This window comes from Schistocerca piceifrons, chromosome 6 (genome assembly GCF_021461385.2).
Source record: "Schistocerca piceifrons isolate TAMUIC-IGC-003096 chromosome 6, iqSchPice1.1, whole genome shotgun sequence".
Taxonomy (NCBI): domain Eukaryota; kingdom Metazoa; phylum Arthropoda; class Insecta; order Orthoptera; family Acrididae; genus Schistocerca; species Schistocerca piceifrons.
The window spans coordinates 156489641-156558218 of NC_060143.1; the positions used below are offsets into that span (position 1 = coordinate 156489641).

The 68578-nt window shown below is 49.9% G+C and overlaps 1 protein-coding gene and 13 non-coding genes across 14 annotated transcripts; 11 read left to right on the forward strand and 3 right to left on the reverse strand.

Annotated features, from left to right (window-relative positions):
* Positions 1–14441: 14441 nt before the first annotated feature.
* Trnas-cga lies at positions 14442–14516 on the reverse strand. Its single transcript has one exon. It is a non-coding gene; the product is annotated as a tRNA-Ser (tRNA).
* A 1133-nt stretch (positions 14517–15649) lies between these two features.
* Positions 15650–15724, reverse strand: Trnal-caa. Its single transcript has one exon. It is a non-coding gene; the product is annotated as a tRNA-Leu (tRNA).
* Positions 15725–17459: 1735 nt separating this feature from the next.
* Trnal-caa lies at positions 17460–17534 on the reverse strand. The gene has a single exon. It is a non-coding gene; the product is annotated as a tRNA-Leu (tRNA).
* Positions 17535–18659: 1125 nt separating this feature from the next.
* LOC124802879 (protein lines-like) lies at positions 18660–20874 on the forward strand. The gene is given in 1 exon segment (XM_047263923.1): positions 18660–20874. A coding segment is annotated over 1 exon segment (2001 nt). The 5' UTR covers positions 18660–18765; the 3' UTR covers positions 20767–20874.
* A 2437-nt stretch (positions 20875–23311) lies between these two features.
* Positions 23312–23386, forward strand: Trnas-uga. Its single transcript has one exon. It is a non-coding gene; the product is annotated as a tRNA-Ser (tRNA).
* Positions 23387–24217: 831 nt separating this feature from the next.
* Positions 24218–24292, forward strand: Trnaw-cca. The gene has a single exon. It is a non-coding gene; the product is annotated as a tRNA-Trp (tRNA).
* A 3245-nt stretch (positions 24293–27537) lies between these two features.
* Positions 27538–27613, forward strand: Trnas-cga. The gene has a single exon. It is a non-coding gene; the product is annotated as a tRNA-Ser (tRNA).
* Positions 27614–29346: 1733 nt separating this feature from the next.
* Positions 29347–29422, forward strand: Trnas-cga. The gene has a single exon. It is a non-coding gene; the product is annotated as a tRNA-Ser (tRNA).
* A 4754-nt stretch (positions 29423–34176) lies between these two features.
* Positions 34177–34252, forward strand: Trnas-cga. Its single transcript has one exon. It is a non-coding gene; the product is annotated as a tRNA-Ser (tRNA).
* A 1431-nt stretch (positions 34253–35683) lies between these two features.
* Positions 35684–35759, forward strand: Trnas-cga. Its single transcript has one exon. It is a non-coding gene; the product is annotated as a tRNA-Ser (tRNA).
* Positions 35760–39609: 3850 nt separating this feature from the next.
* Trnas-cga lies at positions 39610–39684 on the forward strand. Its single transcript has one exon. It is a non-coding gene; the product is annotated as a tRNA-Ser (tRNA).
* Positions 39685–40212: 528 nt separating this feature from the next.
* Positions 40213–40288, forward strand: Trnas-cga. The gene has a single exon. It is a non-coding gene; the product is annotated as a tRNA-Ser (tRNA).
* A 5058-nt stretch (positions 40289–45346) lies between these two features.
* On the forward strand, positions 45347–45421 carry Trnal-caa. Its single transcript has one exon. It is a non-coding gene; the product is annotated as a tRNA-Leu (tRNA).
* A 2340-nt stretch (positions 45422–47761) lies between these two features.
* Trnal-caa lies at positions 47762–47836 on the forward strand. Its single transcript has one exon. It is a non-coding gene; the product is annotated as a tRNA-Leu (tRNA).
* The last annotated feature ends 20742 nt before the right edge of the window (positions 47837–68578 follow it).

A 68578-nucleotide genomic window follows, 5' to 3' on the forward strand; every position in this document is an offset into this window, starting at 1 on the left:
TATGAACCACCTTCAACAAATTTGTTTAAGTGGGGTTTAATAGTAAAATAAACAGTTTGACCTTCTCGGTTGTTTGACCTTTCTGTCCACATCACGTTCCCAATAGTCAGCAGTCCGTGGTTTAGTGGCAGTCTGCCGCCGGCAGTGCTGCGAGGCGGTCACGCGTCAAAGCGCTGCGGGCGAGGCGCGCACCGTGTGTTTTTGTTTCCTTCGGCCACTGTAAGTACCGTTTTCCTTGTAGACCACCATGGTGCACAACTATCGGAAGAAGACATTACGTTTCAACTTTTGTTCCGACTTCGCCCGACCGAAGGCTTTGGAGTTAGAACGATTTATTCGCAATGAAGTTAAAATACCACCAACGGATCTAATTGGTATAACTTGTCCATAGTTAGCATTACCGTCTACGTCAAAATGATCTACGATGCGGCGTGCGACAAGGTGCTTCAAGAGGCAAAACGTGGACTGCGTTTCTGTCATTCCGACGGCAACGTCAGATCCGTTACCGTCGATCACGCAGGTCTCGGTACACGGACGATAAGGATCTTCGAACTGTCGTTCGAACTACCTGCGGACGTCGTCATCGAGGCGCTCCGTCCCTATGGCAACGTTCTGGAACATGTTGCCGAACGATGGGTACAATTTCAAACCCATCCCGTTTTAAACGGTGTTGGACAGGTCCGCATCGAGTTACGGAAACACGTGCCTTCCTACCTACGTATCGGAGGCTGCCGTGCCATTATAATGTACGATGGCCAACCTCGGACCTATTCCGGTTGCGGGAAAGAAGGTCATCTACGGTCTGAATGCATTCAGACGTGTCGCGCAGCCCCCGTTGTCGGAAGAGTCTGTCACTTACGCAGCGCTCTTGCCACATCTACAGTTTCGTCCAGTCCGTCGCCCGGTCCTTCCGATCGGCACCTCCCACCGTCCCAGTCACCTACGGACGGTGCAGACGTCCCACCTGACAGCTTTGCCGCCGAACAGGTTCCCGCAACGGACGCTGAGGAGACCAGTACTTCTTCACAACACCTGTTGGACAATTTCATTGTACCCACCGACGCCTTCGAACCAGGTCGACGCTCCTCCTTGTCGTCGTCCGACACTGAGGAACACATGCGCAAACAACGCTCGCCACGTAGGCGCAAACGCCGCCAGCCTTCACCCACGGGCTCTCAAAGCGTCGCCACCCGCGACGACGAAGACGACACCCAACCAGCCGAATTTCCACGAAGAGATCGGCGGACAACTTTCACAATGAACTAGACGTTTCGCAGGTCGGGACCACCGTGGAGGTCGCCACGCAGAATGTAACGATCGGTGCGCAGGTTGAGACGCGTTTCTCTCCGCCGACAACTCCAGATCTCTCTCACCACAACGCAATTCCCATGGACATTGGAGAGACCCACGGCACTGGAGCATGGGCCGACGACATTGAGGAAGATACTCCCCCTCCTCAGGATGAATTGCCTCCGCCGGACGAGGCTGCCTGTTAACATCAAAAGCGAGGCACTGCAGCTGATGGGACGGGACTTCCTGTCGGTGCCCTCCTCATACTTCCCTTGGTGATGGTAGATGCGCGTCCACCACCACTGAAACAAACGTACCGGTTCGTCACACTGAACATCAACATGATCGGCACTGCACCCAAGCAGCAACTCCTATGTGACATGCTTCGGGCCTCTGACGTCGACGTCGCCCTTCTTCAGGAAGTACGCGTTGCCACACTACCGCGGGTCTATGGCTACGATTCATACACGTCCACATGTGATCAATCAGGACGTGAAGTGGCTTTCTACATACGCGAAGGAATCCCACTCAAGGACACGACAATCCTTCCCTGTGGAAGGGGCATGGCTGTTACCGTCTTCGACACGTGCGTCATCAATGTCTACGCTCCGTCTGGCTCCACGAACCGTCGGCAGCGATCTACTTTCTTCGGACATGACGTGGCGTCCCTCTTTTCTGGACGCTATGATCGCCTTATCATGGGAGGCGATTTCAACTGCGTCCTCCGTCCGCAGGACTATATGCCTGGTAATTCGCCATGCCCGGCGCTGCTCACCTTAACCGAAGATTTTCATCTAGTGGACGTTTGGGAGAAAATTCATAGCAATACCCCTGGTTTTACCCATTATACAGCACATTCTGCGAGCACACTGGACCGGTTTTATGTCTCTGCCCACCTTGGCAATGAAGTCGCCCAAGCTGAAAGATGGCCCCTTGCATTTTCGGACCACTGCGCCGTCATTTGCTCCCTGGCTCTGCCACCTCAGTCAGTGTGGCGCAGCAGAGGTTACTGGAAGCTTAATACCTCCCTCCTTAATGATCCACACTGTCGACTACAGGGGCGTCTTGCGAAAGACACCTCCCGCAGTAAACATCAACGTTCCATTGATGGCTCAAATGTGCCAAACCTGCGATCAGAAAGGTCTTCATGCAATCTGTCCAGGAAGCAGCAGCATGGCATCGAGACACCACAAACATTCACTACGCACTCCTCCGTGAGCGCGATCCGCTCCCTCCATCACCTGACACCCATAGGGAATGACAGCGTACTAAAGCTCGTCTCCTCTCTCTCCAGCGTGCACGATTGCATGGTGTCGTGGTTCGTTCCCGATCACAAGACCGCCTCCGACGAAACCCCATCCACGATCCATGCCGCATCCGACCATAGTCGTCGACATCGACTTTTCGTCCCCAACATCACGACCTCCGACTGTGTTCACCACACAACAAAGGCGGCAGTGGTGTCTGCCTTTGCTGAACATTATCGCCAATTTTATGATGATGAACCGATGGCAACGCCAGTTCCTGATGATCTCCGTCCTTCCCCTGATCGTACCCTCACCGTAGCGGAGTCAACGTCCATGATGTCTGTAATCACCGCAGAAGAGGTGGTAGATGCAATCAACAAAGGGGCCAAGAACAAATCACCGGGACCGGATGGTCTCCCAGTGAAGTTTTATCGGGCGTACACCACGTTAATGCTTCCTCGCTGGACGGAAATGATTCAGGAACTCTTTACTCCGTCCTTCCCAATTTCACCTGAATTCGTCACTGGCACTCTTCTACCTGTGCCTAAGCCGAAGGGAGGGTCTCATGTCTCTGCATATCGCCCCCTTACATTACTGACTGCAGACTATAAAATATATGCACACCTCTTAGCAGCGCGCATACGCATCGTCGTACCTACGGTCCTTTCACCGGAGCAGACTGCACGTGGTTGTGGAGCCACCTTACAAACAGCCCTAGGAGAATGCCGTGACCTCATCGCACTGGCGTCGGTTTGTCGCCTTCGTGCAGCACTGGTATCCATCGATTTCACGAGTGGCTTTGATCGCGTTCGCCACCCATTGTTCCTCATGGTGACGACAAGTACGGGGGTTCCCATTACTTTTTGTTGATGCCATCCGCCGGTTACTACTTCCCGCGGTCTCGATGGTACAAGTCAATGGGAGGCTTGTAGGACCGATTCCTATACGCCGTTCTGTGCGTCAAGGATGCCCTATGTCTACTTTACTATATGCCATTGCACTTGAGCCCCTCATCACTGGTCTTACCTCTAGACTGCAGGGTCTCACTTTGCGTGACTACACCTTTCACTGCAGGGCTTATGCGGACGACCTTCTCTTTCTCACCTGCTCCTCCACGGAACTCAATGACGCCATTCAATGGATCCACCAGTACGGACGTTTTTCTGGTAGCATTCTTAATTTCCGCAAATCGACTATGATGCACATTGGGCGCGGGCTCCCGGCTATAGTACCGACCCCACTCCCAGTCAGTACCACCCTTCGTTACTTGGGTATCGAATTTACGAGCTCTACACACCGCACTGTGGCCCTCGCATACTGGCGGCGTTTGCAGTCGATTCGGCTTCATGTCCGCGGTCAAGTGCACCGTAACTTAAACCAACTCCAACGTGTGTCCTATGTCAACATGTATGTCGCCCCTAAACTGGTACACGTCGCCCAGATCCTCCCAATGCCGCTACTCCTTGGCCGCCGCATCCAATCAGCCTTTGTATATTTCGTGTCAGCAGGGGCACTTTTCAAAGACCGCTACAACACTCTAATAGTGCCTCCTGCAAAAGGTGGCCTTGGACTCGTCAACGTGCTGGCACGATCTTCCTCACTCTTTTGTCCACACTATGTTGCGGCACTGGCAGGGGCCGGTCCTGTCCTTAACACGCAGTCTCTTAGATATCCTCCGACCAGCTTCTCTCGATCCACCGATCGATGTGGCACCTATTTCTCCAGTATTGTACCACGTCGCCAATTGTTTCATAGCAATCAGCTACGTTCGGGCCGATCTTCCAGTCACCCGCCCTACCCGTACAAAAGATTAAAGATTATTATCGTTCGTTTATGCTGTCCAACCCTTGCGACTCCATGGTGCTACAGCATCCTGCCATTAACTGGCGAACGGTTTGGGGGTGTGCGAATTCACTTTTTCTACCGTCGTCTATGTCTGCACTCTGGTATGTTTTAGTCCACGGCAAATTCCGATTAATAGTCGACTTTATCGTATACGACTGGCCACCTCCCCACTCTCCCCTGACTGTCAGTTGGAAGACACCGACGAGCACCGTCTTACGTGTCCCCTGAAACGCAACGTATAGCTCCTCATCCAACGAATCGTGGGCTTCTACCTCCGTGCCCCGCCAACGACGGTAACCCCGGATTTCCTGTTGTTGCCCCAAACATTTCGCTACCCTCTTGCTAAGCACCATACCCCAATCTGGTTTCGAGGACAGGCTGCAGAATACCTCTTTCAGAGTGGTCCGCATATACTCCTTGACTTCTGGTACAAGGTTGTGACCGCTCATAGCACCCTCACCCGAAAACCGTCTAACCGACAAACTTTTGCTGGTTATCTCCGCAGCGTCTTCCTTGACCCCTCTCAAAGTTGGGATGTGCCATGCCTACCTGTCACGTGATGCAACACCCTTATCCACGTCCTCATGCATCGACCAAAAAAAAAAAAAAAAAAAAAAAAAAAAAGGAAGAAAACAGAATATGTTATATTTTGTTGTATATAATGTTTTTCTAATATTTTTTGTTTAACTGTCATTGTTATATGTTTAAATGGTACCTTGAAGAACTCTTGCATAGTGTATATATATGTACTTTTAGTTTGTTCAATAAAGCTTATTTTAAAAAAATCCTGGTGTCATCGAACGTCCGCCGTGAACGAATTCAAGGAACAATAGATGGAAAAAAAAGTGGCTAGCGTTGCTACCTGTAGATCACGGGGTCCCGGGTTCGAGTCCCGCCCGGGTTGGGGATTTTCTCAGCCCGGGGATTGGGTGTTTGTTTTCTCCTAATCATTCCATCATCATTGATGGAAGTGGCTAGATTGTACTGTGTACAGATTGGAAATGTGTACGGGCGCTGATGACCCCGCAGTTGAGCTCCCCGCACACCAAACATCATCATGATGTGTTTCTTCGCCCCGCGGAGTGGCCGCGCTTTTTGAGGCGCCATGTCACAGATTGTGCGGCCCCTCCCGCTGAATTTTATAATCCTCCCTCGGACATGGTAGTGAATGTTGTTGTTAGCATAAGTTACTTTAAGTAGTGCGTTGGTCTAGCGACCAATGACTCTAAAAGTTTGCTAACTTAGGAATTCACACACATTTGTACATTTTTCCCCACCACTACGTATGGAAACATTCCATTACGTCTTTCTTGCAGTCACATTGCCAGATTTGCACACGACGGCCCACATTGGAACTAACAATAAAAGTCAAACCATTGACAAGGGCATAATGTTGATTTTATTATTAACATCCTCTTACGCAGTTTGTTCAGAAAGAGGCTGGAGACGTCGACGAGATGTTGTACAGCGCAAGATTTGGACCTGGTGGCTAAAATTGGAACGAATTTTTTCCCAGCGTAAATAGGTTCCACATTAACGCATTAGCATTTCTATCAAGTTTCTCTGCCGTACGATCAGTACAGTCCACAATGGACATCTGTTAGTCGCTGCACATTAACTATAACCAACCTGTACTTAGTAGCTGTGTAGCACTACGTACATAAAATGTATGTAGTTAAACAACGCTGTGCGGCAAAGTGAGGACTGAAGTGAGCTTCTGTTGGCCGACTGCTCGTTTCTCATGGAGTGTGATGCCTCGTACAGGCCCACCGCGGGCTGAGGCAGCGGTCTGTGGGGCAAGCCGTCTGCGGTGGCAGGTCGATACGTGCCGGCAGCCATCACCACTGGCCTCTGCCGCTGTCTGCTGTTTTTACGAATGGCGTGCTGGTACGCCGGGCGTGCAGCGTCAACAGCCGGAGCGGAGCAGACCTCCGACCTGTGGAATGGCCATTAGCGGACTCCGCTGCGGTCTTTAACTCGCTGCACTTCGTCCGCTCCTCTACCGGTCTCCTGTTGATGACTACCAATTACAGAGGAAACGAGAACGATGCATAATGAGGTATCTCCTACAAAATGACCTTCAACTGACAACTCAAATACACCAGTCGTGTGAATTTCTACTTGCTATTTTCTCACCTTACATCTCGAAAGACATGGGTCAAAGCCGGACGCACATTCAATATTTCTACACTTACGGAAAGCTTCCGACTCACAAGGAACCCCTTCAGTTCGAGGTCACATATGTCAATCACGTTTAGAGCATTCGACGCCCCATAATTTGTCAGCCATGAAACCACAGTATTGGCTGATAATGGCAACAGGGAACAGCACTAGAGGCATTCAGTGGTGAGCACAGCTTGAGGCAACGGAGTTTAGCGCAACTGCTTGACGGCGAGTAACTCGCAACATTGCTACAGTACTAGTGGTGTTGATACAAAGCAGTACAACGGCAACAATAAACAAAGCAAATATTGCATTATACCTACAACAAAAGTATCCGATATAGACATTTCGTTCAGAAACGACATCAAGGAAGTTCGCAGAATTGCAATGAAGAGGCGGATGAAATATTAGCATTTCTGCAATGTGAGTCAGTGGAATGTGTGTTATCGTATATGTTCGACTCTGCGCACAATATCCATGAGTTGTACAATGATGACGATAAATGCTTAACAACTGAAACTGATACTGAAGCAGCTATCATCCTTGTTGGGCAGGGTGTCACAAATACCGTATACAGTGATACGTAGTAAGTGACAATCGTTGTCCAAGAAGTGGGTACTAATATAATTATATACATGGAACATCATCCGCAGCATAGTAAAAGGAACAGTTATGAACCTTTTTCGAAAAAATGACACAATAATATGAGAGTGTAATGCATAAGACAAACTAATGATATTCAGGGGAGGACAAGGCGCGCTTGTTACAAAAACTGTTGTTCGCGCGTTTGAAGACTGCTCGACACAATTTACAGGATGTGCACGAATGTGACCTACTAGGTTATGCAAATCAAGTTGCGCGCGACATAGATTACAGTCATTTCAATAGAGGCAATGGATGGTTGCTTAACTTAAAGCAGTCATACAGAACTGGAAGGAACTGTGGTTGTCGTGTACAGATGCGAGCTGAGCTGGCGACCCTTCGCTCACAGCTTCACGCTATGCTGGATTCCGTCACACAGTTTGAGGCTGCTGCCGGGGGGGGGGGGGGGGGCGCTCTGTGGGGGATCGGACGCGGGGATGCGAGGGACGTCGAGCACGTCCCACGTGTCCTCCGATCCGTCCACTGCTGTGACCTCCCCGAGTACTGCCTGCACTGAGGTTGACCCCTCACCCGTGGTCGAGTGGGACATCATTCCAAAGTCTTGCTGGCAGCGAAAAACTTTCCGTGGGGCCGATCGTAGGGCCTCCCCGGTTCGTTTGACGAACAGGTTTCGGGCGTTATCTGAGGCTGACGATGTCTCTAGGGCCGGATGCAGTCGTCCACCCTGTTCCTGAGGAAGCTTCTCGGTCCGCAAGGTCTGGGCATTCACAGAGGGTGGGTTTGCTGTTAGTTGGGAGCTCCAACGTTAGGCGCGTAATGGGGCCCCTTAGGAACATGGCTGCGAAGGAGGGGAAGGAAGCCAGTGTGAACTCTGTGTGCATTCCGGGGGGAGTCATTCCGGATGAGGAAAGGGTACTTCCGGATGCTATGAAGAGTACAGGGTGCAGCCAACTGCAGGTGGTGGCTCATGTCAGTACCAATGACGTGTGTCACTTTCAATCGGAGCAGATTCTGCCTGATTTCGGGCGGCTCGCGGAAATGGTAAAGACTGCCAGTCTTGCTTCCGAGATTAAGGCGGTGCTCACCATCTGCAGCATCGTCGATAGAACCGACGGTGTTCCATTGGTGCAGAGCCGAGTGGAGGGTCTGAATCAGAGGCTCAGGCGATTCTGTGACCTTGTAGGCTGCAGATTCCTTGACTGCGCCATCGGGTGGTGGGTTACCGGGTTCCGCTTAATAGGTCAGGAGTCCACTACACACAGGAGGCGGCTACACGGGTAGCGGGGGCTGTGTGGAAGGGACTGGACAGTTTTTTAGGTTAGAGGGCCTCAGGGAACCACAGAAGGGGCGTCCGTCGGAAAGTGGGCAGGTGAAACACAGTAAGGTAGTTGTAGAAACAATTGGTATTGTAGTTGTAAATTTTCGTAGCTGTGTTGGTAGAGAACCAGAGCTCCAAGCCCTAATAGAAAGCACTGAAGCTCAAATAGTTGTAGGTACAAAGAGCTGGCTAAAGCCGGAAATAAGTTCAGCCGAAATTTTTTCAAACGATCTAACAGTGTAAGTAGGCTGTTTTGTTTTACTTATTGGTAACGCCATGTAGCGCTCTGTATAAAAATCACTGGCTGTGCTGTGTGCAGTCTGTGGCTAGTTTGCATTGTTGTCTGCCATTGTAGTGTTGGGCAGCTGGATGTTAACAGCGCGTAGCGTTGCGCAGTTGGAGGTGAGCCGCCAGCAGTGGTGGATGTGGGGAGAGAAATGGCGGAGTTTTGAAATTTGTAAGACTGGATGTCATGAACTGCTATGTATATTATGATTTTTCAACACTATTGAGGTAAATACATTGTTTGTTCTCTATCAAAATATTTCATTAGCTAACTATGCCTATTGGTAGTTAGTGCCTTCAGCAGTTTGAGTCCTTTATTTAGCTGGCAGTAGTGGCGCTCGCTGTATTGCAGTAGTTCGAGTAACGAAGATTTTTGGTGAGGTAAGTGATTTGTGGAAGGTATAGGTTAATATTAGTCAGGGCCATTCTTTTGTAGGGATTTTAGAAAGTCAGATTGCGTTGCGCTAAAAATATTGTGTGTCGGTTTAAGGACAGTCATGTATAATTGTTCTAAGGGGATGTTTCAACAGTGTTCAGAGACGATAGATTAAATACAGTTGTTGGTGGAGTATTTATTGCTGTCAGAGGTAGTTTGCCTTGTAGCGAAATTTAAGTAGATAGTTCCTGTAAAATAGAATGGGTGGAGGTTATACGTGACAATCGGGCTAAACTATTAATTGGGTCGTTTTACCGATCCCCCGACTTAGAAGACATAGTTGCTGAACAGTTCACAGAAAACTTGAGTCTCATTTCAAATAAGTACCCCGCTCATAGAATTATAGTCGGTGGTGACTTCAATCTATCCTCGATATGCTGGAAAAATTATATGTTTAAAGCTGGCCGCAGGCATAAAACCTCATCCGAAATTGTACTGAATGCTTTCTCAGAAAATTATTTTGAACAATTAGTTCATGAGCCCACTCGAAGCGTAAATGGTTGCGAAAGCAGAGTTGACCTTTTAGCAACAAATAATCCTGGACAAATAGTGAGTGTTGTGACGAATACAGGGATTGGCGACCAAAAGGCAGCTGCTGCTAGGCTGAATACCGTAACACCTACAACCATCAAAAAGAAACGCAAAGTATATCTATTTAAAAAAGCTGATAAAAATGCTTTTAACATCTTTTTAAGAGCCAGTCTTCACTCCTTCCGATCTGATCATGTAAGTGTAGAAAAGTTGTGGAATGTTTTCAAAGAGATAGTATCAAAAGCAATTGAGAGATATATACCACATAAACTAATAAGTGGTGGTGTTGATCCCCTATGGTACACAAAACGCGTCAGATCGTTGTTGCAGAAGCAACGAAATAAGCGTGCCAAATTTAAAAGAACGCAAAATCCCCAAGACTGGCAAGTTTTTACAGAAGTTCGAAATATGGCGCGTACTTCAATGCGAGATGCTTTTAATAATTTCCACAACGAAATTCTGTCTCGAAATCTGGCAGAAAACCCAAAGAGATTCTGGTCATACATAAAGCACACCAATGGCAACACACAATCAATACATTCACAGCGTGATAACAACGGTGAAGTCACTGATGACAGTGCCAGTAAAGCAGAGTTATTAAATACGATTTTCCGAAACTCCTTCACCAGAGAAGAAAAAGTAAATATTACTGAATTCCAATCAAGAACAACTGCCAAGATGAGTAACATAGAAGTGGATATCCTTGGTGTAACAAAGCAGCTTAAATCACTTAACAAAGGCAAGACCTCCGGTCCAGATTGTATACCAGTCAGATTCCTCTCAGAGTATGTTGATAAAATAGCTCCATATTTAGCAATTATATACAACCACTCGCTCACAGAAAGATACGTACCTAAAGACTGGAAAATTTCTCAAGTCACACCAATACCCAAATAGGGAAGTAGGAGTAATCTGCTGAATTACAGGCCTATATCACTAACGTCGATTTGCATTAGGGTTTTAGAACCTATACTGTATTTGAACATTATGAAGTACCTCGAAAAACGATTTATTGACCTGTAGTCAGCACGGATTCAGAAAATATCGTTCTTGTGAAACAAAACTCTACTCATGAAGTAATAAGTGCTATCGACAAGGGATGTCAAATTGATTCCATATTTTTAGATTTCCAGAAGGCTTTCGACACCTTTCTTCACAAGCGTCTTCTAATCAAACTGCGTGCCTCAGTTGTGCGACTGGATTCGTGATTTCCTGTCAGAAAGGTCTTAGTTTGTAGTAATAGACGGAAAGTCATCGAGTAACACAGAAGTAATATCCAGCGTTCCAGTGTTATAGGCCCTCTATTGTTCTTGATCTATATTAACGACATAGGAGACAATCTGAGTAGCCGCCTTAGATTGTTTGCAGATGATGCTGTCATCTACCGTCTTGTAAAGGCATCAGATAATCAAAACGACTTGCAAAATGATTTAGATGAGATATCTGTAAGGTGCGAAGAGTGGCAATTGACCCTGAATAAAGACAAGTGAGAAGTTATTCACATGAGTACTAAAAGAAATCAGCTAAACTTCGATTACGCGATAAGTCACAAAAATGAGGGCTGTAAATTCATCTAAATACTTAGGGATTACAATTACATATTACCTAAAATGGAACGATCACATAGATAATATTGTGGGTACAGCAAACCAAGGACTGCGATTCATTGGCAGAACACTTAGAATGTACAACAGGTCTACCAAAGAGACGGCTGACACTACGCTTGTCCGCCCAATTCTGGAGCACTGCTGTGCGGTGTGGGATACGCATCAGATGGGACTGACGGATAACATCGAAAAAGTACAAAGAAGGGCAGCTCGTTTTGTATTATTGCGAAATAGGGGAGATAGTGTCACAGACATGATACGTGAATTGGAGTGGCAATAATTAAAACAAAGGTGTATTTCGTTGCGACGGGATCTTCTCATGAAATTTCAATCACCAGTTTTCTCCTCCGATTTCGAAGACATTTTGTTGGCACCCACCTACATAGGGAGAAATGATCATCACGATAAAATAGGAGAAATCAGGGCTCGCAAGGAAAAATTTAAGCGCTCGTTTTTCCCGCGTGCCGTTCGAGAGTTGAGCGGTAGAGAGACAGCATGAAGGTGCTTCATTGACCCCTCTGCCAGGCACTTTATTGTGAATAGCAGAGTAATCACGTAGATCACGTAAATGTAGATGTTGACGTAGATGTAGACTTAAGGTAACGAAATTTCAACAAAGCGCCAACTTGACGATACACAGCAAACTTCGGAACCGGCCAGAAAATTTGTAAACGATATAAACAAACTTACTCCTTTAGAGCAAATTACCCCTCGCGAATAGTGTGTGACAATGCAATTCTTACCACTTGCAACAACGGGACAAATTCAACCTCTTCCGAGCCAGTAAAACATATTATCCCGCTATCTGCAGCTACGTTTCATTTTAAACTCCACAACAGACTGTTTCGCATTCGATTGCATATCATCTCATTACATCAGTTCTCATCACCCCTTTACGCCAATATGATTCTATACGTATTTTTTAGAAGTGGGTACCTAGCTGAATATCCCGCACGGTTTGCAACTTCCAGGGAGTTCGCCTCAGACCTTGATGGTCTGAACCTTTCTAATCACCTTAGGGCGCCATTATTCATTCGATTTTCCTGGTGCAAGTTAATGGTTAGTTTACAACATTCCTTACATGTCGACAAACACCTCATAGAAGGTGATTTCTGCACCCCCCGGTTACTCACACTCTAACATCTTCCTGTCATAATTGTTAATACAACGCTTTCAAACGAGCTTCGCTAAAGACTAAACTTGCGACCTCGTTCACAAGGGCTTCTTCTCAGTACCATATTAACGCTCAGTAACGACTACCACCGAATGGGGTTTCAACAGAGAAAGGGATCGTGTATTTTTTGGCAAGAAGGATGAAGCAGGTTATTCTCGATGGATAGTTATTGAGATATGTAGAATAATTTATGACCTGCCAAAGAGAAGTGTGTTGAAACACTTGTTGATAGTGTTGTACGTTAGTAACTAGACATAAGTTCTGATGGTAACATCACGCTATTTACGAATTATGCGGGTGTCTTTATCTCCTACTGAAAAAAAGATGCACAGATGTTCAGACAGATCTTCATAAAAGTAGTTCAAGAATGTAAACTTTCTTTAATTGCTTAGAAAAGTGTAACAGTGATTTTAAAAAAGAAAGCGAAAGCGTGGTATCGTTAGGCTACAATATTAGTTGGTCACAGTTGGAATTACTCAACTCGTATATACATCTTCGTGAAACGATTACTGAGGATATGGTCAAAATTTGGTAAACCAATTTATAGACTTCTGTCATTGGTATAATGGGAAAATGCAGTCTCCAAAGAAGACTTCTTACCGGAACTTCTATGGCCCATTCCAGAATATTAACGAAGTGAGAAGGAGCCATTCCCAATAGGCCTATCTGTGGATATTGAAGGTAGACAAAAAAGCGCAGCACGACTGGTGACTGATTTCTTTCGCCCCCAGGAGAGCGGCATAGACACGTTGAAAAACATGAATTGGGAGACGCTTAAAGATAGATTAAAGTAGAGATATTTTTACTAACATACACCGATGGTCCAGAATGTTCCGAGACTGATTTTTATCGTGGCATATAAGAAACGTCAGCGCAGTTACAATGATAGCATTTTGAACTAGCAACTCTAAACAGTAGATTTGCGTTCGACCAGTTAGTTTCGAGCAATCAGTGTTAAGTATTGGACGTGCCACAGTTGTGTAACAAATCGGAATGGAGCAACAATCAAATGGAACTTCCTGGCAGGTTAAAACTGTGTGCCCGACCGAGACTCGAACTCGGGACCTTTGCCTTTCGCGGGCAAGTGCTCTACCAACTGAGCTACCGAAGCACGACTCACGCCCGGTACTCACAGCTTTACTTCTGCCAGTACCTCGTCTCCTACCTTCCAAACTTTACAGAAGCTCTCCTGCGAACCTTGCAGAACTACCACTCCTGAAAGAAAGGATACTGCGGAGACATGGCTTAGCCACAGCCTGGGGGATGTTTCCAGAATGAGATTTTTCACTCTGCAGCGAAGTGTGCGCTGATATGAAACATCCTGGCAGATTAAAACTGTGTGCCCGACCGAGACTCGAACTCGGGACCTTTGCCTTTCGCGGGCAAGTGCTCTACCAACTGAGCTACCGAAGCAAGACCCACGCCCGGTACTCACAGCTTTACTTCTGCCAGTACCTCGTCTCCTACCTTCCAAACTTTACAGAAGCTCTCCTCCGAACCTTGCAGAACTAGCACTCCTGAAAGAAAGGATATTGCGGAGACATGGCTTAGCCACAGCCTGGGGGATGTTTCCAGAATGAGATTTTTCACTCTGCAGCGGAGTGTGCGCTGATATGAAACTTCCTGGCAGATTAAAACTGTGTGCCCGACCGAGACTCGAACTCGGGACCTTTGCCTTTCGCGGGCAAGTGCTCTACCAACTGAGCTACCGAAGCACGACTCACGCCCGGTACTCACAGCTTTACTTCTGCCAGTACCTCGTCTCCTACCTTCCATACTTTACAGAAGCTCTCCTGCGAACCCTGCAGAACTAGCACTCCTGAAAGAAAGGATATTGCGGAGACATGGTTTAGCCACAGCCTGGGGATGTTTCCAGAATGAGATTTTTCACTCTGCAGCGGAGTGTGCGCTGATATGAAACTTCCTGGCAGATTAAAACTGTGTGCTCGACCGAGACTCGAACTCGGGACCTTTGCCTTTCGCGGGCAAGTGCTCTACCAACTGAGCTACCGAAGCACGACTCACGCCCGGTACTCACAGCTTTACTTCTGCCAGTACCTCGTCTCCTACCTTCCAAACTTTACAGAAGCTCTCCTGCGAACCTTCCAGAACTAGCACTCCTGAAAGAAAAGATATTGCGGAGACATGGCTTAGCCACAGCCTGGGGGATGTTTCCAGAATGAGATTTTTCACTCTGCAGCGGAGTGTGCGCTGATATGAAACTTCCTGGCAGATTAAAACTGTGTGCCCGCCCCAGACTCGAACTCGGGACCTTTGCCTTTCGCGGGCAAGTGCTCTACCAACTGAGCTACCGAAGCACGACTCACGCCCGGTACTCATAGCTTTACTTCTGCCAGTACCTCGTCTCCTACCTTCCAAACTTTACAGAAGCTCTCCTGCGAACCTTGCAGAACGAGCACTCCTGAAAGAAAGGATACTGCGGAGACATGGCTTAGCCACAGCCTGGGGGATGTTTCCAGAATGAGATTTTTCACTCTGCAGCGGAGTGTGCGCTGTAATGAAACACTCTGGCAGATTAAAACTGTGTGCCCGACCGAGACTCGAACTCGGGACCATTGCCTTTCGCGGGCAAGTGCTCTACCAACTGAGCTACCGAAGCACGACTCACGCCCGGTACTCACAGCTTTACTTCTGCCAGTACCTCGTCTCCTACCTTCCATACTTTACAGAAGCTCTCCTGCGAACCTTGCAGAACTAGCACTCCTGAAAGAAAGGATATTGCGGAGACATGGCTTAGCCACAGCCTGGGGGATGTTTCCAGAATGAAATATTTCACCCTACAGCGGAGTGTGCGCTGATATGAAACTTCCTGGCAGATTACAACTGTGAGCCCGACCGAGACTCGAACTCGGGACCTTTGCCTTTCGCGGGCAAGTGCTCTACCAACTGAGATACCAAAGCACGACTCACGCCCGGTAGTCACAGCTTTACTTCTGCCAGTACCTCGTCTCCTACCTTCCAAACTTTACAGAAGCTCTCCTGTGAACCTTGCAGAACTAGCACTCCTGAAAGAAAGGATATTGCGGAGACATGGCTTAGCCACTGCCTGGGGGATGTTTCCAGAATGAGATTTTTCACTCTGCAGCGGAGTGTGCGCTGATATGAAACTTCCTGGCAGATTAAAACTGTGTGCCCGACCGAGACTCGAACTCGGGACCTTTGCCTTTTGCGGGCAAGTGCTCTACCAACTGAGCTACCGAAGCACGACTCACGCCCGGTACTCACAGCTTTACTTCTGCCAGTACCTCGTCTCCAACCTTCCAAACTTTACAGAAGCTCTCCTGCGAACCTTGCAGAACTACCACTCCTGAAAGAAAGGATATTGCGGAGACATGGTTTAGCCACAGCCTGGGGATGTTTCCAGAATGAGATTTTTCACTCTGCAGCGGAGTGTGCGCTGATATGAAACTTCCTGGCAGATTAAAACTGTGTGCCCGACCGAGACTCGAACTCGGGACCTTTGCCTTTCGCGGGCAAGTGCTCTACCAACTGAGCTACCGAAGCACGACTCACGCCCGGTACTCACAGCTTTACTTCTGCCAGTACCTCGTCTCCTACCTTCCAAACTTTACAGAAGCTCTCCTGCGAACCTTCCAGAACTAGCACTCCTGAAAGAAAAGATATTGCGGAGACATGGCTTAGCCACAGCCTGGGGGATGTTTCCAGAATGAGATTTTTCACTCTGCAGCGGAGTGTGCGCTGATATGAAACTTCCTGGCAGATTAAAACTGTGTGCCCGACCCAGACTCGAACTCGGGACCTTTGCCTTTCGCGGGCAAGTGCTCTACCAACTGAGCTACTGAAGCACGACTCACGCCCGGTACTCACAGCTTTACTTCTGCCAGTACCTGGTCTCCTACCTTCCAAACTTTACAGAAGCTCTCCTGCGAACCTTGCAGAACGAGCACTCCTGAAAGAAAGGATACTGCGGAGACATGGCTTAGCCACAGCCTGGGGGATGTTTCCAGAATGAGATTTTTCACTCTGCAGCGGAGTGTGCGCTGTAATGAAACACTCTGGCAGATTAAAACTGTGTGCCCGACCGAGACTCGAACTCGGGACCTTTGCCTTTCGCGGGCAAGTGCTCTACCAACTGAGCTACCGAAGCACGACCCACGCCCGGTACTCACAGCTTTACTTCTGCCAGTACCTCGTCTCCTACCTTCAAACTTTACAGAAGCTCTCCTCCGAACCTTGCAGAACTACCACTCCTGAAAGAAAGGATATTGCGGAGACATGGCTTAGCCACAGCCTGGGGGATGTTTCCAGAATGAGATTTTTCACTCTGCAGCGGAGTGTGCGCTGATATGAAACTTCCTGGCAGATTAAAACTGTGTGCCCGACCGAGACTCGAACTCGGGACCTTTGCCTTTCGCGGGCAAGTGCTCTACTAACTGAGCTACCGAAGCACGACTCACGCCCGGTACTCACAGCTTTACTTCTGCCAGTACCTCGTCTCCTACCTTCCAAACTTTACAGAAGCTCTCCTGCGAACCTTGCAGAACTAGCACTCCTGAAAGAAAGGATATTGCGGAGACATGGCTTAGCCACAGCCTGGGGGATGTTTCCAGAATGAAATTTTTCACTCTGCAGCGGAGTGTGCGCTGATATGAAACTTCCTGGCAGATTAAAACTGTGTGCCCGACCGAGACTCGAACTCGGGACCTTTGCCTTTCGCGGGCATGTGCTCTACCAACTGAGATACCAAAGCACGACTCACGCCCGGTAGTCACAGCTTTACTTCTGCCAGTACCTCGTCTCCTACCTTCCAAACTTTACAGAAGCTCTCCTGCGAACCTTGCAGAACTAGCACTCCTGAAAGAAAGGATATTGCGGAGACATGGCTTAGCCACTGCCTGGGGGATGTTTCCAGAATGAGATTTTTCACTCTGCAGCGGAGTGTGCGCTGATATGAAACTTCCTGGCAGATTAAAACTGTGTGCCCGACCGAGACTCGAACTCGGGACCTTTGCCTTTTGCGGGCAAGTGCTCTACCAACTGAGCTACCGAAGCACGACTCACGCCCGGTACTCACAGCTTTACTGCTGCCAGTACCTCGTCTCCTACCTTCCAAACTTTACAGAAGCTCTCCCGCAAACCTTGCAGAACTAGCACTCCTGAAAGGAAGGATATTGCTGAGACATGGCTTAGCCACAGCCTGGGGATGTTTCCAGAATGAGATTTTTCACTCTGCAGCGGAGTGTGCGCTGATATGAAACTTCCTGGCAGATTAAAACTGTGGGCCTGACCGAGACTCGAACTCGGGACCTTTGCCTTTCGCGGGCAAGTGCTCTACCAACTGAGCTACCGAAGCACGACTCACGCCCGGTACTCACAGCTTTACTTCTGCCAGTACCTCGTCTCCTACCTTCCAAACTTTACAGAAGCTCTCCTCTCGGTCGGGCACACAGTTTTAATCTGCCAGGAAGTTTCATATCAGCGCACACTCCGCTGCAGAGTGAAAAATCTCTTTCTGGAAACATCCCCCAGGCTGTGGCTAAGCCATGTCTCCGCAATATCCTTTCTTTCAGGAGTGCTAGTTCTGCAAGGTTCGCAGGAGAGCTTCTGTAAAGTTTGGAAGGTAGGAGACGAGGTACTGCCAGAAGTAAAGCTGTGAGTACCGGTCGTGAGTCGTGCTTCGGTAGCTCAGTTGGTAGAGTATTTGCCCGCGAAAGGCAAAGGTCCCGAGTTCGAGTCTCGGTCGGGCACACAGTTTTAATCTGCCAGGAAGTTTCATATCAGCGCACACTCTGCTGCAGAGTGAAAAATCTCATTCTGGAAACATCCCCCAGGCTGTGGCTAAGCCATGTCTCCGCAATATCCTTTCTTTCAGGAGTGCTAGTTCTGCAAGGTTCGCAGGAGAGCTTCTGTAAAGTTTTGAAGGTAGGAGACGAGGTACTGGCAGAAGTAAAGCTGTGAGTAGCGGGCGTGAGTCGTGCTTCGGTAGCTCAGTTGGTATGTGCTGGTCGTTGATATTCGTGTGAGAAATACCAGTGTCGGTGCCTGACCCATTTTTTTTTTTTAATGTTGATGTTTTTATTTACATAGTGAACTTTCGCTAACGTTGTATGCGTAGGCGTGAATAAATATGAACATTAAATGTAGGTAGATGACAGCGTCATATTGTTCATGATGATACGTGTCTGCCGTACGACAATTTGACAGCATCTATGTCATTAAATTGACTTACATGGAAAAGATTTCAAAATCTTTTTACGCGCCTGACGAGTTTGCTTCAATTCGCTATGCCTGGGATGAGATTGGCAGATTCGATTTCTGAGGTTCCTGCGCTAGGACAGAACCCCCACAGTTGGTTGAACTTTGGTTACAGAAATGACACCAGAAACCCAGAGGACTACTTCATGCAACAATATATTTGTCGTGAGGATATACATCACCATAGATTTGCCACACTACAGGAATTTAAAGTGAATTTCATGGTCCTTAAAAGGACATCCTTAGTACCTTCGGTACCAACAATGGGTGAGCCTGTGAAGAAAAAGCAAAGAGTTGATGAAATAACTGACATAAATTTGCAGAGTGACGGTGATACGACTGTGGAGGAGGAATTGGCTGCGATACAGCAGCACATTCTGAATCAGTGTTTGTGCCCTGTGTCAGAAACATGTCTGTGGAAACCTTTTCAAGGCGTGAAACTTGTGTCTGAAGAACAAGGAGGTTACCGCATACCAGTGCTGTCGGAATGGAGCCGTGACAGAATCCTGTTATTTGTTAGCATATTGCAGCTTTTATGTGAAGTTGCTATTAAACAAAATTCGAAAGGCACTCTGTGTAGTCGAATTGGTGAAATATGTGACGTTCTAGTTAGGAATGAATACGGTTTGATTGAGCAACTCATAGAGTTTTCTTCGCACCCAGATCCCTTTGTATGCTTCGCTGCTAGCAGAGCTTTGTCAGCCTTTTTAATAGTGTCTAAATCTCACGTTAATCCTACCTGGTTAGAAAGCCTTACAGAAAATATTCTCATTACAACATTGCCACAAAAAATTTCTTTTTCTTTAGAAGTAATTAAACATGTTGTAGAATGGAAAGATATTGATAATCATCCATTAGAGGACAACAGTGAGGACAGGCCACCAACTGGTTGTGCTGTGGCGAGTTTATCTGATCCAGAAAGCTTGGACACTAGCCAAGTAAAATGCTTGTGCATATAAGCACTAGAATCTAAGTGGCCAGCAGTAGTCAGAAAATTTGATGGATTGATAGCATCATACTCTAATGAACATGAATCATCTATCATAACATTCCTTGGTTTGTGGGAAGCAATCATTTCAGTTAAAGCAAATCTATCTGTAGTTGACACAAAACCTTTTTATGCCCACTTGGACAGCTTTGTAGGACTGCTCAATTCAGCTGTTCCTGATGGCATTTGGAAACATTTGTTAGCGTTGTTCAATGAAGTTCTTTGTTATGGCAGTACACTTGCATTGCAGGATATATTGGCTGAAGAACCTTGTGCACTGGCTCATTTGGTGGTGCGAAGTGTGAAAGACTGGCATTTGTTGGATACTCTTCCATATCGCGGTGGTAGTGGAAGGTTTGGTGGTGGTGCAGGTGATGGTGATCGTCCATTACTGCAAAAAATGGTTTTGCTGGTGCTGAAGAGTGTTGCTGTGACTGTGAAAGAAACAAGATGTGATAGCTCGAGTGACAGTTCCCTTGGTTCAGAGGCAGATGATGTGGATGCTGACATGGCTGTCATTGAACGAAGTATTAGAGAAGTGCTCTGTCAATTGGACAACTGTGTGAAGACACTGCTTCCCTTTCACCCTGAAACACCTCTTGCCCAGTGGGTTGTTCAGTTGTTTACAGACCAGGATGATGCCTTAATTGAAGGAATGGTATGTTGTTTGGATGTAGCTGTAGGTTTATTTTACCGAAGCAGTACTCAGGTTGACTTAGGACGTACATTGAGTCCAGGAACAACTTTAGTACAGTTTCTTAGAGCTGTTTCTCATGATCCAGATGTGCTACTGGATCTCCTTGTCTCAAATGAGACTTGCTTTTTGCTGTACCTGTTACGCTTGTTGAAGTTCATACGTCGAAATTGGGAGGACTTTGTCGCTTGTTGTGGTAGAGAACTGGATGACACGATGTCTGTTTTAATAAGATTACGCCTTGCGATTGACAGGCTTGTGTCCAAAGCCCTGTTCCCGTATGATATTAATCCTGTGCTGAGGCTGTTAGAGAAGTGTGAACAGATGTACGAAGTTAATGACAGCTAGTATTGGATTTAACAGGAGCTCTATCCTCAGTGAGTTGTGTATGCCTGTGTTCCTTATTTTGTGTAGTTGTGAAATAATTAGTCTTGTTTATTCATATTTCCATCATGTACTAAAAAAATCAGAAGGCAAGTTAAGCAACATATAACATATTTTTTTACCAAAATAGTGTAAATATATGTATTTTATACAGTGGTGTTAATATTTATATAGTTTTAATATTTTTTTTTTCTTTTATTCAACATGGTCACATATCAGCAAGCCATTCCAACATAAGTTACCCCTGTAAACTGTACAAAGTTGCATGCAGAAAATAGTATGCTTAATGCAACACCTTACCAAAGTTTTGGTAAAAAACTGCCATGTGCTGCAAGTTCTTGATTATGATGTATTTTCCTCATTTCCTTTGTAATAATGAGCTGATCATTTAAATGCTCATACATGTAACTGTACCTCAGACCACTGAATAGAAATTTTCCATTGAAAGCAGCTGTTTTCAGTAATGTTAAAATACTTTTTAAGTTGGTGTTACTACCTGCACCAAAACTTTTGTTTAATACTAACATGCTCATTTTTGAATATAAGAATGTGGAAAAGACATTGTGAATTTTCATGAAAATCATTTGGATGATAAACAAATTTTAAATACATAATTTGGGCATAATTAATACTTAATATATCTCTTTCTGATCATTTGAATAAATGTTGAATGGTGTTCACCATGCAAAAAAAGAAAAAAAAAAAAAAAAAAGTTGGCAGAGCACTTGCCCGCGTAAGGCAAAGGTCCCGAGTTCGAGTCTCGGTCGGGCACACAGTTTTAATCTGCCAGGAAGTTTCATATCAGCGCACACTCCGCTGCAGAGTGAAAAATCTCATTCTGGAAACATCCCCCAGGCTGTGGCTAAGCCATGTCTCCGCAATATCCTTTCTTTCAGGAGTGCTAGTTCTGCAAGGTTCGCAGGAGAGCTTCTGTAAAGTTTGGAAGGTAGGAGACGAGGTACTGGCAGAAGTGAAGCTGTGAGTACTGGGCGTGAGTCGTTCTTCGGTAGCTCAGTTGGTAGAGCACTTGCCCGTGAAAGGCAAAGGTCCCGAGTTCGAGTCTCGGTCGGGCACACAGTTTTAATCTGCCAAGAAGTTTCATATCAGCGCACACTCCGCTGCAGAGTGAAAAATCTCATTCTGAAAACATCCCCCAGGCTGTGGCTAAGCCATGTCTCCGCAATATCCTTTCTTTCAGGAGTGCTAGTTCTGCAAGGTTCGCAGGAGAGCTTCTGTAAAGCTTGGAAGGTAGGAGACGAGGTACTGGCAGAAGTAAAGCTGTGAGTACCGGGCGTGAGTCGAGCTTCGGTAGCTCAGTTGGTAGAGCACTTGCCCGCAAAAGGCAAAGGTCCCGAGTTCGAGTCTGGGTCGGGCACACAGTTTTAATCTGCCAGGAAGTTTCATATCAGCGCACACTCCGCTGCAGAGTGAAAAATCTCATTCTGGAAACATCCCCCAGGCTGTGGCTAAGCCATGTCTCCGCAATATCCTTTCTTTCAGGAGTGCTAGTTCTGCAAGGCTCGCAGGAGAGCTTCTGTAAAGTTTTGAAGGTAGGAGACGAGGTACTGGCTGAAGTAAAGCTGTGAGTACCGGGCGTGAGTCGTGCTTCGGTAGCTCAGTTGGTAGAGCACTTGCCCGCGAAAGGCAAAGGCCCCGAGTTCGAGTCTCGGTCGGGCACACAGTTTTAATCTGCCAGGAAGTTTCATATCAGCGCACACTCCGCTGCAGAGTGAATAATCTCATTCTGGACACATCCCCCAGGCTGTGGCTAAGCCATGTCTCCGCAATATCCTTTCTTTCAGGAGTGCTAGTTCTGCAAGGTTCGCAGGAGAGCTTCTGTAAAGTTTGGAAGGTAGGAGACGAGGTACTGACAGAAGTAAAGCTGTGAGTACCGGGCGTGTGTCGTGCTTCGGTAGCTCAGTTGGTAGAGCACTTGCCCACGAAAGGCAAAGGTCCCGAGTTCGAGTCTCGGTCGGGCACACAGTTTTAATCTGCCAGGAAGTTTCATATCAGCGCACACTCCGCTGCAGAGTGAAAAATCTCATTCTGGAAACATCCCCCAGGCTGTGGTTAAGCAATGTCTCCGCAATATCCTTTCTTTCAGGAGTGCTAGTTCTGCAAGGTTCGCAGGAGAACTTCTCTAAAGTTTGGAAGGTAGGAGACGAGGTACTGGCAGAAGTAAAGCTGTAAGTACCGGACGTGAGTCGCGCTTCGGTGGCTCAGTTGGTAGAGCACTTGCCCGCGAAAGGCAAAGGTCCCGAGTTCGAGTCTCGGTCGGGCACACAGTTTTAATCTGCCAGGAAGTTTCATATCAGCGCACACTCCGCTGCAGAGTGAAAAATCTCATTCTGGAAACATCCCCCAGGCTGTGGCTAAGCCATGTCTCCGCAATATCCTTTCTTTCAGGAGTGCTAGTTCTGCAAGGTTCGCAGGAGAGCTTCTGTAAAGTTTGGAAGGTAGGTGACGAGGTACTGGCAGAAGTAAAGCTGTGAGTACCGGGCGTGAGTCGTGCTTCGGTAGCTCAGTTGGTAGAGCACTTGCCCGTGAAAGGCAAAGGTCCCGAGTTCGAGTCTCGGTCGGGCACACAGTTCTAATCTGCCAGGAAGTTTCATATCAGCGCACACTCCGCTGCAGAGTGAAAAATCTCATTCTGGAAACATCCCCCAGGCTGTGGCTAAGCCATGTCTCTGCAATATCCTTTCTTTCAGGAGTGCTAGTTCTGCAAGGTTCGCAGGAGAGCTTCTGTAAAGTTTGGAAGGTAGGAGACGAGGTACTGGCAGAAGTAAAGCTGTGAGTACCGGGAGTGAGTCGTGCTTCGGTTGCTCAATTGGTAGAGCACTTGCCTGCGAAAGGCAATGGTCTCGGGTTCGAGTCTCGGTCGGGCACACAGTTTTAATCTGCCAGGAAGTTTCATATCAGCGCACACTCCGCTGCAGAGTGAAAAATCTCATTCTGGAAACATCCCCCAGCCTGTGGCTAAGTCATGTCTCCGCAATATCCTTTCCTTCAGGAGTGCTAGTTCTGCAAGGTTCGCAGGAGAGCTTCTGTAAAGTTTGGAAGGTAGGAGACGAGGTACTGGCAGATGTAAAGCTGTGAGTACCGGGCGTGAGTCGAGCTTTGGTAGCTCAGTTGGTAGAGCACTTGCCCGCAAAAGCCAGAGGTCCCGAATTCCAGTCTCGGTCGGGCACACAGTTTTAATCTGCCAGGAAGTTTCATATCAGCGCACACTCCGCTGCAGAGTGAAAAATCTCATTCTGGAAACATCCCCCAGGCTGTGGCTAAGCCATGTCTCCGCAATATCCTTTCTTTCAGGAGTGCTAGTTCTGCAAGGTTCGCAGGAGAGCTTCTGTAAAGTTTGGAAGGTAGGAGACGAGGTACTGGCAGTAGTAAAGCTGTGAGTACCGGGCGTTAGTCGTGCTTCGGTAGCTCAGTTGGTAGAGCACTTGCCCGCCAAAGGCAAAGGTCCCGAGTTCGAGTCTCGGTCGGGCACACAGTTTTAATCTGCAAGGAAGTTTCATATCAGCGCACACTCCGCTGCAGAGTGAAAAAATCACATTCTGGAAACATCCCCCAGGCTGTGGCTAAGCCATGTCTCCGCAATATCCTTCTTTCAGGAGTGCTAGTTCTGCAAGGTTTACAGGAGAGCTTCTGTAAAGTTTGGAAGGTAGGAGACGAGGTACTGGCAGATGTAAAGCTGTGAGTACCGGGCGTGAGTCATGGTTCGGTAGCTCAGTTAGTAGAGCACTAGCCTGCAAAAGGGAAAGGTCCCGAGTTCGAGTCTCGGTCGGGCACACAGTTTTAATCTGCCAGGAAGTTTTATATCAGCGCACACTCCGCTGCAGAGTGAAAAATCTCATTCTGGAAACATCCCCCAGGCTGTGGCTAAGCCATGTATCCGCAATATCCTTTCTTTCAGGAGTGCTAGTTCTGCAAGGTTCGCAGGAGAGCTTCTGTAAAGTTTGGAAGGTAGGAGACGAGGTACTGGCAGAAGTAAAGCTGTGAGTACCGGGAGTGAGTCGTGCTTCGGTTGCTCAATTGGTAGAGCACTTGCCTGCGAAAGGCAATGGTCTCGGGTTCGAGTCTCGGTCGGGCACACAGTTTTAATCTGCCAGGAAGTTTCATATCAGCGCACACTCCGCTGCAGAGTGAAAAATCTCATTCTGGAAACATCCCCCAGCCTGTGGCTAAGTCATGTCTCCGCAATATCCTTTCCTTCAGGAGTGCTAGTTCTGCAAGGTTCGCAGGAGAGCTTCTGTAAAGTTTGGAAGGTAGGAGACGAGGTACTGGCAGATGTAAAGCTGTGAGTACCGGGCGTGAGTCGAGCTTTGGTAGCTCAGTTGGTAGAGCACTTGCCCGCAAAAGCCAGAGGTCCCGAATTCCAGTCTCGGTCGGGCACACAGTTTTAATCTGCCAGGAAGTTTCATATCAGCGCACACTCCGCTGCAGAGTGAAAAATCTCATTCTGGAAACATCCCCCAGGCTGTGGCTAAGCCATGTCTCCGCAATATCCTTTCTTTCAGGAGTGCTAGTTCTGCAAGGTTCGCAGGAGAGCTTCTGTAAAGTTTGGAAGGTAGGAGACGAGGTACTGGCAGAAGTAAAGCTGTGAGTACCGGGCGTGAGTCGTGCTTCGGTAGCTCAGTTGGTAGAGCACTTGCCCGCGAAAGGCAAAGGTCCCGAGTTCGAGTCTCGGTCGGGCACACAGTTTTAATCTGCCAGGAAGTTTCATATCAGCGCACACTCCGCTGCAGAGTGAAAAAATCACATTCTGGAAACATCCCCCAGGCTGTGGCTAAGCCATGTCTCCGCAATATCCTTCTTTCAGGAGTGCTAGTTCTGCAAGGTTTACAGGAGAGCTTCTGTAAAGTTTGGAAGGTAGGAGACGAGGTACTGGCAGATGTAAAGCTGTGAGTACCGGGCGTGAGTCATGGTTCGGTAGCTCAGTTAGTAGAGCACTAGCCTGCAAAAGGGAAAGGTCCCGAGTTCGAGTCTCGGTCGGGCACACAGTTTTAATCTGCCAGGAAGTTTCATATCAGCGAACACCCCTCTGCAGAGTGAAAAATTTCATTCTGGAAACATCCCCCAGGCTGTGGCTAAGCCATGTCTCCGCAATATCCTTTCTTTCAGGAGTGCTAGTTCTGCAAGGTTCGCAGGAGAGCTTCTGTAAAATTTGGAAGGTAGGAGACGAGGTACAGGCAGAAGTAAGGCTGTGAGTACCGGGCGTGAGTCGTGCTTCAGTAGCTCAGTTGGTAGAGCACTTGCCCGCGAATGGCAAAGGTCCCGAGTTCGAGTCTTGGTCGGGCACACAGTTTTAATCTGCCAGGAAGTTTCATATCAGCGCACACTCCGCTGCAGAGTGAAAAAATCACATTCTGGAAACATCCCCCAGGCTGTGGCTAAGCCATTTCTCCGCAATATCCTTCTTTCAGGAGTGCTAGTCCTGCAAGGTTTACAGGAGAGCTTCTGTAAAGTTTGGAAGGTAGGAGACGAGGTACTGGCAGATGTAAAGCTGTGAGTACCGGGCGTGAGTCATGGTTCGGTAGCTCAGTTAGTAGAGCACTAGCCTGTGAAAGGGAAAGGTCCCGAGTTCGAGTCTCGGTCGGGCACACAGTTTTAATCTGCCAGGAAGTTTCATATCAGCGCACACTCCGCTGCAGAGTGAAAAATCTCATTCTGGAAACATCCCCCAGGCTGTGGCTAAGCCATGTCTCCGCAATATCCTTTCTTTCAGGAGTGCTAGTTCTGCAAGGTTCGCAGGAGAGCTTCTGTAAAGTTTGGAAGGTATGAGACGAGGTACTGGCAGAAGTAAAGCTGTGAGTACCGGGCGTGAGTCGTGCTTCGGTAGCTCAGTTAGTAGAGCACTTGCCCGCGAAAGGCAAAGGTCCCGAGTTCGAGTCTCGGTCGAGCACACAGTTTTAATCTGCCAGGAAGTTTCATATCAGCGCACACTCCGCTGCAGAGTGAAAAATCTCATTCTGGAAACATCCCCCAGGCTGTGGCTAAGCCATGTCTCCGCATTATCCTTTCTTTCAGGAGTGCTAGTTCTGCAAGGTTCGCAGGAGAGCTACTGTAAAGTTTGGAAGGTAGGACACGAGGTACTGGCAGAAGTAAAGCTGTGAGTACCGGGCGTGATTCGTGCTTCGGTAGCTCAGTTGGTAGAGCACTTGCCCGCGAAAGGCAAAGGTCCCGAGTTCCAGTCTCGGTCGGGCACACAGTTTTAATCTGCCAGGAAGTTTCATGTCAGCGCACGCTCCGCTGCAGAGTGAAAAATCTCATTCTGGAAACATCCCCCAGGCTGTGGCTAAGCCATTTCTCCGCAATATCCTTTCTTTCAGGAGTGCTAGTTCTGCAAGGCTCGCAGGAGAGCTTCTGTTAAGTTTGGAAGGTAGGAGACGAGGTACTGGCAGAAGTAAAGCTGTGAGTACTGGGCGTGAGTCGTGCTTTGGTAGCTCAGTTGGTAGAGCACTTGCCCGCGAAAGCCAAGGTCCCGAGTTCGAGTCTCGGTCGGGCACACAGTTTTAATCTGCCAGGAAGTTTCATATCAGCGAACACCCCGCTGCAGAGTGAAAAATTTCATTCTGGAAACATCCCCCAGGCTGTGGCTAAGCCATGTCTCCGCAATATCCTTTCTTTCAGGAGTGCTAGTTCTGCAAGGTTCGCAGGAGAGCTTCTGTAAAGTTTGGAAGGTAGGAGACGAGGTACTGGCAGAAGTAAAGCTGTGAGTACTGGGCGTGAGTCGTGCTTCGGTAGCTCAGTTGGTAGAGCAATTGCCCGCGAAAGGCAAAGGTCCCGAGTTCGAGTCTCGGTCGGCACACAGTTTTAATCTGCCAGGAAGTTTCATATCAGCGCACACCCCGCTGCAGAGTGAAAAATTTCATTCTGGAAACATCCCCCAGGCTGTGGCTAAGCCATGTCTCCGCAATATCCTTTCTTTCAGGAGTGCTAGTTCTGCAAGGTTCGCAGGAGAGCTTCTGTAAAGTTTGGAAGGTAGGAGACGAGGTACAGGCAGAAGTAAAGCTGTGAGTACTGGGCGTGAGTCGTGGTTCGGTAGCTCAGTTGGTAGACCACTTGCCCGCGAAAGGCAAAGGTCCCGAGTTCGAGTCCCGGTCGGGCACACAGTTTTAATCTGCCAGGAAGTTTCATATCAGCGCACAATCCGCTGCAGAGTGAAAAATCTCATTCTGGAAACATCCCCCAGGCTGTGGCTAAGCCATGTATCCGCAATATCCTTCTTTCAGGAGTGCTAGTTCTGCAAGGTTTACAGGAGAGCTTCTGTAAAGTTTGGAAGGTAGGAGACGAGGTACTGGCAGATGTAAAGCTGTGAGTACCGGGCGTGAGTCATGGTTCGGTAGCTCAGTTAGTAGAGCACTAGCCTGTGAAAGGGAAAGGTCCCGAGTTCGAGTCTCGGTCGGGCACACAGTTTTAATCTGCCAGGAAGTTTCATATCAGCGCACACTCCGCTGCAGAGTGAAAAATCTCATTCTGGAAACATCCCCCAGGCTGTGGCTAAGCCATGTCTCCGCAATATCCTTTCTTTCAGGAGTGCTAGTTCTGCAAGGTTCGCAGGAGAGCTTCTGTAAAGTTTGGAAGGTATGAGACGAGGTACTGGCAGAAGTAAAGCTGTGAGTACCGGGCGTGAGTCGTGCTTCGGTAGCTCAGTTAGTAGAGCACTTGCCCGCGAAAGGCAAAGGTCCCGAGTTCGAGTCTCGGTCGAGCACACAGTTTTAATCTGCCAGGAAGTTTCATATCAGCGCACACTCCGCTGCAGAGTGAAAAATCTCATTCTGGAAACATCCCCCAGGCTGTGGCTAAGCCATGTCTCCGCATTATCCTTTCTTTCAGGAGTGCTAGTTCTGCAAGGTTCGCAGGAGAGCTACTGTAAAGTTTGGAAGGTAGGACACGAGGTACTGGCAGAAGTAAAGCTGTGAGTACCGGGCGTGATTCGTGCTTCGGTAGCTCAGTTGGTAGAGCACTTGCCCGCGAAAGGCAAAGGTCCCGAGTTCCAGTCTCGGTCGGGCACACAGTTTTAATCTGCCAGGAAGTTTCATGTCAGCGCACGCTCCGCTGCAGAGTGAAAAATCTCATTCTGGAAACATCCCCCAGGCTGTGGCTAAGCCATTTCTCCGCAATATCCTTTCTTTCAGGAGTGCTAGTTCTGCAAGGCTCGCAGGAGAGCTTCTGTTAAGTTTGGAAGGTAGGAGACGAGGTACTGGCAGAAGTAAAGCTGTGAGTACTGGGCGTGAGTCGTGCTTTGGTAGCTCAGTTGGTAGAGCACTTGCCCGCGAAAGCCAAGGTCCCGAGTTCGAGTCTCGGTCGGGCACACAGTTTTAATCTGCCAGGAAGTTTCATATCAGCGAACACCCCGCTGCAGAGTGAAAAATTTCATTCTGGAAACATCCCCCAGGCTGTGGCTAAGCCATGTCTCCGCAATATCCTTTCTTTCAGGAGTGCTAGTTCTGCAAGGTTCGCAGGAGAGCTTCTGTAAAGTTTGGAAGGTAGGAGACGAGGTACTGGCAGAAGTAAAGCTGTGAGTACTGGGCGTGAGTCGTGCTTTGGTAGCTCAGTTGGTAGAGCAATTGCCCGCGAAAGGCAAAGGTCCCGAGTTCGAGTCTCGGTCGGCACACAGTTTTAATCTGCCAGGAAGTTTCATATCAGCGCACACCCCGCTGCAGAGTGAAAAATTTCATTCTGGAAACATCCCCCAGGCTGTGGCTAAGCCATGTCTCCGCAATATCCTTTCTTTCAGGAGTGCTAGTTCTGCAAGGTCCGCAGGAGAGCTTCTGTAAAGTTTGGAAGGTAGGAGACGAGGTACAGGCAGAAGTAAAGCTGTGAGTACTGGGCGTGAGTCGTGCTTCGGTAGCTCAGTTGGTAGACCACTTGCCCGCGAAAGGCAAAGGTCCCGAGTTCGAGTCCCGGTCGGGCACACAGTTTTAATCTGCCAGGAAGTTTCATATCAGCGCACACTCCGCTGCAGAGTGAAAAATCTCATTCTGGAAACATCCCCCAGGCTGTGGCTAAGCCATGTCTCCGCAGTATCCTTTCTTTCAGGAGTGCTAGTTCTGCAAGATTCGCAGGAGAGCTTCTGTAAAGCTTGGAAGGTAAGAGACGAGGTACTGGCAGAAGTAAAGCAGTGAGTACCGGGCGTGAGTCATGCTTCGGTAGCTCAGTTGGTAGAGCACTTGCCCGCGAAAGGGAAAGGTCCCTAGTTCGAGTCTCGGTCGGGCACACAGTTTTAATCTGCCAGGAAGTTTCATATCAGCGCACACTCCGCTGCAGAGTGAAAAATCTCATTCTGGAAACATCCCCCAGGCTGTGGCTAAGCCATGTCTCCGCAATATCCTTTCTTTCAGGAGTGCTAGTTCTGCAAGGTTCGCAGGAGAGCTTCTGAAAAGTTTGGAAGGTAGGAGACGAGGTACTGGCAGAAGTAAAGCTGTGAGTACCGGGCGTGAGTCGTGCTTCGGTAGCTCAGTTGGTAGAGCACTTGCCCGCGAAAGGCAAAGGTCCCGAGTTCGAGTCTCGGTCGGGCACACAGTTTTAATCAGCCAGGAAGTTTCATATCAGCGCACACTCCGCTGCAGAGTGGAAAATCTCATTCTGGAAACATCCCCCAGGCTGTGGCTAAGCCATGTCTCCGCAATATCCTTTCTTTCAGGAGTGCTAGTTCTGCAAGGCTCGCAGGAGAGCTTCTGTAAAGTTTGGAAGGTAGGAGACGAGGTACTGGCAGAGATAAAGCTGTGAGTACCGGGCGTGATTCGTGCTTCGGTAGCTCAGTTGGTAGAGCACTTGCCCGCGAAAGGCAAAGGTCCCGAGTTCGAGTCTCGGTCGGGCACACAGTTTTAATCAGCCAGGAAGTTTCATATCAGCGCACACTCCGCTGCAGAGTGAATAATCTCATTCTGGACACATCCCCCAGGCTGTGGCTAAGCCATGTCATCGCAATATCCTTTCTTTCAGGAGTGCTAGTTCTGCAAGGTTCGCAGGAGAGCTTCTGTAAAGTTTGGAAGGTAGGAGACGAGGTACTGGCAGAAGTAAAGCTGTGAGTACCGGCCGTTAGTCGTGCTTCGGTAGCTCAGTTGGTAGAGCACTTCCCCACGAAAGGCAAAGGTCCCGAGTTCGAGTCTCGGTCGGGCACACAGTTTTAATCTGCCAGGAAGTTTCATATCAGCGCACACTCCGCTGCAGAGTGAAAAATCTCATTCTGGAAACATCCCCCAGGCTGTGGCTAAGCAATGTCTCCGCAATATCCTTTCTTTCAGAAGTGCTAGTTCTGCAAGGTTCGCAGGAGAGCTTCTGCAAAGCTTGGAAGGTAGGAGACGAGGTACTGCCAGAAGTAAAGCTGTGAGTACCGGGCGTGAGGCATGCTTCGGTAGCTCAGTTGGTAGAGCACTTCCCCACGAAAGGCAAAGGTCCCGAGTTCGAGTCTCGGTCGGGCACACAGTTTTAATCTGCCAGGAAGTTTCATATCAGCACACACTCCCCTGCAGAGTAAGTAATCTCATTCTGGAAACATCCCCCAGGCTGTGGCTAAGCCATGTCTCCGCAATATCCTTTCTTTCAGGAGTGCTAGTTCTGCAAGGCTCGCAGGAGAGCTTCTGTAAAGTTTGGAAGGTAGGAGACGAGGTACTGGCAGAAGTAAAGCTGTGAGTACCGGGCTTGATTCGTGCTTCGGTAGCTCAGTTGGTAGAGCACTTGCCCGCGAAAGGCAAAGGTCCCGAGTTCGAGCCTCGGTCGGGCACACAGTTTTAATCAGCCAGGAAGTTTCATATCAGCGCACACTCCGCTGCAGAGTGAATAATCTCATTCTGGACACATCCCCCAGGCTGTGGCTAAGCCATGTCATCGCAATATCCTTTCTTTCAGGAGTGCTAGTTCTGCAAGTTTCGCAGGAGAGCTTCTGTAAAGTTTGGAAGGTAGGAGACGAGGTACAGGCAGAAGTAAAGCTGTGAGTACCGGGCGTGAGTCGTGCTTCGGTAGCTCAGTTGGTAGAGCACTTGCCCGCGAAAGGCAAAGGTCCCGAGTTCGAGTCTCGGTCGGGCACACAGTTTTAATCTGCCAGGAAGTTTCATATCAGCGCACACTCCGCTGCAGAGTGAAAAAATCACATTCTGGAAACATCCCCCAGGCTGTGGCTAAGCCATGTCTCCGCATTATCCTTTCTTTCAGGAGTGCTAGTTCTGCAAGGTTCGCAGGACAGCTACTGTAAAGTTTGGAAGGTAGGACACGAGGTACTGGCAGAAGTAAAGTTGTGAGTACCGGGCGTGATTCGTGCTTCGGTAGCTCAGTTGGTAGAGCACTTGCCCGCGAAAGGCAAAGGTCCCGAGTTCCAGTCTCGGTCGGGCACACAGTTTTAATCTGCCAGGAAGTTTCATGTCAGCGCACGCTCCGCTGCAGAGTGAAAAATCTCATTCTGGAAACATCCCCCAGGCTGTGGCTAAGCCATGTCTCCGCAATATCCTTTCTTTCAGGAGTGCTAGTTCTGCAAGGTTCGCAGGAGAGCTTCTGTAAAGTTTGGAAGGTAGGAGACGAGGTACAGGCATAAGTAAAGCTGTGAGTACCGGGCGTGAGTCGTGCTTCGGTAGCTCAGTTGGTAGAGCACTTGCCCGCGAAAGCCAAGGTCCCGAGTTCGAGTCTCGGTCGGGCACACAGTTTTAATCTGCCAGGAAGTTTCATATCAGCGAACACCCCTCTGCAGAGTGAAAAATTTCATTCTGGAAACATCCCCCAGGCTGTGGCTAAGCCATGTCTCCGCAATATCCTTTCTTTCAGGAGTGCTAGTTCTGCAAGGTTCGCAGGAGAGCTTCTGTAAAGTTTGGAAGGTAGGAGACGAGGTACAGGCAGAAGTAAAGCTGTGAGTACCGGGCGTGAGTCGTGCTTCGGTAGCTCAGTTGGTAGAGCACTTGCCCGCGAATGGCAAAGGTCCCGAGTTCGAGTCTTGGTCGGGCACACAGTTTTAATCTGCCAGGAAGTTTCATATCAGCGCACACTCCGCTGCAGAGTGAAAAAATCACATTCTTAAAACATCCCCCAGGCTGTGGCTAAGCCATGTCTCCGCAATATCCTTCTTTCAGGAGTGCTAGTTCTGCAAGGTTTACAGGAGAGCTTCTGTAAAGTTTGAAAGGTAGGAGACGAGGTACTGGCAGATGTAAAGCTGTGAGTACCGGGCGTGAGTCATGGTTCGGTAGCTCAGTTAGTAGAGCACTAGCCTGTGAAAGGGAAAGGTCCCGAGTTCGAGTCTCGGTCGGGCACACAGTTTTAATCTGCCAGGAAGTTTCATATCAGCGCACACTCCGCTGCAGAGTGAAAAATCTCATTCTGGAAACATCCCCCAGGCTGTGGCTAAGCCATGTCTCCGCAATATCCTTTCTTTCAGGAGTGCTAGTTCTGCAAGGTTCGCAGGAGAGCTTCTGTAAAGTTTGGAAGGTAAGAGACGAGGTACTGGCAGAAGTAAAGCTGTGAGTACCGGGCGTGAGTCGTGCTTCGGTAGCTCAGTTAGTAGAGCACTTGCCCGCGAAAGGCAAAGGTCCCGAGTTCGAGTCTCGGTCGAGCACACAGTTTTAATCTGCCAGGAAGTTTCATATCAGCGCACACTCCGCTGCAGAGTGAAAAATCTCATTCTGGAAACATCCCCCAGGCTGTGGCTAAGCCATGTCTCCGGATTATCCTTTCTTTCAGGAGTGCTAGTTCTGCAAGGTTCGCAGGAGAGCTACTGTAAAGTTTGGAAGGTAGGACACGAGGTACTGGCAGAAGTAAAGCTGTGAGTACCGGGCGTGATTCGTGCTTCGGTAGCTCAGTTGGTAGAGCACTTGCCCGCGAAAGGCAAAGGTCCCGAGTTCCAGTCTCGGTCGGGCACACAGTTTTAATCTGCCAGGAAGTTTCATGTCAGCGCACGCTCCGCTGCAGAGTGAAAAATCTCATTCTGGAAACATCCCCCAGGCTGTGGCTAAGCCATTTCTCCGCAATATCCTTTCTTTCAGGAGTGCTAGTTCTGCAAGGCTCGCAGGAGAGCTTCTGTTAAGTTTGGAAGGTAGGAGACGAGGTACTGGCAGAAGTAAAGCTGTGAGTACTGGGCGTGAGTCGTGCTTTGGTAGCTCAGTTGGTAGAGCACTTGCCCGCGAAAGCCAAGGTCCCGAGTTCGAGTCTCGGTCGGGCACACAGTTTTAATCTGCCAGGAAGTTTCATATCAGCGAACACCCCGCTGCAGAGTGAAAAATTTCATTCTGGAAACATCCCCCAGGCTGTGGCTAAGCCATGTCTCCGCAATATCCTTTCTTTCAGGAGTGCTAGTTCTGCAAGGTTCGCAGGAGAGCTTCTGTAAAGTTTGGAAGGTAGGAGACGAGGTACTGGCAGAAGTAAAGCTGTGAGTACTGGGCGTGAGTCGTGCTTCGGTAGCTCAGTTGGTAGAGCAATTGCCCGCGAAAGGCAAAGGTCCCGAGTTCGAGTCTCGGTCGGCACACAGTTTTAATCTGCCAGGAAGTTTCATATCAGCGCACACTCCGCTGCAGAGTGAAAAATCTCATTCTGGAAACATCCCCCAGGCTGTGGCTAAGCCATGTATCCGCAATATCCTTCTTTCAGGAGTGCTAGTTCTGCAAGGTTTACAGGAGAGCTTCTGTAAAGTTTGGAAGGTAGGAGACGAGGTACTGGCAGATGTAAAGCTGTGAGTACCGGGCGTGAGTCATGGTTCGGTAGCTCAGTTAGTAGAGCACTAGCCTGTGAAAGGTAAAGGTCCCGAGTTCGAGTCTCGGTCGGGCACACAGTTTTAATCTGCCAGGAAGTTTCATATCAGCGCACACTCCGCTGCAGAGTGAAAAATCTCATTCTGGAAACATCCCCCAGGCTGTGGCTAAGCCATGTCTCCGCAATATCCTTTCTTTCAGGAGTGCTAGTTCTGCAAGGTTCGCAGGAGAGCTTCTGTAAAGTTTGGAAGGTATGAGACGAGGTACTGGCAGAAGTAAAGCTGTGAGTACCGGGCGTGAGTCGTGCTTCGGTAGCTCAGTTAGTAGAGCACTTGCCCGCGAAAGGCAAAGGTCCCGAGTTCGAGTCTCGGTCGAGCACACAGTTTTAATCTGCCAGGAAGTTTCATATCAGCGCACACTCCGCTGCAGAGTGAAAAATCTCATTCTGGAAACATCCCCCAGGCTGTGGCTAAGACATGTCTCCGCATTATCCTTTCTTTCAGGAGTGCTAGTTCTGCAAGGTTCGCAGGAGAGCTACTGTAAAGTTTGGAAGGTAGGACACGAGGTACTGGCAGAAGTAAAGCTGTGAGTACCGGGCGTGATTCGTGCTTCGGTAGCTCAGTTGGTAGAGCACTTGCCCGCGAAAGGCAAAGGTCCCGAGTTCCAGTCTCGGTCGGGCACACAGTTTTAATCTGCCAGGAAGTTTCATGTCAGCGCACGCTCCGCTGCAGAGTGAAAAATCTCATTCTGGAAACATCCCCCAGGCTGTGGCTAAGCCATTTCTCCGCAATATCCTTTCTTTCAGGAGTGCTAGTTCTGCAAGGCTCGCAGGAGAGCTTCTGTTAAGTTTGGAAGGTAGGAGACGAGGTACTGGCAGAAGTAAAGCTGTGAGTACTGGGCGTGAGTCGTGCTTTGGTAGCTCAGTTGGTAGAGCACTTGCCCGCGAAAGCCAAGGTCCCGAGTTCGAGTCTCGGTCGGGCACACAGTTTTAATCTGCCAGGAAGTTTCATATCAGCGAACACCCCGCTGCAGAGTGAAAAATTTCATTCTGGAAACATCCCCCAGGCTGTGGCTAAGCCATGTCTCCGCAATATCCTTTCTTTCAGGAGTGCTAGTTCTGCAAGGTTCGCAGGAGAGCTTCTGTAAAGTTTGGAAGGTAGGAGACGAGGTACTGGCAGAAGTAAAGCTGTGAGTACTGGGCGTGAGTCGTGCTTCGGTAGCTCAGTTGGTAGAGCAATTGCCCGCGAAAGGCAAAGGTCCCGAGTTCGAGTCTCGGTCGGCACACAGTTTTAATCTGCCAGGAAGTTTCATATCAGCGCACACCCCGCTGCAGAGTGAAAAATTACATTCTGGAAACATCCCCCAGGCTGTGGCTAAGCCATGTCTCCGCAATATCCTTTCTTTCAGGAGTGCTAGTTCTGCAAGGTCCGCAGGAGAGCTTCTGTAAAGTTTGGAAGGTAGGAGACGAGGTACAGGCAGAAGTAAAGCTGTGAGTACTGGGCGTGAGTCGTGCTTCGGTAGCTCAGTTGGTAGACCACTTGCCCGCGAAAGGCAAAGGTCCCGAGTTCGAGTCCCGGTCGGGCACACAGTTTTAATCTGCCAGGAAGTTTCATATCAGCGCACACTCCGCTGCAGAGTGAAAAATCTCATTCTGGAAACATCCCCCAGGCTGTGGCTAAGCCATGTCTCCGCAGTATCCTTTCTTTCAGGAGTGCTAGTTCTGCAAGATTCGCAGGAGAGCTTCTGTAAAGCTTGGAAGGTAAGAGACGAGGTACTGGCAGAAGTAAAGCAGTGAGTACCGGGCGTGAGTCATGCTTCGGTAGCTCAGTTGGTAGAGCACTTGCCCGCGAAAGGGAAAGGTCCCTAGTTCGAGTCTCGGTCGGGCACACAGTTTTAATCTGCCAGGAAGTTTCATATCAGCGCACACTCCGCTGCAGAGTGAAAAATCTCATTCTGGAAACATCCCCCAGGCTGTGGCTAAGCCATGTCTCCGCAATATCCTTTCTTTCAGGAGTGCTAGTTCTGCAAGGTTCGCAGGAGAGCTTCTGAAAAGTTTGGAAGGTAGGAGACGAGGTACTGGCAGAAGTAAAGCTGTGAGTACCGGGCGTGAGTCGTGCTTCGGTAGCTCAGTTGGTAGAGCACTTGCCCGCGAAAGGCAAAGGTCCCGAGTTCGAGTCTCGGTCGGGCACACAGTTTTAATCAGCCAGGAAGTTTCATATCAGCGCACACTCCGCTGCAGAGTGGAAAATCTCATTCTGGAAACATCCCCCAGGCTGTGGCTAAGCCATGTCTCCGCAATATCCTTTCTTTCAGGAGTGCTAGTTCTGCAAGGCTCGCAGGAGAGCTTCTGTAAAGTTTGGAAGGTAGGAGACGAGGTACTGGCAGAAGTAAAGCTGTGAGTACCGGGCGTGATTCGTGCTTCGGTAGCTCAGTTGGTAGAGCACTTGCCCGCGAAAGGCAAAGGTCCCGAGTTCGAGTCTCGGTCGGGCACACAGTTTTAATCAGCCAGGAAGTTTCATATCAGCGCACACTCCGCTGCAGAGTGAATAATCTCATTCTGGACACATCCCCAAGGCTGTGGCTAAGCCATGTCATCGCAATATCCTTTCTTTCAGGAGTGCTAGTTCTGCAAGGTTCGCAGGAGAGCTTCTGTAAAGTTTGGAAGGTAGGAGACGAGGTACTGGCAGAAGTAAAGCTGTGAGTACCGGCCGTTAGTCGTGCTTCGGTAGCTCAGTTGGTAGAGCACTTCCCCACGAAAGGCAAAGGTCCCGAGTTCGAGTCTCGGTCGGGCACACAGTTTTAATCTGCCAGGAAGTTTCATATCAGCGCACACTCCGCTGCAGAGTGAAAAATCTCATTCTGGAAACATCCCCCAGGCTGTGGCTAAGCAATGTCTCCGCAATATCCTTTCTTTCAGAAGTGCTAGTTCTGCAAGGTTCGCAGGAGAGCTTCTGCAAAGCTTGGAAGGTAGGAGACGAGGTACTGCCAGAAGTAAAGCTGTGAGTACCGGGCGTGAGGCATGCTTCGGTAGCTCAGTTGGTAGAGCACTTCCCCACGAAAGGCAAAGGTCCCGAGTTCGAGTCTCGGTCGGGCACACAGTTTTAATCTGCCAGGAAGTTTCATATCAGCACACACTCCCCTGCAGAGTAAGTAATCTCATTCTGGAAACATCCCCCAGGCTGTGGCTAAGCCATGTCTCCGCAATATCCTTTCTTTCAGGAGTGCTAGTTCTGCAAGGCTCGCAGGAGAGCTTCTGTAAAGTTTGGAAGGTAGGAGACGAGGTACTGGCAGAAGTAAAGCTGTGAGTACCGGGCTTGATTCGTGCTTCGGTAGCTCAGTTGGTAGAGCACTTGCCCGCGAAAGGCAAAGGTCCCGAGTTCGAGTCTCGGTCGGGCACACAGTTTTAATCAGCCAGGAAGTTTCATATCAGCGCACACTCCGCTGCAGAGTGAATAATCTCATTCTGGACACATCCCCCAGGCTGTGGCTAAGCCATGTCATCGCAATATCCTTTCTTTCAGGAGTGCTAGTTCTGCAAGGTTCGCAGGAGAGCTTCTGTAAAGTTTGGAAGGTAGGAGACGAGGTACAGGCAGAAGTAAAGCTGTGAGTACCGGGCGTGAGTCGTGCTTCGGTAGCTCAGTTGGTAGAGCACTTGCCCGCGAAAGGCAAAGGTCCCGAGTTCGAGTCTCGGTCGGGCACACAGTTTTAATCTGCCAGGAAGTTTCATATCAGCGCACACTCCGCTGCAGAGTGAAAAAATCACATTCTGGAAACATCCCCCAGGCTGTGGCTAAGCCATGTCTCCGCATTATCCTTTCTTTCAGGAGTGCTAGTTCTGCAAGGTTCGCAGGACAGCTACTGTAAAGTTTGGAAGGTAGGACACGAGGTACTGGCAGAAGTAAAGTTGTGAGTACCGGGCGTGATTCGTGCTTCGGTAGCTCAGTTGGTAGAGCACTTGCCCGCGAAAGGCAAAGGTCCCGAGTTCCAGTCTCGGTCGGGCACACAGTTTTAATCTGCCAGGAAGTTTCATATCAGCGCACGCTCCGCTGCAGAGTGAAAAATCTCATTCTGGAAACATCCCCCAGGCTGTGGCTAAGCCATGTCTCCGCAATATCCTTTCTTTCAGGAGTGCTAGTTCTGCAAGGTTCGCAGGAGAGCTTCTGTAAAGTTTGGAAGGTAGGAGACGAGGTACAGGCAGAAGTAAAGCTGTGAGTACCGGGCGTGAGTCGTGCTTCGGTAGCTCAGTTGGTAGAGCACTTGCCCGCGAAAGCCAAGGTCCCGAGTTCCAGTCTCGGTTGGGCACACAGTTTTAATCTGCCAGGAAGTTTCATATCAGCGAACACCCCTCTGCAGAGTGAAAAATTTCATTCTGGAAACATCCCCCAGGCTGTGGCTAAGCCATGTCTCCGCAATATCCTTTCTTTCAGGAGTGCTAGTTCTGCAAGGTTCGCAGGAGAGATTCTGTAAAGTTTGGAAGGTAGGAGACGAGGTACAGGCAGAAGTAAAGCTGTGAGTACCGGGCGTGAGTCGTGCTTCGGTAGCTCAGTTGGTAGAGCACTTGCCCGCGAAAGGCAAAGGTCCCGAGTTCGAGTCTCGGTCGGGCACACAGTTTTAATCTGCCAGGAAGTTTCATATCAGCGCACACTCCGCTGCAGAGTGAAAAAATCACTTTCTGGAAACATCCCCCAGGCTGTGGCTAAGCCATGTCTCCGCAATATCCTTCTTTCAGGAGTGCTAGTTCTGCAAGGTTTACAGGAGAGCTTCTGTAAAGTTTGGAAGGTAGGAGACGAGGTACTGGCAGATGTAAAGCTGTGAGAACCGGGCGTGAGTCATGGTTCGGTAGCTCAGTTAGTAGAGCACTAGCCTGCGAAAGAGAAAGGTCCCGAGTTCGAGTCTCGGTCGGGCACACAGTTTTAATCTGCCAGGAAGTTTCATATCAGCGCACACTCCGCTGCAGAGTGAAAAATCTCATTCTGGAAACATCCCCCAGGCTGTGGCTAAGCCATGTCTCCGCAATATCCTTTCTTTCAGGAGTGCTAGTTCTGCAAGGTTCGCAGGAGAGCTTCTGTAAAGTTTGGAAGGTATGAGACGAGGTACTGGCAGAAGTAAAGCTGTGAGTACCGGGCGTGAGTCGTGCTTCGGTAGCTCAGTTGGTAGAGCACTTGCCCGCGAAAGGCAAAGGTCCCGAGTTCGAGTCTCGGTCGAGCACACAGTTTTAATCTGCCAGGAAGTTTCATATCAGCGCACACTCCGCTGCAGAGTGAAAAATCTCATTCTGGAAACATCCCCCAGGCTGTGGCTAAGCCATGTCTCCGCATTATCCTTTCTTTCAGGAGTGCTAGTTCTGCAAGGTTCGCAGGAGAGCTACTGTAAAGTTTGGAAGGTAGGACACGAGGTACTGGCAGAAGTAAAGCTGTGAGTACCGGGAGTGATTCGTGCTTCGGTAGCTCAGTTGGTAGAGCACTTGCCCGCGAAAGGCAAAGGTCCCGAGTTCCAGTCTCGGTCGGGCACACAGTTTTAATCTGCCAGGAAGTTTCATGTCAGCGCACGCTCCGCTGCAGAGTGAAAAATCTCATTCTGGAAACATCCCCCAGGCTGTGGCTAAGCCATTTCTCCGCAATATCCTTTCTTTCAGGAGTGCTAGTTCTGCAAGGTTCGCAGGAGAGCTTCTGTAAAGTTTGGAAGGTAGGAGACGAGGTACAGGCAGAAGTAAAGCTGTGAGTACTGGGCGTGAGTCGTGCTTCGGTAGCTCAGTTGGTAGAGCAATTGCCCGCGAAAGGCAAAGGTCCCGAGTTCGAGTCTCGGTCGGCACACAGTTTTAATCTGCCAGGAAGTTTCATATCAGCGCACACCCCGCTGCAGAGTGAAAAATTTCATTCTGGAAACATCCCCCAGGCTGTGGCTAAGCCATGTCTCCGCAATATCCTTTCTTTCAGGAGTGCTAGTTCTGCAAGGTTCGCAGGAGAGCTTCTGTAAAGTTTGGAAAATAGGAGACGAGGTACAGGCAGAAGTAAAGCTGTGAGTACTGGGCGTGAGTCGTGCTTCGGTAGCTCAGTTGGTAGACCACTTGCCCGCGAAAGGCAAAGGTCCCGAGTTCGAGTCCCGGTCGGGCACACAGTTTTAATCTGCCAGGAAGTTTCATATCAGCGCACACTCCGCTGCAGAGTGAAAAATCTCATTCTGGAAACATCCCCCAGGCTGTGGCTAAGCCATGTCTCCGCAATATCCTTTCTTTCAGGAGTGCTAGTTCTGCAAGATTCGCAGGAGAGCTTCTGTAAAGCTTGGAAGGTAGGAGACGAGGTACTGGCAGAAGTAAAGCAGTGAGTACCGGGCGTGAGTCATGCTTCGGTAGCTCAGTTGGTAGAGCACTTGCCCGCGAAAGGGAAAGGTCCCTAGTTCGAGTCTCGGTCGGGCACACAGTTTTAATCTGCCAGGAAGTTTCATATCAGCGCACACTCCGCTGCAGAGTGAAAAATCTCATTCTGGAAACATGCCCCAGGCTGTGGCTAAGCCATGTCTCCGCAATATCCTTTCTTTCAGGAGTGCTAGTTCTGCAAGGTTCGCAGGAGAGCTTCTGAAAAGTTTGGAAGGTAGGAGACGAGGTACTGGCAGAAGTAAAGCTGTGAGTACCGGGCGTGAGTCGTGCTTCGGTAGCTCAGTTGGTAGAGCACTTGCCCGCGAAAGGCAAAGGTCCCGAGTTCGAGTCTCGGTCGGGCACACAGTTTTAATCTGCCAGGAAGTTTCATATCAGCGCACACTCCGCTGCAGAGTGAAAAATCTCATTCTGGAAACATCCCCCAGGCTGTGGCTAAGCCATGTCTCCGCAATATCCTTTCTTTCAGGAGTGCTAGTTCTGCAAGGCTCGCAGGAGAGCTTCTGTAAAGTTTGGAAGGTAGGAGACGAGGTACTGGCAGAAGTAAAGCTGTGAGTACCGGGCGTGATTCGTGCTTCGGTAGCTCAGTTGGTAGAGCACTTGCCCGCGAAAGGCAAAGGTATCGAGTTCGAGTCTCGGTCGGGCACACAGTTTTAATCAGCCAGGAAGTTTCATATCAGCGCACACTCCGCTGCAGAGTGAATAATCTCATTCTGGACACATCCCCCAGGCTGTGGCTAAGCCATGTCAACGCAATATCCTTTCTTTCAGGAGTGCTAGTTCTGCAAGGTTCGCAGGAGAGCTTCTGTAAAGTTTGGAAGGTAGGAGACGAGGTACTGGCAGAAGTAAAGCTGTGAGTACTGGGCGTGAGTCGTGGTTCGGTAGCTCAGTTGGTAGAGCACTTCCCCACGAAAGGCAAAGGTCCCGAGTTCGAGTCTCGGTCGGGCACACAGTTTTAATCTGCCAGGAAGTTTCATATCAGCGCACACTCCGCTGCAGAGTGAAAAATCTCATTCTGGAAACATCCCCCAGGCTGTGGCTAAGCAATGTCTCCGCAATATCCTTTCTTTCAGAAGTGCTAGTTCTGCAAGGTTCGCAGGAGAGCTTCTGCAAAGCTTGGAAGGTAGGAGACGAGGTACTGCCAGAAGTAAAGCTGTGAGTACCGGGCGTGAGGCATGCGTCGGTAGCTCAGTTGGTAGAGCACTTGCCCGTGAAAGGCAAAGGTCCCGAGTTCGAGTCTTGGTCGGGCACACAGTTTTAATCTGCCAGGAAGTTTCATATCAGCGCACACTCCGCTGCAGAGTGAAAAATCTCCATCTGGAAACATCCCCCAGGCTGTGGCTAAGCCATGTCTCCCCAATATCCTTTCATTCAGGAGTGCTAGTTCTGCAAGGTTCGCAGGAGAGGTTCTGTAAAGTTTGGAAGGTAGGAGACGAGGTACTGGCAGAAGTAAAGCTGTGAGTACCGGGCGTGAGTCGTGCTTCGGTAGCTCAGTTGGTAGAGCACTTGCCCGCGAAAGGCAAAGGTCCCGAGTTCGAGTCTCGGTCGGGCACACAGTTTTAATCTGCCAGGAAGTTTCATATCAGCACACACTCCCCTGCAGAGTAAGTAATCTCATTCTGGAAACATCCCCCAGGCTGTGGCTAAGCCATGTCTCCGCAATATCCTTTCTTTCAGGAGTGCTAGTTCTGCAAGGCTCGCAGGAGAGCTTCTGTAAAGTTTGGAAGGTAGGAGACGAGGTACTGGCAGAAGTAAAGCTGTGAGTACCGGGCGTGATTCGTGCTTCGGTAGCTCAGTTGGTAGAGCACTTGCCCGCGAAAGGCAAAGGTCCCGAGTTCGAGTCTCGGTCGGGCACACAGTTTTAATCGGCCAGGAAGTTTCATATCAGCGCACACTCCGCTGCAGAGTGAATAATCTCATTCTGGACACATCCCCCAGGCTGTGGCTAAGCCATGTCATCGCAATATCCTTTCCTTCAGGAGTGCTAGTTCTGCAAGGTTCGCAGGAGAGCTTCTGTAAAGTTTGGAAGGTAGGAGACGAGGTACTGGCAGAAGTAAAGCTGTGAGTACCGGCCGTTAGTCGTGCTTCGGTAGCTCAGTTGGTAGAGCACTTGCCCGCGAATGGCAAAGGTCCAGAGTTCGAGTCTCGGTCGGGCACACAGTTTTAATCTGCCAGGAAGTTTCATATCAGCGCACACTCCGCTGCAGAGTGAAAAATTTCATTCTGGATACATCCCCCAGGCTGTGGCTAAGCCATGTCTCCGCAATATCCTTTCTTTCAGGAGTGCTAGTTCAACAAGGTTCGCAGGAGAGCTTCTGTAAAGTTTGGAAGGTAGGAGACGAGGTACTGGCAGAAGTAAAGCTGGAGTACGGGGCGTGAGTCGTGCTTCGGTAGCTCAGTTGGTAGAGCACTTGCCCGCGAAAGGCAAAGGTCCCGAGTTCCAGTCTCGGTCGGGCACACAATTTTGATCTGCCGGGGAGTTTCATATCAGCGCACACTCCGCTGCAGAGTGAAAAATCTCATTCTGGAGACATCCCCCAGGCTGTGGCTAAGCCATGTCTCCGCAATATCCTTTCTTTCAGGAGTGCTAGTTCTTCAAGGTTTGCAGGAGAGCTTCTGTAAAGTTTGGAAATTAGGAGACGAGGTACTGGCAGAAGTAAAGCTGTGAGTACCGGGCGTGATTCGTGCTTCGGTAGCTCAGTTGGTAGAGCACTTGCCCGCGAAAGGCAAAGGACCCGAGTTCGAGTCTCGGTCGGGCACACAGTTTTAATCTGCCAGGAAGTTTCATATCAGCGCACACTCCGCTGCAGAGTGAAAAATTTCATTCTGGAAACATCCCCCAGGCTGTGGCTAAGCCATGTCTCCGCAATATCCTTTCTTTCAGGAGTGCTATTTCTGCAAGGTTCACAGGAGAGCTTCTGTAAAGTTTGGAAGGTAGGAGACGAGGTACTGGCAGAAGTAAATCTGTGAGTACCGGGCGTGAGTCGTGCTTCGGTAGCTCAGTTGGTAGAGCACTTGCCCGCGAAAGGCAAAGGTCTCGAGTTCGAGTCTCTGTCAGGCACACACTTTAATCTGCCAGGAAGTTTCATGTCAGCGCACACTCCGCTGCAGAGTGAAAAATCTCATTCTGGAAACATCCCCCTGGCTGTGGCTAAGCCATGTCTCCGCAATATCCTTTCTTTCAGGAGTGCTAGTTCTGCAAGGTTTGCAGGAGAGCTTCTGTAAAGTTTGGAAGGTACGAGACGAGGTACTGGCAGAAGTAAAGCTGTGAGTACCGGGCGTGAGTCGTGCTTCGGTAGCTCAGTTGGTAGAGCACTTGCCCACGAAAAGAAAAAGGTCCCGAGTTCGAGTCTCGGTCGGGCACACAGTTTTAATCTGCCAGGAAGTTTCATATCAGCGCACACTCCGCTGCAGAGTGAATAATCTTATTCTGGAAACATCCCCCAGGCTGTGGCTAAGCCATGTCTCCGCAATATCCTTTCTTTCAGGAGTGCTAGTTCTGCAAGGTTCGCAGGACAGCTTCTGTAAAGTTTGGAAGGTAGGAGACGAGGTACTGGCAGAAGTATAGCTGTGAGTACCGGGCGTGAGTCGTGCTTCGGTAGCTCAGTTGGTAGAGCACTTGCCCGCGAAAAGCATAGGTCCCGAGTTCGAGTCTTGGTCGGGCACAAAGTTTTAATCTGCCAGGAAGTTTCATGTCAGCACACCCTCCGCTGCAGAGTGAAAAAATCTCATTCTGGAAACATCCCCCAGGCTGTGGCTAAGCCATGTCTCCGCAATATCCTTTCCTTCAGGAGTGCTAGTTCTGCAAGGTTCGCAGGAGAGCTTCTGTAAAGTTTGGAAGGTAGGAGATGAGGTACTGGCAGAAGTAAAGCTGTGAGTACCGGGCGTGAGTCGTGGTTCGGTAGCTCAGTTGGATGAGCACTTGCCCGCGAAAGGCAAAGGTCCCGAGTTCGAGACTCGGTCGGGCACACAGTTTTAATCTGCCAGGAAGTTTCATATCAGCGCACACTCCGCTGCAGAGTGAAAAATCTCATTCTGAAAACATCCCCCAGGCTGTGGCTAAGACATGTCTCCGCAATATCCTTTCTTTCAAGAGTGCTAGTTCTGCAAGGCTCGCAGGAGGGCTTCTGTAAAGTTTGGAAGGTAGGAGACGAGATACTGGCAGAAGTAAAGCTGTGAGTACCGGGCGTGAGTCGTGCTTCGGTAGCTGAGTTGGTAGAGCACTTGCCTGCGAAAGGCAAAGGTCCCGAGTTGGAGTCTCGGTCGGGCACACAGTTTCAATCTGCCAGGAAGTTTCATATCAGCGCACACTCCGCTGCAGAGTGAAAAATCTCACTCTGGAAACATCCCCCAGGCTGTGGCTAAGCCATGTCTCCGCAATATCCTTTCTTTCAGGAGTGCTAGTTCTGCAAGGTTTGCAGGAGGGCTTCTGTAAAGTTTGGAAGGTAGGAGACGAGGTACTGGCAGAAGTAAAGCTGTGAGTACTGGGCGTGAGTCGTGCTTCGGTAGCTCAGTTGGTAGAGCACTTGCCCGCAAAAGGCAAAGGTCCCGAGTTCGAGTCTCGGTCGGGCACACAGTTTTAATCTGCCAGGAAGTTTCATATCAGCGCACACTCCGCTGCAGAGTGAATAATCTCATTCTGGAAACATCCCCCAGGCTGTGGCTAAGCCATGTCTCCGCAATATCCTTTCTTTCAGGACTGCTAGTTCTGCAAGGTTCGCAGGAGAGCTTCTCTAAAGTTTGGAAGGTAGGAGACGAGGTACTGGCAGAAGTAAAGCTGTGACTACCGGGCGTGAGTCGTGCTTTGGTAGCTCAGTTGGTAGAGCACTTGCCCGAGAAAGGCAAAGGTCCTGAGTTCTAGTCTCGGTCGGGCTCACAGTTTTAATCTGCCAGGAAGTTTCATATCAGCGCACACTCCGCTGCAGAGTGAAAAATCTCATTCTGGAGACATCCCCCAGGCTGTGGCTAAGCCATGTCTCCGCAATATCCTTTCTTTCAGGAGTGCTAGTTCTGCAAGGTTCGCAGGAGAGCTTCTGTAAAGTCTGGAAGGTAGGAGACGAGGTACTGGCAGAAGTAGAGCTGGAGTACGGGGCGTGAGTCGTGCTTCGGTAGCTCAGTTGGTAGAGCACTTGCCCGCGAAAGGCAAAGGTCCCGAGTTCCAGTCTCGGTCGGGCACACAATTTTGATCTGCCAGGGAGTTTCATATCAGCGCACACTCCGCTGCAGAGTGAAAAATCTCATTCTGGAGACATCCCCCAGGCTGTGGCTAAGCCATGTCTCCGCAATATCCTTTCTTTCAGGAGTGCTATTTCTGCAAGGTTCACAGGAGAGCTTCTGTAAAGTTTGGAAGGTAGGAGACGAGGTACTGGCAGAAGTAAAGCTGTGAGTACCGGGCGTGAGTCGTCCTTCGGTAGCTCAGTTGGTAGAGCACTTGCCCGCGAAAGGCAAAGGTCTCGAGTTCGAGTCTCTGTCAGGCACACACTTTAATCTGCCAGGAAGTTTCATGTCAGCGCACACTCCGCTGCTGAGTGAAAAATCTCATTCTGGAAACATCCCCCTGGCTGTGGCTAAGCCATGTCTCCGCAATATCCTTTCTTTCAGGAGTGCTAGTTCTGCAAGGTTTGCAGGAGAGCTTCTGTAAAGTTTGGAAGGTAGGAGACGAGGTACTGGCAGAAGTAAAGCTGTGAGTACCGGGCGTGAGTCGTGCTTCGGTAGCTCAGTTGGTAGAGCACTTGCCCGCGAAAAGAAAAAGGTCCCGAGTTCGAGTCTCGGTCGGGCACACAGTTTTAATCTGCCAGGAAGTTTCATATCAGCGCACACTCCGCTGCAGAGTGAAAAATCTCATTCTGGAAACATCCCCCAGGCTGTGGCTAAGCCATGTCTCCGCAAATCCTTTCTTTCAGGAGTGCTAGTTCTGCAAGGTTCGCAGGACAGCTTCTGTAAAGTTTGGAAGGTAGGAGACGAGGTACTGGCAGAAGTATAGCTGTGAGTACCGGGCGTGAGTCGTGCTTCGGTAGCTCAGTTGGTAGAGCACTTGCCCGCGAAAAGCAAAGGTCCCGAGTTCGAGTCTCGGACGGGCACACAGTTTTAATCTGCCAGGAAGTTTCATGTCAGCGCACACTCCGCTGCAGAGTGAAAAAATCTCATTCTGGAAACATCCCCCAGGCTGTGGCTAAGCCATGTCTCCGCAATATCCTTTCTTTCAGGAGTGCTAGTTCTGCAAGGTTCGCAGGAGAGCTTCTGTAAAGTTTGGAAGGTAGGAGACGAGGTACTGGCAGAAGTAAAGCTGTGAGTACCGGGCGTGAGTCGTGCGTCGGTAGCTCAGTTGGTAGAGCACTTGCCCGCGAAAGGCAAAGGTCCCGAGTTCGAGACTCGGTCGGGCACACAGTTTTAATCTGCCAGGAAGTTTCATATCAGCGCACACTCCGCTGCAGAGTGAAAAAACTCATTCTGGAAACATCTCCCAGGCTGTGGCTAAGACATGTCTCCGCAATATCCTTTCTTTCAAGAATGCTAGTTCTGCAAGGCTCGCAGGAGAGCTTCTGTAAAGTTTGGAAGGTAGGAGACGAGGTACTGGCAGAAGTAAAGCTGTGAGTACCGGGCGTGAGTCGTGCTTCGGTAGCTGATTTGGTAGAGCACTTGCCTGCGAAAGGCAAAGGTCCCGAGTTGGAGTCTCGGTCGGGCACACAGTTTCAATCTGCCAGGAAGTTTCATATCAGCGCACACTCCGCTGCAGAGTGAAAAATCTCACTCTGGAAACATCCCCCAGGCTGTGGCTAAGCCATGTCTCCGCAATATCCTTTCTTTCAGGAGTGCTAGTTCTGCAAGGTTTGCAGGAGGGCTTCTGTAAAGTTTGGAAGGTAGGAGACGAGGTACTGGCAGAAGTAAAGCTGTGAGTACCGGGCGTGAGTCGTGCTTCGGTAGCTCAGTTGGTAGAGCACTTGCCCGCAAAAGGCAAAGGTCCCGAGTTCGAGTCTCGGTCGGGCACACAGTTTTAATCTGCCAGGAAGTTTCATATCAGCGCACACTCCGCTGCAGAGTGAATAATCTCATTCTGGAAACATCCCCCAGGCTGTGGCTAAGCCATGTCTCCGCAATATCCTTTCTTTCAGGAGTGCTAGTTCTGCAAGGTTCGCAGGAGAGCTTCTCTAAAGTTTGGAAGGTAGGAGACGAGGTACTGGCAGAAGTAAAGCTGTGACTACCGGGCGTGAGTCGTGCTTTGGTAGCTCAGTTGGTAGAGCACTTGCCCGAGAAAGGCAAAGGTCCTGAGTTCTAGTCTCGGTGGGGCTCACAGTTTTAATCTGCCAGGAAGTTTCATATCAGCGCACACTCCGCTGCAGAGTGAAAAATCTCATTCTGGAGACATCCCCCAGGCTGTGGCTAAGCCATGTCTCCGCAATATCCTTTCTTTCAGGAGTGCTAGTTCTGCAAGGTTCGCAGGAGAGCTTCTGTAAAGTCTGGAAGGTAGGAGACGAGGTACTGGCAGAAGTAAAGCTGTGAGCACCGGCCGTGAGTCGTGCTTCGGTAGCTCAGTTGGTAGAGCACTTGCCCGCGAAAGGCAAAGGTCCCGAGTTTGAGTTTTGGTCGGGCACACAGTTTTAATCTGCCAGGAAGTTTCATATCAGCGCACTCTCCGCTGCAGAGTGAAAAATCTCATTCTGGAAACATCCCCCAGGCTGTGGCTAAGCCGTGTCTCCGCAATATCCTTTCTTTCAGGAGTGCTAGTTCTGCAAGGCTCGCAGGAGAGCTTCTGTAAAGTTTGGAAGGTAGGAGACGAGGTACTGGCAGAAGTAAAGCTGTGAGTACCGGGCGTGAGTCGTGCTTCGGTAGCTCTGTTGGTACAGCACTTGCCCGCGAAAGGCAAAGGTCCCGAGTTCGAGTCTCGGTCGGGCACACAGTTTTAATCTGCCAGGAAGTTTCATATCAGCGCACACTCCGCTGCAGAGTGAATAATCTCATTCTGGACACATCCCCCACGCTGTGGCTAAGCCATGTCTCCGCAATATCCTTTCTTTCAGGAGTGCTAGTTCTGCAAGGTTCGCAGGAGAGCTTCTGTAAAGTTTGGAAGGTAGGAGACGAGGTACTGGCAGAAGTAAAGCTGGAGTACGGGGCGTGAGTCGTGCTTCGGTAGCTCAGTTGGTAGAGCACTTGCCCGCGAAAGGCAAAGGTCCCTAGTTCCAGTCTCGGTCGGGCACACAATTTTGATCTGCCAGGGAGTTTCATATCAGCGCACACTCCGCTGCAGAGTGAAAAATCTCATTCTGGAGACATCCCCCAGGCTGTGGCTAAGCCATGTCTCCGCAATATCCTTTCTTTCAGGAGTGCTAGTTCTTCAAGGTTTGCAGGAGTGCTTCTGTAAAGTTTGGAAGGTAGGAGACGAGGTACTGGTAGAAGTAAAGCTGTGAGTACCGGGCGTGAGTCGTGCTTCGGTAGCTCAGTTGGTAGAGCACTTGCCCGCGAAAGGCAAAGGACCCGAGTTCGAGTCTGGGTCGGGCACACAGTTTTAATCTGCCAGGAAGTTTCATATCAGCGCACACTCCGCTGCAGAGTGAAAAATTTCATTCTGGAAACATCCCCCAGGCTGTGGCAAAGCCATGTCACCGCAATATCCTTTCTTTCAGGAGTGCTATTTCTGCAAGGTTCACAGGAGAGCTTCTGTAAAGTTTGGAAGGTAGGAGACGAGGTACTGGCAGAAGTAAAGCTGTGAGTACCGGGCGTGAGTCGTGCTTCGGTAGCTCAGTTGGTAGAGCACTTGAGCGCGAAAGGCAAAGGTCTCGAGTTCGAGTCTCTGTCAGGCACACACTTTAATCTGCCAGGAAGTTTCATGTCAGCGCACACTCCGCTGCTGAGTGAAAAATCTCATTCTGGAAACATCCCCCTGGCTGTGGCTAAGCCATGTCTCCGCAATATCCTTTCTTTCAGGAGTGCTAGTTCTGCAAGGTTTGCAGGAGAGCTTCTGTAAAGTTTGGAAGGTAGGAGACGAGGTACTGGCAGAAGTAAAGCTGTGGGTACCGGGCGTGAGTCGTGCTTCGGTAGCTCAGTTGGTAGAGCACTTGCCCGCGAAAAGAAAAAAGTCCCGAGTTCGAGTCTCGGTCGGGCACACAGTTTTAATCTGCCAGGAAGTTTCATATCAGCGCACACTCCGCTGCAGAGTGAAAAATCTCATTCTGGAAACATCCCCCAGGCTGTGGCTAAGCCATGTCTCCGCAAATCCTTTCTTTCAGGAGTGCTAGTTCTGCAAGGTTCGCAGGACAGCTTCTGTAAAGTTTGGAAGGTAGGAGACGAGGTACTGGCAGAAGTATAGCTGTGAGTACCGGGCGTGAGTCGTGCTTCGGTAGCTCAGTTGGTAGAGCACTTGCCCGCGAAAAGCAAAGGTCCCGAGTTCGAGTCTCGGACGGGCACACAGTTTTAATCTGCCAGGAAGTTTCATGTCAGCGCACACTCCGCTGCAGAGTGAAAAAATCTCATTCTGGAAACATCCCCCAGGCTGTGGCTAAGCCATGTCTCCGCAATATCCTTTCTTTCAGGAGTGCTAGTTCTGCAAGGTTCGCAGGAGAGCTTCTGTAAAGTTTGGAAGGTAGGAGACGAGGTACTGGCAGAAGTAAAGCTGTGAGTACCGGGCGTGAGTCGTGCTTCGGTAGCTCAGTTGGTAGAGCACTTGCCCGCGAAAGGCAAAGGTCCCGAGTTCGAGACTCGGTCGGGCACACAGTTTTAATCTGCCAGGAAGTTTCATATCAGCGCACACTCCGCTGCAGAGTGAAAAATCTCATTCTGGAAACATCTCCCAGGCTGTGGCTAAGACATGTCTCCGCAATATCCTTTCTTTCAAGAGTGCTAGTTCTGCAAGGCTCGCAGGAGAGCTTCTGTAAAGTTTGGAAGGTAGGAGACGAGGTACTGGCAGAAGTAAAGCTGTGAGTACCGGGCGTGAGTCGTGCTTCGGTAGCTGAGTTGGTAGAGCACTTGCCTGCGAAAGGCAAAGGTCCCGAGTTGGAGTCTCGGTCGGGCACACAGTTTCAATCTGCCAGGAAGTTTCATATCAGCGCACACTCCGCTGCAGAGTGAAAAATCTCACTCTGGAAACATCCCCCAGGCTGTGGCTAAGCCATGTCTCCGCAATATCCTTTCTTTCAGGAGTGCTAGTTCTGCAAGGTTTGCAGGAGGGCTTCTGTAAAGTTGGAAGGTAGGAGACGAGGTACTGGCAGAAGTAAAGCTGTGAGTACCGGGCGTGAGTCGTGCTTCGGTAGCTCAGTTGGTAGAGCACTTGCCCGCAAAAGGCAAAGTTCCCGAGTTCGAGTCTCGGTCGGGCACACAGTTTTAATCTGCCAGGATGTTTCATATCAGCGCACACTCCGCTGCAGAGTGAATAATCTCATTCTGGAAACATCCCCCAGGCTGTGGCTAAGCCATGTCTCCGCAATATCCTTTCTTTCAGGAGTGCTAGTTCTGCAAGGTTCGCAGGAGAGCTTCTGTAAAGTTTGGAAGGTAGGAGACGAGGTACTGGCAGAAGTAAAGCTGTGACTACCGGGCGTGAGTCGTGCTTTGGTAGCTCAGTTGGTAGAGCACTTGCCCGAGAAAGGCAAAGGTCCTGAGTTCTAGTCTCGGTCGGGCTCACAGTTTTAATCTGCCAGGAAGTTTCATATCAGCGCACACTCCGCTGCAGAGTGAAAAATCTCATTCTGGAGACATCCCCCAGGCTGTGGCTAAGCCATGTCTCCGCAATATCCTTTCTTTCAGGAGTGCTAGTTCTGCAAGGTTCGCAGGAGAGCTTCTGTAAAGTCTGGAAGGTAGGAGACGAGGTACTGGCAGAAGTAAAGCTGTGACTACCGGGCGTGTGTCGTGCTTTGGTAGCTCAGTTGGTAGAGCACTTGCCCGCGAAAGGCAAAGGTCTCGAGTTCGAGTCTCGGTCGGGCACACAGTTTTAATCTGCCAGGAAGTTTCATATCAGCGCACACTCCGCTGCAGAGTGAAAAATCTCATTCTGGAAACATCCCCCAGGCTGTGGCTAAGTCATGTCTCCGCAATATCCTTTCTTTCAGGAGTGCTAGTTCTGCAAGGTTCGCAGGAGAGCATCTGTAAAGTTTGGAAGGTAGGAGACGAGGTACTGGCAGAAGTAAAGCTGTGAGTACTGGGCGTGAGTCGTGCTTCGGTAGCTCAGTTTGTAGAGCACTTGCCCGCGAAAGGCAAAGGTCGCGAGTTCGAGTCTCGGTCGGGCACACAGTTTTAATCTGCCAGGAAGTTTCATATCAGCGCACATTCCGCTGCAGAGTGAAAAATCTCATTCTGGAAACATCCCCCAGGCTGTGGCTAAGCCATGTCTCCGCAATATCCTTTCTTTAAGGAGTGCTAGTTCTGCAAGTTTCGCAGGAGAGCTTCTGTAAAGCTTGGAAGGTAGGAGACGAGGTTCTGGCAGAAGTAAAGCTGTGAGTACCGGGCGTGAGTCATGCTTTGATAGCTCAGTTGGTAGAGCACTTGCCCGGGAAAGGCAAAGGTCCCGAGTTCGAGTTTTGGTCGGGCACACAGTTTTAATCTGCCAGGAAGTTTCATATCAGCGCACACTCCGCTGCAGAGTGAAAAATCTCATTCTGGAAACATCCCCCAGGCTGTGGCTGAGCCATGTCTCCGCAATATCCTTTCTTTCAGGAGTGCTAGTTCTCCAAGGCTCGCAGGAGAGCTTCTGTAAAGTTTGGAAGGTAGGAGACGAGGTACTGGCAGAAGTAAAGCTGTGAGTACCGGGCATGAGTCGTGCTTCGGTAACTCTGTTGGTACAGCACTTGCCCGCGAAAGGCAAAGGTCCCGAGTTCGAGTCTCGGTCGGGCACACAGTTTTAATCTGCCAGGAAGTTTCATATCAGCGCACACTCCGCTGCAGAGTTAATAATCTCATTCTGGACACATCCCCCAGGCTGTGGCTAAGCCATGTCTCCGCAATATCCTTTCTTTCAGGAGTGCTAGTTCTGCAAGGTTTGCAGGAGAGCTTCTGTAAAGTTTGGAAGGTAGGAGACGAGGTACTGGCAGAAGTAAAGCTGTGAGTACCGGGCGTGAGTCGTGCTTCGGTAGCTCAGTTGGTAGAGCACTTGCCCGCGAAAAGAAAAAGGTCCCGAGTTCGAGTCTCGGTCGGGCACACAGTTTTAATCTGCCAGGAAGTTTCATATCAGCGCACACTCCGCTGCAGAGTGAAAAATCTCATTCTGGAAACATCCCCCAGGCTGTGGCTAAGCCATGTCTCCGCAATATCCTTTCTTTCAGGAGTGCTAGTTCTGCAAGGTTCGCAGGACAGCTTCTGTAAAGTTTGGAAGGTAGGAGACGAGGTACTGGCAGAAGTATAGCTGTGAGTACCGGGCGTGAGTCGTGCTTCGGTAGCTCAGTTGGTAGAGCACTTGCCCGCGAAAAGCAAAGGTCCCGAGTTCGAGTCTCAGACGGGCACACAGTTTTAATCTGCCAGGAAGTTTCATGTCAGCGCACACTCCGCTGCAGAGTGAAAAAATCTCATTCTGGAAACATCCCCCAGGCTGTGGCTAAGCCATGTCTCCGCAATATCCTTTCTTTCAGGAGTGCTAGTTCTGCAAGGTTCGCAGGAGAGCTTCTGTAAAGTTTGGAAGGTAGGAGACGAGGTACTGGCAGAAGTAAAGCTGTGAGTACTGGGCGTGAGTCGTGCTTCGGTAGCTCAGTTGGTAGAGCACTTGCCCGCGAAAGGCAAAGGTCGCGAGTTCGAGTCTCGGTCGGGCACACAGTTTTAATCTGCCAGGAAGTTTCATATCAGCGCACATTCCGCTGCAGAGTGAAAAATCTCATTCTGGAAACATCCCCCAGGCTGTGGCTAAGCCATGTCTCCGCAATATCCTTTCTTTCAGGAGTGCTAGTTCTGCAAGTTTCGCAGGAGAGCTTCTGTAAAGCTTGGAAGGTAGGAGACGAGGTTCTGGCAGAAGTAAAGCTGTGAGTACCGGGCGTGAGTCATGCTTTGGTAGCTCAGTTGGTAGAGCACTTGCCCGCGAAAGGCAAAGGTCCCGAGTTCGAGTTTTGGTCGGGCACACAGTTTTAATCTGCCAGGAAGTTTCATATCAGCGCACACTCCGCTGCAGAGTGAAAAATCTCATTCTGGAAACATCCCCCAGGCTGTGGCTAAGCCATGTCTCCGCAATATCCTTTCTTTCAGGAGTGCTAGTTCTCCAAGGCTCGCAGGAGAGCTTCTGTAAAGTTTGGAAGGTAGGAGACGAGGTACTGGCAGAAGTAAAGCTGTGAGTACCGGGCATGAGTCGTGCTTCGGTAACTCTGTTGGTACAGCACTTGCCCGCGAAAGGCAAAGGTCCCGAGTTCGAGTCTCGGTCGGGCACACAGTTTTAATCTGCCAGGAAGTTTCATATCAGCGCACACTCCGCTGCAGAGTGAATAATCTCATTCTGGACACATCCCCCAGGCTGTGGCTAAGCCATGTCTCCGCAATATCCTTTCTTTCAGGAGTGCTAGTTCTGCAAGGTTTGCAGGAGAGCTTCTGTAAAGTTTGGAAGGTAGGAGACGAGGTACTGGCAGAAGTAAAGCTGTGAGTACCGGGCGTGAGTCGTGCTTCGGTAGCTCAGTTGGTAGAGCACTTGCCCGCGAAAAGAAAAAGGTCCCGAGTTCGAGTCTCGGTCGGGCACACAGTTTTAATCTGCCAGGAAGTTTCATATCAGCGCACACTCCGCTGCAGAGTGAAAAATCTCATTCTGGAAACATCCCCCAGGCTGTGGCTAAGCCATGTCTCCGCAATATCCTTTCTTTCAGGAGTGCTAGTTCTGCAAGGTTCGCAGGACAGCTTCTGTAAAGTTGGGAAGGTAGGAGACGAGGTACTGGCAGAAGTATAGCTGTGAGTACCGGGCGTGAGTCGTGCTTCGGTAGCTCAGTTGGTAGAGCACTTGCCCGCGAAAAGCAAAGGTCCCGAGTTCGAGTCTCAGACGGGCACACAGTTTTAATCTGCCAGGAAGTTTCATGTCAGCGCACACTCCGCTGCAGAGTGAAAAAATCTCATTCTGGAAACATCCCCCAGGCTGTGGCTAAGCCATGTCTCCGCAATATCCTTTCTTTCAGGAGTGCTAGTTCTGCAAGGTTCGCAGGAGAGCTTCTGTAAAGTTTGGAAGGTAGGAGACGAGGTACTGGCAGAAGTAAAGCTGTGAGTACCGGGCGTGAGTCGTGCTTCGGTAGCTCAGTTGGTAGAGCACTTGCCCGCGAAAGGCAAAGGTCCCGAGTTCGAGACTCGGTCGGGCACACAGTTTTAATCTGCCAGGAAGTTTCATATCAGCGCACACTCCGCTGCAGAGTGAAAAATCTCATTCTGGAAACATCTCCCAGGCTGTGGCAAAGACATGTCTCCGCAATATCCTTTCTTTCAAGAGTGCTAGTTCTGCAAGGCTCGCAGGAGAGCTTCTGTAAAGTTTGGAAGGTAGGAGACGAGGTACTGGCAGAAGTAAAGCTGTGAGTACCGGGCGTGAGTCGTGCTTCGGTAGCTGAGTTGGTAGAGCACTTGCCTGCGAAAGGCAAAGGTCCCGAGTTGGAGTCTCGGTCGGGCACACAGTTTCAATCTGCCAGGAAGTTTCATATCAGCGCACACTCCGCTGCAGAGTGAAAAATCTCACTCTGGAAACATCCCCCAGGCTGTGGCTAAGCCATGTCTCCGCAATATCCTTTCTTTCAGGAGTGCTAGTTCTGCAAGGTTTGCAGGAGGGCTTCTGTAAAGTTGGAAGGTAGGAGACGAGGTACTGGCAGAAGTAAAGCTGTGAGTACCGGGCGTGAGTCGTGCTTCGGTAGCTCAGTTGGTAGAGCACTTGCCCGCAAAAGGCAAAGTTCCCGAGTTCGAGTCTCGGTCGGGAACACAGTTTTAATCTGCCAGGAAGTTTCATATCAGCGCACACTCCGCTGCAGAGTGAAAAATCTCATTCTGGAAACATCCCCCAGGCTGTGGCTAAGTCATGTCTCCGCAATATCCTTTCTTTCAGGTGTGCTAGTTCTGTAAGGTTCGCAGGAGAGCTTCTGTAAAGTTTGGAAGGTACGAGACGAGGTACTGGCAGAAGTAAAGCTGTGAGTACTGGGCGTGAGTCGTGCTTCGGTAGCTCAGTTGGTAGAGCACTTGCCCGCGAAAGGCAAAGGTCCCGAGTTCGAGTCTCGGTCGGGCACACAGTTTTAATCTGCCAGGAAGTTTCATATCAGCGCACACTCCGCTGCAGAGTGAAAAATCTCATTCTGGAAACATCCCCCAGGCTGTGGCTAAGCCATGTCTCCGCAATATCCTTTCTTTCAGGAGTGCTAGTTCTGCAAGGTTCGCAGGAGAGCTTCTGTAAAGCTTGGAAGGTAGGAGACGAGGTTCTGGCAGAAGTAAAGCTGTGAGTACCGGGCGTGAGTCATGCTTTGGTAGCTCAGTTGGTAGAGCACTTGCCCGCGAAAGGCAAAGGTCCCGAGTTCGAGTTTTGGTCGGGCACACAGTTTTAATCTGCCAGGAAGTTTCATATCAGCGCACACTCCGCTGCAGAGTGAAAAATCTCATTCTGGAAACATCCCCCAGGCTGTGGCTAAGCCATGTCTCCGCAATATCCTTTCTTTCAGGAGTGCTAGTTCTGCAAGGCTCGCAGGAGAGCTTCTGTAAAGTTTGGAAGGTAGGAGACGAGGTACTGGCAGAAGTAAAGCTGTGACTACCGGGCGTGAGTCGTGCTTTGGTAGCTCAGTTGGTAGAGCACTTGCCCGAGAAAGGCAAAGGTCCTGAGTTCTAGTCTCGGTCGGGCTCACAGTTTTAATCTGCCAGGAAGTTTCATATCAGCGCACACTCCGCTGCAGAGTGAAAAATCTCATTCTGGAGACATCCCCCAGGCTGTGGCTAAGTCATGTCTCCGCAATATCCTTTCTTTCAGGAGTGCTAGTTCTGCAAGGTTCGCAGGAGAGCTTCTGTAAAGTTTGGAAGGTAGGAGACGAGGTACTGGCAGAAGTAAAGCTGTGAGTACTGATCGTGAGTCGTGCTTCGGTAGCTCAGTTGGTAGAGCACTTGCCCGCGAAAGGCAAAGGTCCCGAGTTCGAGTCTCGGTCGGGCACACAGTTTTAATCTGCCAGGAAGTTTCATATCAGCGCACATTCCGCTGCAGAGTGAAAAATCTCATTCGCGAAACATCCCCCAGGCTGTGGCTAAGCCATGTCTCCGCAATATCCTTTCTTTCAGGAGTGCTAGTTCTGCAAGGTTCGCAGGAGAGCTTCTGTAAAGCTTGGAAGGTAGGAGACGAGGTTCTGGCAGAAGTATAGCTGTGAGTACCGGGCGTGAGTCGTGCTTCGGTAACTCTGTTGGTATAGCACTTGCCCGCGAAAGGCAAAGGTCCCGAGTTCGAGTCTCGGTCGGGCACACAGTTTTAATCTGCCAGGAAGTTTCATATCAGCGCACACTCCGCTGCAGAGTGAATAATCTCATTCTGGACACATCCCCCAGGCTGTGGCTAAGCCATGTCTCCGCAATATCTTTTCTTTCAGGAGTGTTAGTTCTGCAAGGTTCGCAGGAGAGCTTCTGTAAAGTTTGGAAGGTAGGAGACGAGGTACTGGCAGAAGTAAAGTTGGAGTACCGGGCGTGAGTCGTGCTTCGGTAACTCTGTTGGTACAGCACTTGCCCGCGAAAGGCAAAGGTCCCGAGTTCGAGTCTCGGTCGGGCACACAGTTTTAATCTGCCAGGAAGTTTCATATCAGCGCACACTCCGCTGCAGAGTGAATAATCTCATTCTGGACACATCCCCCAGGCTGTGGCTAAGCCATGTCTCCGCAATATCTTTTCTTTCAGGAGTGTTAGTTCTGCAAGGTTCGCAGGAGAGCTTCTGTAAAGTTTGGAAGGTAGGAGACGAGGTACTGGCAGAAGTAAAGTTGGAGTACCGGGCGTGAGTCGTGCTTCGGTAACTCTGTTGGTACAGCACTTGCCCGCGAAAGGCAAAGGTCCCGAGTTCGAGTCTCGGTCGGGCACACAGTTTTAATCTGCCAGGAAGTTTCATGTCAGCGCACACTCCGCTGCAGAGTGAAAAAATCTCATTCTGGAAACATCCCCCAGGCTGTGGCTAAGCCATGTCTCCGCAATATCCTTTCTTTCAGGAGTGCTAGTTCTACAAGGTTCGCCGGAGAGCTTCTGTAAAGTTTGGAAGGTAGGAGACGAGGTACTGGCAGAAGTAAAGCTGTGAGTACCGGGCGTGAGTCGTGCTTCGGTAGCTCAGTTGGTAGAGCACTTGCCCGCGAAAGGCAAAGGTCCCGAGTTCGAGACTCGGTCGGGCACACAGTTTTAATCTGCCAGGAAGTTTCATATCAGCGCACAATCCGCTGCAGAGTGAAAAATCTCATTCTGGAAACATCCCCCAGGCTGTGGCTAAGACATGTCTCCGCAATATCCTTTCTTTCAAGAGGGCTAGTTCAGCAAGGCTCGCAGGAGAGCTTCTGTAAAGTTTGGAAGGTAGGAGACGAGGTACTGGCAGAAGTAAAGCTGTGAGTACCGGGCGTGAGTCGTGCTTCGGTAGCTGAGTTTGTAGAGCACTTGCCTGCGAAAGGCAAAGGTCCTGAGTTGGAGTCTCGGTCGGGCACACAGTTTCAATCTGCCAGGAAGTTTCATATCAGCGCACACTCCGCTGCAGAGTGAAAAATCTCACTCTGGAAACATCCCCCAGGCTGTGGCTAACCCATGTCTCCGCAATATCCTTTCTTTCAGGAGTGCTAGCTCTGCAAGGTTTGCAGGAGGGCTTCTGTAAAGTTTGGAAGGTAGGAGACGAGGTACTGGCAGAAGTAAAGCTGTGAGTACCGGGCGTGAGTCGTGCTTCGGTAGCTCAGTTGGTACAGCACTTGCCCGCAAAAGGCAAAGATCCCGAGTTCGAGTCTCGGTCGTGCACACAGTTTTAATCTGCCAGGAAGTTTCATATCAGCGCACACTCCGCTGCAGAGTGAAAAATCTCATTCTGGAAACATCCCCCAGGCTGTGGCTAAGCCATGTCTCCGCAATATCCTTTCTTTCAGGAGTGCTAGATCTGCAAGTTTCGCAGGAGAGCTTCTGTAAAGTTTGGAAGGTAGGAGACGAGGTACTGGCAGAAGTAAAGCTGTGAGTACCGGGCGTGAGTCGTGCTTTGGTAGCTCAGTTGGTAGAGCACTTGCCCGAGAAAGGCAAAGGTCCTGAGTTCGAGTCTCGGTCGGGCACACAGTTTTAATCTGCCAGGAAGTTTCATATCAGCGCACACTCCGCTGCAGAGTGAAAAATCTCATTCTGGAAACATCCCCCAGGCTGTGGCTAAGCCATGTCTCCGCAATATCCTTTCTTTCAGGAGTGCTAGTTCTGCAAGGTTCGCAGGAGAGCTTCTGTAAAGTCTGAAAGGTAGGAGACGAGGTACTGGCAGAAGTAAAGCTGTGACTACCGGGCGTGTGTCGTGCTTTGGTAGCTCAGTTGGTAGAGCACTTGCCCGCGAAAGGCAAAGGTCTCGAGTTCGAGTCTCGGTCGGGCACACTGTTATAATCTGCCAGGAAGTTTCATATCAGCGCACACTCCGCTGCAGAGTGAAAAATCTCATTCTGGAAACATCCCCCAGGCTGTGGCTAAGTCATGTCTCCGCAATTTTCTTTCTTTCAGGAGTGCTAGTTCTGCAAGGTTCGCAGGAGAGCTTCTGTAAAGTTTGGAAGGTAGGAGACGAGGTACTGGCAGAAGTAAAGCTGTGAGTACCGGGCGTGAGTCGTGCTTTGGTAGCTCAGTTGGTATAGCACTTGCCCGCGAAAGGCAAAGGTCCCGAGTTCCAGTCTCGGTCGGGCACACAGTTTTAATCTGCCAGGAAGTTTCATATCAGCACACACTCCGCTGCAGAGTGAAAAATCTCATTCTGGAAACATCCCCCAGGCTGTGGCTAAGCCATGTCTCCGCAATATCCTTTCTTTCTGGAGTGCTAGTTCTTCAAGGTTTGCAGGAGAGCTTCTGTAAAGTTTGGAAGGTAGGAGACGAGGTACTGGCAGAAGTAAAGCTGTGAGTACCGGGCGTGAGTCGTGCTTCGGTAGCTCAGTTGGTAGAGCACTTGCTCGCGAAAGGCAAAGGACCCGAGTTTGAGTCTCGGTCGGGCACACAGTTTTAATCTGCCAGGAAGTTTCATATCAGCGCACACTCCGCTGCAGAGTGAAAAATTTCATTCTGGAAACATCCCCCAGGCTGTGGCTAAGCCATGTCTCCGCAATATCCTTTCTTTCAGGAGTGCTAGTTCTGCAAGGTTCACAGGAGAGCTTCTGTAAAGTTTGGAAGGTAGGTGACGAGGTACTGGCAGAAGTAAAGCTGTGAGTACCGGGCGTGAGTCGTGCTTCGGTAGCTCAGTTGGTAGAGCACTTGCCCGCGAAAGGCAAAGGTCTCGAGTTCGAGTCTCGGTCAGGCACACACTTTAATCTGCCAGGAAGTTTCATGTCATCGCACACTCCGCTGCAGAGTGAAAAATCTCATTCTGGAAACATCCCCCTGGCTGTGGCTAAGCCATGTCTCCGCAATATCCTTTCTTTCAGGAGTGCTAGTTCTGCAAGGTTTGCAGGAGAGCTTCTGTAAAGTTTGGAAGGTAGGAGATGAGGTACTGGCAGAAGTAAATCTGTGAGTACCGGGCGTGAGTCGTGCTTCGGTAGCTCAGTTGGTAGAGCACTTGCCCGCGAAAAGAAAAAGGTCCCGAGTTCGAGTCTCGGTCGGGCACACAGTTTTAATCTGCCAGGAAGTTTCATATCAGCGCACACTCCGCTGCAGAGTGAAAAATCTCATTCTGGAAACATCCCCCAGGCTGTGGCTAAGCCATGTCTCCGCAATATCCTTTCTTTCAGGAGTGCTAGTTCTGCAAGGTTCGCAGGAGAGCTTCTGTAAAGTCTGGAAGGTAGGAGACGAGGTACTGGCAGGAGTAAAGCTGTGACTACCGGGCGTGTGTCGTGCTTTGGTAGCTCAGTTGGTAGAGCACTTGCCCGCGAAAGGCAAAGGTCTCGAGTTCGAGTCTCGGTTGGGCACACAGTTTTAATCTGCCAGGAAGTTTCATATCAGCGCACACTCCGCTGCAGAGTGAAAAATCTCATTCTGGAAACATCCCCCAGGCTGTGGCTAAGTCATGTCTCCGCGATATTCTTTCTTTCAGGAGTGCTAGTTCTGCAAGGTTCGCAGGAGAGCTTCTGTAAAGTTTGGAAGGTAGGAGACGAGGTACTGGCAGAAGTAAAGCTGTGAGTACCGGGCGTGAGTCGTGCTTTGGTAGCTCAGTTGGTATAGCACTTGCCCGCGAAAGGCAAAGGTCCCGAGTTCCAGTCTCGGTCGGGCACACAGTTTTAATCTGCCAGGAAGTTTCATATCAGCACACACTCCGCTGCAGAGTGAAAAATCTCATTCTGGAAACATCCCCAGGCTGTGGCTAAGCCATGTCTCCGCAATATCCTTTCTTTCAGGAGTGCTATTTCTTCAAGGTTTGCAGGAGAGCTTCTGTAAAGTTTGGAAGGTAGGAGACGAGGTACTGGCAGAAGTAAAGCTGTGAGTACCGGGCGTGAGTCGTGCTTCGGTAGCTCAGTAGGTAGAGCACTAGCCCGCGAAAGGCAAAGGACCCGAGTTTGAGTCTCGGTCGGGCACACAGTTTTAATCTGCCAGGAAGTTTCATATCAGCGCACACTCCGCTGCAGAGTGAAAAATTTCATTCTGGAAACATCCCCCAGGCTGTGGCTAAGCCATGTCTCCGCAATATGCTTTCTTTCAGGAGTGCTAGTTCTGCAAGGTTCACAGGAGAGCTTCTGTAAAGTTTGGAAGGTAGGTGACGAGGTACTGGCAGAAGTAAAGCTGTGAGTACCGGGCGTGAGTCGTGCTTCGGTAGCTCAGTTGGTAGAGCACTTGCCCGCGAAAGGCAAAGGTCTCGAGTTCGAGTCTCGGTCAGGCACACACTTTAATCTGCCAGGAAGTTTCATGTCATCGCACACTCCGCTGCAGAGTGAAAAATCTCATTCTGGAAACATCCCCCAGGCTGTGGCTAAGCCATGTCTCCGCAATATCCTTTCTTTCAGGAGTGCTAGTTCTGCAAGGTTCGCAGGAGAGCTTCTGTAAAGTCTGAAAGGTAGGAGACGAGGTACTGGCAGAAGTAAAGCTGTGACTACCGGGCGTGTGTCGTGCTTTGGTAGCTCAGTTGGTAGAGCACTTGCCCGCGAAAGGCAAAGGTCTCGAGTTCGAGTCTCGGTCGGGCACACAGTTATAATCTGCCAGGAAGTTTCATATCAGCGCACACTCCGCTGCAGAGTGAAAAATCTCATTCTGGAAACATCCCCCAGGCTGTGGCTAAGTCATGTCTCCGCAATATTCTTTCTTTCAGGAGTGCTAGTTCTGCAAGGTTCGCAGGAGAGCTTCTGTAAAGTTTGGAAGGTAGGAGACGAGGTACTGGCAGAAGTAAAGCTGTGAGTACCGGGCGTGAGTCAAGCTTTGGTAGCTCAGTTGGTATAGCACTTGCCCGCGAAAGGCAAAGGTCCCGAGTTCCAGTCTCGGTCGGGCACACAGTTTTAATCTGCCAGGAAGTTTCATATCAGCACACACTCCGCTGCAGAGTGTAAAATCTCATTCTGGAAACATCCCCCAGGCTGTGGCTAAGCCATGTCTCCGCAATATCCTTTCTTTCAGGAGTGCTATTTCTTCAAGGTTTGCAGGAGAGCTTCTGTAAAGTTTGGAAGGTAGGAGACGAGGTACTGGCAGAAGTAAAGCTGTGAGTACCGGGCGTGAGTCGTGCTTCGGTAGCTCAGTAGGTAGAGCACTAGCCCGCGAAAGGCAAAGGACCCGAGTTTGAGTCTCGGTCGGGCACACAGTTTTAATCTGCCAGGAAGTTTCATATCAGCGCACACTCCGCTGCAGAGTGAAAAATTTCATTCTGGAAACATCCCCCAGGCTGTGGCTAAGCCATGTCTCCGCAATATCCTTTCTTTCAGGAGTGCTAGTTCTGCAAGGTTCACAGGAGAGCTTCTGTAAAGTTTGGAAGGTAGGTGACGAGGTACTGGCAGAAGTAAAGCTGTGAGTACCGGGCGTGAGTCGTGCTTCGGTAGCTCAGTTGGTAGAGCACTTGCCCGCGAAAGGCAAAGGTCTCGAGTTCGAGTCTCGGTCAGGCACACACTTTAATCTGCCAGGAAGTTTCATGTCATCGCACACTCCGCTGCAGAGTGAAAAATCTCATTCTGGAAACATCCCCCTGGCTGTGGCTAAGCCATGTCTCCGCAATATCCTTTCTTTCAGGAGTGCTAGTTCTGCAAGGTTTGCAGGAGAGCTTCTGTAAAGTTTGGAAGGTAGGAGATGAGGTACTGGCAGAAGTAAATCTGTGAGTACCGGGCGTGAGTCGTGCTTCGGTAGCTCAGTTGGTAGAGCACTTGCCCGCGAAAAGAAATAGGTCCCGAGTTCGAGTCTCGGTCGGGCACACAGTTTTAATCTGCCGGGAAGTTTCATATCAGCGCACACTCCGCTGCAGAGTGAAAAATGTCATTCTGGAAACATCCCCCAGGCTGTGGCTAAGCCATGTCTCCGCAATATCCTTTCTTTCAGGAGTGCTAGTTCTGCAAGTTTCGCAGGACAGCTTCTGTAAAGTTTGGAAGGTAGGAGACGAGGTACTGGCAGAAGTATAGCTGTGAGTACCGGGCGTGAGTCGTGCTTCGGTAGCTCAGTTGGTAGAGCACTTGCCCGCGAAAAGCAAAGGTCCCGAGTTCGAGTCTCGGTCGGGCACACAGTTTTAATCTGCCAAGAAGTTTCATGTCAGCGCACACTCCGCTGCAGAGTGAAAAAATCTCATTCTGGAAACATCCCCCAGGCTGTGGCTAAGCCATGTCTCCGCAATATCCTTTCTTTCAGGAGTGCTAGTTCTGCAAGGTTCGCAGGAGAGCTTCTGTAAAGTTTGGAAGGTACGAGACGAGGTACTGGCAGAAGTAAAGCTGTGAGTACCGGGCGTGAGTCGTGCTTCGGTAGCTCAGTTGGTAGAGCACTTGCCCGCGAAAGGCAAAGGTCCCGAGTTCGAGACTCGGTCGGGCACACAGTTTTAATCTGCCAGGAAGTTTCATATCAGCGCACACTCCGCTGCAGAGTGAAAAATCTCATTCTGGAAACATCCCCCAGGCTGTGGCTAAGACATGTCTCCGCAATATCCTTTCTTTCAAGAGTGCTAGTTCTGAAAGGCTCGCAGGAGAGCTTCTGTAAAGTTTGGAAGGTAGGAGACGAGGTACTGGCAGAAGTAAAGCTGTGAGTACCGGGCGTGAGTCGTGCTTCGGTAGCTGAGTTGGTAGAGCACTTGTCTGCGAAAGGCAAAGGTCCCGAGTTGGTGTCTCGGTCGGGCACACAGTTTCAATCTGCCAGGAAGTTTCATATCAGCGCACACTCCGCTGCAGAGTGAAAAATCTCACTCTGGAAACATTCCCCAGGCTGCGGCTAAGCCATGTCTCCGCAATATCCTTTCTTTCAGGAGTGCTAGTTCTGCAAGGTTTGCAGGAGGGCTTCTGTAAAGTTTGGAAGGTAGGAGACGAGGTACTGGCAGAAGTAAAGTTGTGAGTACCGGGCGTGAGTCGTGCTTCGGTAGCTCAGTTGGTAGAGCACTTGCCCGCAAAAGGCAAAGGTCCGGAGTTCGAGTCTCGGTCGGGCACACAGTTTTAATCTGCCAGGAAGTTTCATATCAGCGCACACTCCGCTGCAGAGTGAAAAATCTCATTCTGGAAACATCCCCCAGGCTGTGGCTAAGCCATATCTCCGCAATATCCTTTCTTTCAGGAGTGCTAGTTCTGCAAGGTTCGCAGGAGAGCTTCTCTAAAGTTTGGAAGGTAGGAGACGAGGTACTGGCAGAAGTAAAGCTGTGACTACCGGGCGTGAGTCGTGCTTTGGTAGCTCAGTTGGTAGAGCACTTGCCCGAGAAAGGCAAAGGTCCTGAGTTCGAGTCTCGGTCGGGCACACAGTTTTAATCTGCCAGGAAGTTTCATATCAGCGCACACTCCGCTGCAGAGTGAAAAATCTCATTCTGGAGACATCCCCCAGGCTGTGGCTAAGCCATGTCTCCGCAATATCCTTTCTTTCAGGAGTGCTAGTTCTGCAAGGTTCGCAGGAGAGCTTCTGTAAAGTCTGGAAGGTAGGAGACGAGGTACTGGCAGAAGTAAAGCTGTGACTACCGGGCGTGTGTCGTGCATTGGTAGCTCAGTTGGTAGAGCACTTGCCCGCGAAAGGCAAAGGTCTCGAGTTCGAGTCTCGGTCGGGCACACAGTTTTAATCTGCCAGGAAGTTTCATATCAGCGCACACTCCGCTGCAGAGTGAATAATCTCATTCTGGACACATCCCCCAGGCTGTGGCTAAGCCATGTCTCCGCAATATCTTTTCTTTCAGGAGTGCTAGTTCTGCAAGGTTCGCAGGAGAGCTTCTGTAAAGTTTGGAAGGTAGGAGACGAGGTACTGGCAGAAGTAAAGCTGGAGTACCGGGCGTGAGTCGTGCTTCGTTAGCTCAGTTGGTAGAGCACTTACCCGCGAAAGGCAAAGGTCCCGAGTTCCAGTCTCGGTCGGGCACACAATTTTGATCTGCCAGGGAGTTTCATATCAGCACACACTCCGCTGCAGAGTGAAAAATCTCATTCTGGAGACATCCCCCAGGCTGTGTCTAAGCCATGTCTCCGCAATATCCTTTCTTTCAGGAGTGCTAGTTCTGCAAGGTTTGCAGGAGAGCTTCTGTAAAGTTTGGAAGGTAGGAGACGAGGTACTGGCAGAAGTAAAGCTGTGAGTATCGGGCGTGAGTCGTGCTTCGGTAGCTCAGTTGGTAGAGCACTTGCCCGCGAAAGGCAAAGGACCCGAGTTCGAGTCTCGGTCGTGCACACAGTTTTAATCTGCCAGGAAGTTTCATATCAGCGCACACTCCGCTGCAGAGTGAAAAATCTCGTTCTGGAAACATCCCCCAGGCTGTGGCTAAGCCATATCTCCGCAATATCCTTTCTTTCAGGAGTGCTAGTTCTGCAAGGTTCACAGGAGAGCTTCTGTAAAGTTTGGAAGGTAGGAGACGAGGTACTGGCAGAAGTAAAGCTGTGAGTACCGGGCGTGAGTCGTGCTTCGGTAGCTCAGTTGGTAGAGCACTTGCCCACGAAAGGCAAAGGTCTCGAGTTCGAGTCTCGGTCGGGCACACACTTTAATCTGCCAGGAAGTTTCATGTCAGCGCACACTCCGCTGCAGAGTGAAAAATCTCATTCTGGAAACATCCCCCTGGCTGTGGCTAAGCCATGTCTCCGCAATATCCTTTCTTTCAGGAGTGCTAGTTCTGCAAGGTTTGCAGGAGAGCTTCTGTAAAGTTTGGAAGGTAGGAGACGAGGTACTGGCAGAAGTAAAGCTGTGAGTACCGGGCGTGAGTTGTGCTTCGGTAGCTCAGTTGGTAGAGCACTTGCCCGCGAAAAGAAAAAGGTCCCGAGTTCGAGTCTCGGTCGGGCACACAGTTTTAATCTGCCAGGAAGTTTCATATCAGCGCACACTCCGCTGCCGAGTGAAAAATCTCATTCTGGAAACATCCCCCAGGCTGTGGCTAAGCCATGTCTCCGCAATATCCTTTCTTTCAGGAGTGCTAGTTCTGCAAGGTTCGCAGGACAGCTTCTGTAAAGTTTGGAAGGTAGGAGACGAGGTACTGGCAGAAGTATAGCTGTGAGTACCGGGCGTGAGTCGTGCTTCGGTAGCTCAGTTGGTAGAGCACTTGCCCGCGAAAGGGAAAGGTCCCGAGTTAGAGTCTCGGTCGGGCACACAGTTTTAATCTGCCAGGAAGTTTCATGTCAGCGCACACTCCGCTGCAGAGTGAAAAAATCTCATTCTGGAAACATCCCCCAGGCTGTGGCTAAGACATGTCTCGGCAATATCCTTTCTTTCAAGAGTGCTAGTTCTGCAAGGCTCGCAGGAGAGCTTCTGTAATGTCTGGAAGGTAGGAGACGAGGTACTGGCAGAAGTAAAGCTGTGACTACCGGGCGTGTGTTGTGCTTTGGTGGCTCAGTTGGTAGAGCACTTGCCCGCGAAAGGCGAAGGTCTCGAGTTCGAGTCTCGGTCGGGCACAAAGTTTTAATCTGCCAGGAAGTTTCATATCAGCGCACACTCCGCTGCAGAGTGAAAAATCTCATTCTGGAAACATCCCCCAGGCTGTGGCTAAGTCATGTCTCCGCAATATCCTTTCTTTCAGGAGTGCTAGTTCTGCAAGGTTCGCAGGAGAGCTTCTGTAAAGTTTGGAAGGTAGGAGACGAGGTACTGGCAGAAGTAAAGCTGTGAGTACCGGGCGTGAGTCGTGCTTCGGTAGCTCAGTTGGTAGAGCACTTGCCCGCGAAAGGCAAAGGTCCCGAGTTCGAGTCTCGGTCGGGCACACAGTTTTAATCAGCCAGGAAGTTTCATATCAGCGCACACTCCGCTGCAGAGTGAAAAATCTCATTCTGGAAACATCCCCCAGGCTGTGGCTAAGCCATGTCTCCGCAATATCCTTTCTTTCAGGAGTGCTAGTTCTGCAAGGTTCGCAGGAGAGCTTCTGTAAAGTTTGGAAGGTAGGAGACGAGGTACTGGCAGAAGTAAAGCTGTGAGTACCGGGCGTGAGTCGTGCTTCGGTAGCTCAGTTGGTAGAGCACTTGCCCACGAAAGGCAAAGGTCCCGAGTTCGAGTCTCGGTCGGGCACACAGTTTTAATCTGCCAGGAAGTTTCATATCAGCGCACACTCCGCTGCAGAGTGAAAAATCTCATTCTGGAAACATCCTCCAGGCTGTGGCTAAGCCATGTCTCCGCAATATCCTTTCTTTCAGGAGTGCTAGTTCTGCAAGGTTCGCAGGAGAGCTTCTGTAAAGTTTGGAAGGTAGGAGACGAGGTACTGGCAGAAGTAAAGCTGTGAGTACCGGGCGTGAGTCGTGCTTTGGTAGCTCAGTTGGTATAGCACTTGCCCGCGAAAGGCAAAGGTCCCGAGTTCCAGTCTCGGTCGGGCACACAGTTTTAATCTGCCAGGAAGTTTCACATCAGCGCACACTCCGCTGCAGAGTGAAAAATCTCATTCTGGAAACATCCCCCAGGCTGTGGCTAAGCCATGTCTCCGCAATATCCTTTCTTTCAGGAGTGCTAGTTCTGCAAGGTTCGCAGGAGAGCTTCTGTAAAGTTTGGAAGGTAGGAGACGAGGTACTGGCAGAAGTAAAGCTGTGAGTACCGGGCGTGAGTCGTGCTTCGGTAGCTCAGTTGGTAGAGCACTTGCCCGCGAAAGGCAAAGGTCCCGAGTTCCAGTCTCGGTCGGGCACACAGTTTTAATCTGCCAGGAAGTTTCATATCAGCGCACACTCCGCTGCAGAGTGAAAAATCTCATTCTGGAAACATCCCCCAGGCTGTGGCTAAGCCATGTCTCCGCAATATCCTTTCTTTCAGGAGTGCTAGTTCTGCAAGGTTCGCAGGAGAGCTTCTGTAAAGTTTGGAAGGTAGGAGACGAGGTACTGGCAGAAGTAAAGCTGTGAGTACCGGGCGTGAGTCGTGCTTCGGTAGCTCAGTTGGTAGAGCACTTGCCCACGAAAGGCAAAGCTCCCGAGTTCGAGTCTCGGTCGGGCACACAGTTTTAATCTGCCAGGAAGTTTCATATCAGCGCACACTCCGCTGCAGAGTGAAAAATCTCATTCTGGAAACATCCTCCAGGCTGTGGCTAAGCCATGTCTCCGCAATATCCTTTCTTTCAGGATTGCTAGTTCTGCAAGGTTCGCAGGAGAGCTTCTGTAAAGTTTGGAAGGTAGGAGACGAGGTACTGGCAGAAGTAAAGCTG